General features: G+C 36.0%; 6 protein-coding genes and 2 non-coding genes across 15 annotated transcripts; 4 read left to right on the top strand and 4 right to left on the bottom strand.

The window, feature by feature from the left end:
* The first annotated feature begins 3329 nt into the window (after positions 1-3329).
* LOC138900289 (uncharacterized) lies at positions 3330-3650 on the top strand. The gene has a single exon (XM_070187012.1). It carries the CDS (start codon positions 3330-3332, stop codon positions 3648-3650), a length of 321 nt encoding a protein of 106 aa, XP_070043113.1.
* Positions 3651-4162: 512 nt separating this feature from the next.
* Positions 4163-10093, bottom strand: LOC138900288 (uncharacterized). Its single transcript, XM_070187011.1, has 4 exons — positions 9746-10093; positions 9544-9681; positions 4801-4853; positions 4163-4172 (listed from the first exon to the last, which is right to left on the bottom strand). The coding sequence occupies exons 1-4, from the start codon at positions 10091-10093 to the stop codon at positions 4163-4165; spliced, it is 549 nt and encodes a 182-aa protein (XP_070043112.1).
* An 8865-nt stretch (positions 10094-18958) lies between these two features.
* TRNAN-GUU (transfer RNA asparagine (anticodon GUU)) lies at positions 18959-19032 on the top strand. The gene has a single exon. It is a non-coding gene; the product is annotated as a tRNA-Asn (tRNA).
* Positions 19033-19655: 623 nt separating this feature from the next.
* On the top strand, positions 19656-28309 carry LOC104097309 (protein root UVB sensitive 3). Of its 2 annotated transcripts, XR_001969477.3 has the most exons (15): positions 19656-19912; positions 22084-22143; positions 22259-22297; positions 22371-22433; positions 22511-22567; positions 22957-23020; positions 23511-23594; positions 25054-25136; positions 25222-25351; positions 25911-26003; positions 26296-26434; positions 26546-26586; positions 26667-26854; positions 27237-27742; positions 27859-28309. XR_001969477.3 is itself a non-coding variant. In XM_009603865.4 (14 exons), exons 1-14 carry the CDS (start codon positions 19718-19720, stop codon positions 27333-27335), a joined length of 1335 nt encoding a protein of 444 aa, XP_009602160.1. In that variant the 5' UTR covers positions 19656-19717; the 3' UTR covers positions 27336-27826. The 2 variants fall into 2 exon arrangements, 1 of the variants encoding a protein (XP_009602160.1); XM_009603865.4 differs by lacking the exon at positions 27859-28309 and having other exon boundaries at positions 27237-27826.
* Positions 28310-37831: 9522 nt separating this feature from the next.
* On the top strand, positions 37832-38299 carry LOC138900287 (uncharacterized). The gene has a single exon (XM_070187010.1). It carries the CDS (start codon positions 37832-37834, stop codon positions 38297-38299), a length of 468 nt encoding a protein of 155 aa, XP_070043111.1.
* Positions 38300-38923: 624 nt separating this feature from the next.
* On the bottom strand, positions 38924-47105 carry LOC104093018 (ureide permease 1-like). 7 transcript variants are annotated; one of them, XM_070187267.1, is made up of 9 exons: positions 46915-47059; positions 46348-46455; positions 42536-42838; positions 41477-41615; positions 41184-41358; positions 40910-40953; positions 40719-40816; positions 39933-40307; positions 38924-39337 (listed from the first exon to the last, which is right to left on the bottom strand). In XM_070187267.1, the coding sequence occupies exons 3-9, from the start codon at positions 42770-42772 to the stop codon at positions 39185-39187; spliced, it is 1221 nt and encodes a 406-aa protein (XP_070043368.1). In that variant the 5' UTR covers positions 42773-42838; positions 46348-46455; positions 46915-47059; the 3' UTR covers positions 38924-39184. The 7 variants fall into 7 exon arrangements, with proteins under 7 accessions (XP_070043368.1, XP_009597409.1, XP_009597239.1 ...); XM_009599114.4 differs by lacking the exon at positions 46348-46455 and having other exon boundaries at positions 46915-47105; XM_009598944.3 differs by lacking the exon at positions 46348-46455 and having other exon boundaries at positions 42536-43046; positions 46915-47049.
* An 8649-nt stretch (positions 47106-55754) lies between these two features.
* Positions 55755-55826, bottom strand: TRNAP-AGG (transfer RNA proline (anticodon AGG)). The gene has a single exon. It is a non-coding gene; the product is annotated as a tRNA-Pro (tRNA).
* Positions 55827-56107: 281 nt separating this feature from the next.
* Positions 56108-61143, bottom strand: LOC104117480 (uncharacterized). Its single transcript, XM_009628540.4, has 9 exons — positions 60885-61143; positions 58533-58653; positions 58375-58442; positions 58164-58223; positions 57931-58089; positions 57405-57551; positions 56902-57116; positions 56458-56566; positions 56108-56369 (listed from the first exon to the last, which is right to left on the bottom strand). The coding sequence occupies exons 1-9, from the start codon at positions 61017-61019 to the stop codon at positions 56295-56297; spliced, it is 1089 nt and encodes a 362-aa protein (XP_009626835.1). The 5' UTR covers positions 61020-61143; the 3' UTR covers positions 56108-56294.
* Between the last annotated feature and the right edge of the window lie 10762 nt (positions 61144-71905).

Genomic DNA, 71905 nt, shown 5'->3' with positions numbered 1-71905 from the left:
TACAAATGTTCCAAGTGGTCATCTGCTCGCAGGGACTTAACTAACATGTAGTCAATGTAAACCTCCATTGATTTTCCTATTTGCTCTTTAAATATCTAATTTACTAGGCGTTGGTTAGTGGAACCATCGTCTTTTAGTCCGAATAGCATTACGTTATAACAATAGGTGTTGTACTTAGTGATGAAGGAAGTCTTTTCTTGGTCGCCCGGATCCATCTGAATCCGGTTGTACCCGGAATAGGCGCCGAGAAAGCTGAGTATCCCATGGCTGGTTTCCGCATCAATCATGCGATCGATGTTAGGCAAAGGAAAAGAGTCCTTAGATCATGCCTTGTTCAAGTCTTTGTAGTCTACACACATTCTTAACTTATTTCCCTTTTTAGGCACTACCACTATGTTTGCTAACCAGTCCGGGTACTTAAATTCCTGAATGGAACCTATTTTAAGGAGTTTGGATACCTCGTCTTTGATGAATGCGTGTTTGACTTCGAAATGAGGCCTCCTCTTCTGTTTGACTAGGTGAAACTTCGGATCTAAGCTCAGCTCGTGAGTAGTTATTTCCGTTGGGATCCCTGTCATGTCCATATGGGACCAAGCAAAACAATCTATGTTAGCTATAAGGAATTTAATGAGTTTTTTCCTGAGCTCAGGAGTTAGCCCCTTGCCCAGGTATACCTTCCGATCGGGCAGGTGCTAGATCAATATGACTTGCTCCAGCTCCTCAACCGTTGACTTGGTGGAATTGGAATCATTAGGGGCTATGAAAGGCATGGGGACTCCGTAGTGCTTTTCTAGTTCGGTCGGGGCCGGTGTTAGTGATTGATATTTGGTTTCTTCCTTGGTGACCGAACTCGGGTTCTTCAATGTCGAGAGTGCGGATATCAAGACTACCTCATCTACCGCGAACATCTCTTTTGCAGCTGGTTGCTCACCGTAAACTATTTTGATCCCTCTCGGTGTGGGGAATTTCAAAGCCTGATGTAGTGTCGAGAGTACCGCCCTCATGTTGTGAACCCATGGCCTCTCGAATAGAACATTGTATCTCATATCTATTTCGATCACGTACAATTTTATTTTATGAACGGTTCCGGCAGTGTTTACCTACAGAGTTATCTCCCCTTTAGTGGTCTCACATGCCATGCTAAACCCGTTTAAAACTCGAATTACAGGCACAATTTGGTCTTGTAGACCCAGATGTTCCACCACTCTCGAGTTGATGATATTGGCCGAGCTACCTGGATCAATTAACACACGCTTAACTCGAGATTAATTTATCAGTATAGATATTACCAATGTATTACTGTGTGGTTGCATGATGCCTTCAGCGTCCTCGTCGTTGAAAGATACGGTTCCCTCCTGCACATAATCTCGAGTCCGTTTTTCCCTTGTAATGGACACTTTAGTGCCCTTTAACATCGGCCTCTAAGGGATATTAACCCCATCAATGATCATGTTAATGACGTGCTGAGTTCCTCTTGCTCGATGTGCTAGTTAGAATCCTTGTACCTAAAGTGATTTTTGGCTCAATCACTCAAAAATTCTCGGAGGTGTCCGTTATTGAATAACCGGGCTACTTCTTCTCTCAGTTGTCAGCAGTCTTCGATTCTGTGGCCGTGAGTGCCATGATATTTACACATTAGGTTAGGGTCCCTTTGGGTAGGATTAGATTGTAATGGTCGAGGCTACTTAGTATCTTTGATGTGTTTGATGGCTGATACGATGTTGGCAGTATCGATGTTGAAGTTGTACTCCGATAACCTTGGTGCTTCCTTAGACCCGATGGGTCTGTCAAAATCTTTTTTGCTCATAAGTCCCCGATTATTATGACCTCTGTCACTTCTTCTTTCACTTCCCAGAGTGTTGCGTCCGGACCCATTACCCCTTCGATCTCTATTGTATGGTTGATATCGGTCTCTGTTCGATATTGGTTCATGATCGATGGCCCTTTTGGATTTGTCACTAATCCTGACGGGATAAACGGACCTGGAAGGGACCCCGAGCTAATCGTCTTCGACCCTGATTTTTGATTGGTAACTGTTATAGACGCCGGTCCAAGTTGTCACCGGTTATTCTATCAAATTTTGCTTCAACTTCTGTGAAGCCAATGAGCTTTGGGGATTGAGTCCTTGGGTGAAGGCCCAAACGACTCAATCGTCTGCAACCGGAGGCAGATCCATTTGTTCCATTTGAAACCTCGATACGAATTCCCTAAGCATCTCGTTATCTCTTTGATTTACTTTGAAAAGGTCTGACTTCCTGGTCTCGACCTTCGTTGGCCCAAGTGAAGTTTTATTTTGATAATTGATAGAGGAACTTGTACATGAACCATGTCCATACACAGTGTACACAGACACCGGCAGATTTGAGCATAAGGGATGCACGTGAAGGAGATAAGCTTAAGTTATTATATCTGATATCTCTTGATCGAAAAGGTTGCATAAATGATAAGGAGAAGGACTCCTTACTCGAAGAGAACTTTACCCAAGATAAGGGAGGAGTTATAAGTTAAAGATTACTAGAACTCTTCTACCAAGGAAGAGTAGCATTAGAAATCTAGTTATTTCCCATTCTACTTACTCTATATATTGCAGGATGTTCTTATTTTACAGGAACGTACAAATGCTGAAGTTAAACGTGAGTTGAGAGATAAATAGCAAGGCATTTTACAAACAATTCTTGTTTGAATCGAGTGTGCAAACCTAAAGCTACATGAATCAGATAGAAGAACCAGTTCCAAGTGTCTGTCTTTTATTCTAGTTCAATTGTAGTAGGTGTTTTCAAGTTGTATCTTTCAGCTTTATCTAGAAGCAATTGTATTAGGTACTCTGAGTATTCAAGTTAGAGTTAACTTGAAGTTGTCGCAACATTTAGAGGTTGGTTTCCACAACGGGATTAGAGTTAATCCTTAGGTTTACAAAGATTTTTGTAAATGCTGTTTTGGCTCAGTGATTTAGTAAAGTGTTGGGGAAAATCCTACTGAGTAGTAGGTCGTGGTTTTTTCACCTTTTGAGTCGGGTGTTTTTCACGTAAACATAGTTGTGTTCTTTACTTTCCGCATTTACTATTTCCACAACAGTAGTATAAGGAACACACAAAAGAACCAGGTCCTTCTTTAATTAGTGCACGCAAAAATTGGACACCACACAAATCACCCCTCCTCTTGTGTGGCATTGAAGTATAAAACATCAATTGGTATCAAAGCAGGTTATCCTTAAAGAGGCTAACACCTTAGGAGAAGATCAAGATGAGTACACCACCTGGAAACTGGGAAGGGCAATCCACTGCTAGGCCCCACTCTTTAATGGACAGTACTACTCTTGATGGAAAAACATGATGAGAGATCACATTATAGGAGAGGACTATGAGCTCTGGGACATTGTCATCAATGGCCCACTGACTACCTTGAAGATAAATGCTGAGCGAGTAGAGGTGCTAAAGATAAGAGCGGATTGCACTGCTGAGGACTTGAAGAAATGGGAGAAGAATGCTAAAGACAAAAAATGGCTTATTTGTGGACTTGATCCAGATGAGTACAGCAGAACCCAGAGATGTACCGCTGCTAAGCAAATTTGGGACACATTACAAGTGGCTCATGAAGGAACACCTCAGGTGAAGAGATCCAGAGGAACTCTATTGTATTCTCAATATTAGAACTTTGCTATGAAGGAAGGAGAAACTATCCAAGATATATACTGTCACGCCCTGACCTGGGAGCGAGACTGGCACCCGGTACCTCAACTAACCTAGTGTACCAAATTGCGACTAAGGGACTCTGAATATATAATGTCATAATTTGGCCATGGGGCTACCTTGCAAGACAATTTGCGAAGCAAAATATAAAACTGAATGGAAACTAGTGCTGACTAAACATCAATATAAAATTGGGCCGACAAGACCGTCATAACTACTACAACTGACAAACCACCAAAATATACATACCAGGCCTACAAGCCCAACATAGTGCACTAACTGACAGGATATGTCTACAAGCCTCTACTGATAGATATATTGTGATCGGAACAAGGCCCCGACCTACCCATAATATATATACATACACATAAAAGATGTACACGAAAACCTAGACCCGATAACTCCGAAGGATGTGGAGCTTACCAATCACGCTGAACTTTGGAAACACCTACTGAGGAGGTATACCCGTCTGTCTATCTGAACCTGCATGCATGAAATGCAACGTCCCCAGAAAAGGGACGTCAGTACAAAATAATGTACCGAGTATATAAGGCAATAACGTAACTGAAAGTTGAAACTGAATTGATAATATAATAACTGAAAGTAATTGGGAGTCAAAGATGATCTAGAGATATACTTACCTGTTGATACTGACTCAACTCCTTCAATATAGTAAGTAAAATAATTGCCCGGCCTTATAAGGCTCGGTATATATAAATGCTCTGCCGTAGTAGGCTCGCTCATAGCCGCTCGGCCATACTAGGCTATGTATCTCGACCATGCTGGGCTCACTCATAGGCGCACGGCCACAGTAGGCTCAGTATATAACTTTCCATCTGATCAGAGGTTGCCCAATAGGGGCCTGCCCATCGATTATAGCTCAACGGTAATGAAAATAATGTAATACTGTATATATAGGCTTGCTGCTCTCTTGACTGGAAGAAGACAATACTAAATTGAATATAGAGTCTCGATAAGGAATAATATTGTAACTTATGAGACTAGAATAGTGTGAATAAATTCATGAATATGAACTTCTCTTTTGTCTCATTACTAACACATGTAGCTACGAGATCATGCCAAAATGAAGGAAGGCTTAGCCTTAACATACCTTATCACACTCTTTTCAATCACCAAGTTGAACTCGTCTCTTCTCATCTTAATCTACAACAACGATAGTAATACTATCATTAAGTTATGAAACGTATAACTATCGCACAACGAACGATATGCTTATTTTGTATTAAAACGGATAGCATTTCCCCTATAATCCTTACTTCCTCCAAATTCAAGATAACACCAACAACACCAAAAACTATAACAACAACATATATACATTATTTTCCAACCTTATGTACACCACACAATACTACAAAATAGCCCAACATACCCCAATCTCTTCATATACAAAACGACCATCGTAGTAGTGTCAACAACCCCGAAAATGTTATGACGAACGAATAGCCCAACATCCTGCATTTATGTGGTGTTTCTCCACACCATTCCTCCTCCAAAACTCTACAAAACAGTAGTAAACCATGCAGCCCAACAGCAACACCAAACAGTCCACAAAACAATCCATAAAACAGTCCGTTACAAGTGAATAACTCGAACTCACGGGTTCCGATCACCGTCCCGTGAGTTCTTACAAATATAGAACAACTTACCATGCATATACAACTGTAAAGAATGGATGAAAGAGAGCAGTAAACTTACCTTATTTGTGAGATAACTCAGCTCCTATCTTGTTCATCAAACTCTAGGCTTTACCTCTAATTAGAACTTGAAAGGGAGAGAAAATCAATTGGGGTTTGTGGGAAATATTTGGGAGGATTTTTGCAGAGATTAAGTCTGGTTATTATGCCCTATTATCATCCTAATATATGAAGGGGATAGGCCTTTAAAAATGCCTCTTTGATCGACCTGAACTGGCCCAGTTTTGGATTCTCGTTTAAGCAAGTAGGTGACAGTCTGCGCAGTCTCGCAAAAATGCCCATATCTCTCTACTCAGATATCGTATTGACAAACGGTTTAATGCGTTGGAAAGTAGACTCATATATATTTAATTTGATGGGTGGAACACCCCATAAATCTAAGTATAATGGGAGAAAATCGCAGTTACATTTGACCCAAAGTTTCAGTAAAATTTATGAACGTAACTTGTGATGACTTTTATCGACTTTTGTTCCACCACTCGCTTGACTTCAAAACATAACACACGACTATCATACGAATAACATAACTCGTAACATAACCTCCTTATCATGTAAAACACCCTGGTCTCATCCCAAAAGTACATGTTATAACATTCCCAATTTGTCGGCTTTCGACGAAACATTATTTTCTTCAATTCCTTTAGCTTCTAAACCTTCCAACCCTCTTTGTACTTGTTGTTCATGATATTCAATATTTGTAACTTCCGAGGTAACATGATTAACTTGCTTTATATATTTTCAAAGATGATCTCATTTTTGGGTCCTACATTAGTTTGCTCACGACGCAGTTTTACGTACAAAAGAATATAGGGTGTAACATCATTCCCCCCTTGGGAACATTCGTCCTCGAATGTTTACTTTTAGAGACTTTGGAAAACAAATTCCAGAGTTTCCTCCATACACTAGACTATAACCAACTTGCATGCAGCCAGAAAACATACTATGCATGCCACACATGGCCAATGTCTATAAATAACAACACTTTACCTCAAAGAGTCGTAAATCATAAATACTGAAAGTCAGAAAATAAGAGTTTACCCGATGACCTACTAACCTGAATAGAGTTGTGTTGTAGCATCCCATCTCGAGCCATATCTTCAGTTTGAAATAGGTGGGGGTATTTATACTTTATTTCTTCCTCCGTTTCCCATGTCATCTCTTTCACATTATTGCTTCTCCATAAAACCTTCACGGAGGCTACCTCTTTATTTCGTAGCTTGCGAATTTGTCGGTCTAAGATGGCAACTGGAATTTCCTTGTATGACAAGTCCTCCATAATTTGTACATCATCTGTGGACACCACTCTGGTAGGATCGCCAATGCACTTCCGTAGCATAGATACGTGAAAAAAATGGATGGACTGACTTCAATTCTGAGGGCAATTCTAACCCATAAGCTACTTGGCCCACTCTACGAATAATCTTATAAGGCCCAATATACTGTGGGCTAAGCTTGCCTTTCTTGCCAAACCTCATCACGCCCTTCATAGGGGATACCTTTAAGAATACGCAGGCATTAATCTCAAACTCTAAGTCTCGTCGTCGCATGTCAGAATATGACTTCTGGCGACTCTGAGCTGACAACAGTCACTCCCGGATGAGCTTCACTTTATCTACGGACTGCTGAACTAGGTCTGGCCCATGTAACCCAGATTCTCCAACATCAAACCACCCTATAAGAGATCTGCACTTACGCCCATACAAAGCCTCGTACGGAGCCATCCGAATACTAGAGTGGTAATTGTTATTATATGCAAACTCGACAAGAGGTAGATGTTCATCCCAACTTCTTTTAAAATCCAACACACATGCTCGTAACATATCCTCGAGCGTCTGAATTGTGCGCTCGGCTTGTCCATCAGTCTGTGGATGAAAAGTTGTGCTGAGATTCACCTGAGTCCCTAGACCTCTCTGAAATGACCTCCAAAAATATGCTGTAAATTGAGCCTCACGGTCAGATATAATAGATACTGGTACTCCGTGTAGCCGCACTATCTCCTTAATATATAACTTTGCATAATCTTCTGCTGTATATATAGATCTGACCGGTAGAAAATGAGTTGATTTAGTGAGCCTATCTACTATCACCCATATAGAATCGAACTTACGATGAGAACGAGGTAAACCCGTAACAAAGTCCATGTTTATCGCCTCCCATTTCCATGTCGGGATCTCTATAGTCTGCATTAGCCCTCCGGGCTTCTGATGCTCTATTTTCACCTGCTGGCAACTAGGACACTGGGCGACAAACTCAACAATGTTCTTCTTCATATCTTTCCACCAGTACACATCCTTAATGTCATGATACATCTTCATCGACCCAGGATGAATGGAGTACCACGAATAATGTGCCTTTGACATAATCCTGTCTCGTAGCCCTGCTACATCTGGAACACACAAACGACTCCTATATCTGAGAACCCCATCTCCCTTGAGCTCTAACAATGGATTCTTCTGCTGTGAAACTCGCTCTCTCAACTTGACCAACTCTGGGTCATCGTACTGCCTTTCCTTGACTTCAGCTATGAGAGATGATTTTGCAATGTTTTGGAGTACAACTCCACCATCGTCGGAATCTACTAACCGAACCCCCAACCAAGCCAATTGATGAATCTCTCTAGTTAATTGTCTTTTCTCGGCCTTTACATGTGCTAAGATACCCATAGATCGGCGACTTAAGGCGTCTGCTACAACATTAGCTTTCCCTGGATAGTAGAGAATATTAACATCATAATCTTTCAATAACTCAAGCCATCGCCTCTGTCGCGAATTCAACTCTTTTTGCTTGAATATATATTGCAGACTTTTATGATCGGTAAATACATCAACATGAACACTATATAAATAATGCTGCCATATCTTAAGTGCATGGACAACCGCAGCTAACTCGAGATCGTGGGTTGGATAATTCTTCTCGTGCTTCCTTAACTGCCTTGAAGCATAAGCAATCACATTCCCATGTTGCATCAGGACACATCCTAACCCAACACCTGAGGCATCACAATACATGACATAATCCTCTAGACCCTCTGGAAGTGTTAGAACTGGCGCTGAGGTCAACCTGTTCTTACGCTCTTGGAAACTCCGCTTGCAAGCCTTCGTCCACTGAAACTTAGTTGATTTCTGCGTCAACTTCGTCAATGGTGCCGAAAGGGAAGAAAAACCCTCTACGAACCTCTGGTAGTATCCTGCTAAGCCTAGAAAGCTACGAACCTCTGTCGGAGTGGTAGGTCTAAGCCAAGATTTCACGGCCTCAATCTTTTGAGTGTCTACCTTTATACCTTCATCGGATACAATATGCCCCAAGAATGCTACAGACTTCAACCAGAACTCACATTTAGAAAACTTAGCATACAACTTACGATCACGAAGGGTTTGGAGTACCGCTCGCAAGTGGTCCACATGCTCATCTTCTGAACTTGAATAGACCAGAATATCATCAATAAATACTATCACGAACAGATCTAAAAATGGCCGGAATAGGCTATTCATCAAGTCCATAAATACGGTGGGTGCATTCGTCAACCCAAAGGACATGACAAGGAACTCGAAGTGGCCATATTGGGTCTTGAAAGCTGTCTTCAGAATATCTTTCTCCCGAACTCTGACCTGGTGGTATCCCGATCTCAAATCTATCTTTGAAAAGAATCTAGCCCCCTACAACTGATCAAACAAGTCATCAATCCTTGGAAGTGGATACTTATTCTTAATAGTTACCTTGTTTAACTGCCTATAATCGATACACATCCTCAACGAGCCGTCTTTCTTCCACACAAAGAGTACCGGTGCACCCCAAGGTGAGGTAATGGGCCTGATGAAACCTTTCTCCAGCAAATCTTTTAACTGCTCCTTCAACTCCTTTAATTCGGCAGGTGCCATTCTATATGGAAGGATGGATATTGGTTGAGTTCCTGGAAGCAAATCGATGCTAAAATCAATCTCTCGCTCTGGAGGAATACCTGGAAGCTCATCTGGAAACACATCTGCATACTCACTGACTACGGGAATAGACTGAAGTATAGATATCTCAGCATCTGCATCTCTAACTCGCACAATATGATAAATGCACCCTTTTGAAATCATTTTCCTCGCCTTCAGATAGGAAATAAACCTACCTCTGGGTGATGCTGTATTACCTACCCATTCAAGGACTGCCTCACCTGGAAAATGAAATCTAGCTGCCTTTGCTCGGCAATCAACTGTAGCACAGCAAGCTAACAACCAGTCCATGCCCATGATAGCATCAAAATCCATCATCTCTAACTCAACTAGGTCTGACTGTCAACGTACAACCTTGGTAAACCCGTCTAGCAATAATAGATTCTCCAACCGGTGTAGATACCGCAAAAGGATCACTTAGTATTTCAGGAACTATACCAAAATTCCCTGCGACAAATGGGGTAATATATGATAAAGTAGATCCTGGGTCTATCAAGGCATAAGCATCATGAGAGCAAATAGTCAATATACCTGTCACAACGTCTGGTGAAGACTCCTGGTCCTGTCGATCCGCTAAAGCATAAATACGGTTTTGATTAACACCTGAACCGGAACCTCTACCTCTGCCTCGACCTCTACCAGTCGAAGATTGAGACTCGCGCCCAGAAGGATGCACAGACATAGATGATCCTGTCACTGAACTTACTGGTTGTGCCATACCCCCTGAATCTCTATTTGGGCAATCTCGCATCATATGCCCCGGATGCCCACATGTATAACAAGCATCAGAACCTGCTCGGTATTGGCCTAAGTGTCCTCTACCACAAATGTCACACCACGGCGGAAATGACCATGTCTGCCTTGAACCTCATTGTCGTTGCAAAACTGACGCCCGTGAGCTCTCACCTGGTCCTGACTGAGTATAGCGGTCATACCTGTAACCCTGTAACTGAGGTGGCGGAGGCCTAAGTGGCCGTCCGAAGTACTGGGTCCTATAACTACCCTGAGACTGCTCCTGAGACCTAGGAAATCGCATCCTCTTACGCTGCCCTTGCTCAGTCCTCTCTGTACCCTACTGTCGACGCCTACCCCTTTCTATATTCTGAGCGAATGCCTGAATCTGGGAGATATCCATATTATCATGCAATGCAGCGGTGGCACATGCCTCGGTCAACTCTGGGGCTAACACTGCTATAAACCTGTGGATCATGTCACGCATAGTAGCAACTATGGATGGTGCATATCTGGCTAATGAGTCAAAATGGAGACTATACTCTCAAACACTCATATTGCCCTGCTTAAGGGCTAGAAACTGATCGACCCGAGCCTGTCGGATCTCCTGCAGTAAGTACTGGTCAAGGAAAGCATCTAAAAAATTCTCCCAACTAGCTGGAGGTGCATCACGTGCCTTGGACCTCTCCCATCCCTCGTACCAAAAGATGGCTATATCTCGGAGTCGAAAAGTTGCTAGCTCAACTGCTTCTTTCTCTGTGGCATGCATAACCCGAAAGATCCTGTGAAGCTTATCTATGAAATCCTATGGGTCCTCCCTCTGATCTGACCCCGTAAACTCTGGGGGACTCAAAGCAATAAACTCTCGGACCCTTGAACTCCCAGACCCCTCAGAAGATCCCGCACTAGCTGATGCCCTAGCTTGTTGCTGGGTAGCTACCAATTGTGTCAACAAATGCACTGCACTCCTCAAGTCCTGATCTGGTAGAAGTGGAGAAGGAACTGGATGTGCGGTATCCCTAGGAATCTCCTCAGGTGGTGGAGGAGACGGTAATGACTGAGTAAGGGTCTCGCCTTGGGCCTCCAACTGGGACCCATCTACTGGGGGTACCCTGCTGGTCCCCTCACTTATTGTTGTATCTCCCCTCTGGCTAGCCATAGTCTTCCTAGTCACCGTCATCTGTGTATGAAAACACGAACACGTAAGTTTAACTCAAATTTCCTAGAACTCAGTTCTACAACACGATTTAGATTTGAAAGAAGGGTAACCAACTCTTAAATGCCCTATAGCTCCCTGCTTATATAATGTGGTGCACAACACATCTATAAACAAGATCCTACTAGACACGACTTGTAGACTCCCTAGGATAGAACTGCTCTGATACCAAGTTTGTCACGCTCCGACCTGGGAGCGAGACTGGCACCCGGTGCCTCAACTAACCTAGTGTACCAAATTGCGACTAAGGGACTCTGAACATATAATGTCATAATTTGGCCATGGGCGACCTTGCAAGACAATTTGCGAAGCAAAATATAAAACTGAATGGAAACTAGCGCTGACTAAACATCAATATAAAGTTTGGCCGACAAGACAGTCATAACTACTACAACTGACAAACCACCAAAATATACATACCAGGCCTACAAGCCCAATATAGTGCACTAACTGACATGATATGTCTACAAGCCTCTATTGATAGATATATTGTGATCGGAACAGGGCCCCGACCTACCCATAATATATATACATACACACAGAAGATGTACGCGAAAACCTAGACCCGATAACTCCGAAGGATGTGGAGCTTACCGATCACGTTGAACTCTGGAAACACCTACTGAGGAGGTATACCCGTCTGTCTATCTGAACCTGCATGCATGAAATGCAGCGTCCCCAGAAAAGGGACGTCAGTACAAAATAATGTACCGAGTATATAAGGCAATAACGTAACTGAAAGTTGAAACTGAATTGATAATATAATAACTGAAAGTAATTGGGAGTCAAAGATGATCTAGAGATATACTTACCTGTTGATACTGACTCAACTCCTTCAATATAGTAAGTAAAATAATTGCCCGGCCTTATAAGGCTCGGTATATATAAATGCTCTGTCGTAGTAGGCTCGCTCATAGGCGCTCTGCCATACTAGGCTATGTATATCGACCATGCTGGGCTCGCTCATAGGTGCTCGGCCACAGTAGGCTCGGTATATAACTTTCCATCTGATCAGAGGTTGCCCAATAGGGGCCTGCCCATCGATTATAGCTCGATGGTAATGAAAATAATGTAATACTGTATATATAGGCTTGCTGCTCTCTTGACTGGAAGAAGACAATACTAAATTGAATATAGAGTCTCGATAAGGAATAATATTGTAACTTATGAGACTAGAATAGTGTGAATAAATTCATGAATATGAACTTCTCTTTTGTCTCATTACTAACACATGTAGCTACGAGATCATGCCAAAATGAAGGAAGGCTTAGCCTTAACATACCTTATCACACTCTTTTCAATCACCAAGTTGAACTCGTCTCTTCTCACCTTAATCTACAACAACGATAATAATACTATCATTAAGTTATGAAATGTATAACTATCGCACAACGAACGACATGCTTATTTTGTATTAAAACAGACAGCATTTCCCCTATAATCCTTACTTCCTCCAAATTCAAGATAACACCAACAACACCAAAAACTATAATAACAACATATATACATTATTTTCCAACCTTATGTACACCACACAATACTACAAAATAGCCCAACACACCCCAATCTCTTCATACACAAAACGACCACCATAGTAGTGTCAACAACCCCGAAAATGTTATGACGAACGAATAGCCCAACATCCTGCATTTATGTGGTGTTTCTCCACACCCTTCCTCCCCCAAAACTCTACAAAATAGTAGTAAACCACGCAGCCCAACAGCAACACCAAACAGTCCACAAAACAATCCATAAAACAGTCCGTTACAAGTGAATAACTCGAACTCACGGCTTCCGATCACCGTCCCGTGAGTTCTTACAAATATAGAACAACTTACCATGCATCTACAACTGTAAAGAATGGATGAAAGATAGCAGTAAACTTACCTTATTTGTGGGATAACTCAGCTCCTATCTTGGTTCATCAAACTCTAGGCTTTACCTCTAATTAGAACTTGAAAGGGAGAGAAAATCAATTGGGGTTTGTGAGAAATTTTTGGGAGGATTTTTGCAGAGATTAAGTCTGGTTATTATGCCCTATTATCATACTAATATATGAAGGGGATAGGCCTTTAAAAATGCCTCTTTCATCGACCCGAACTGGCCCAGTTTTGGATTCTCGTTTAAGCAAGTAGGTGACAGTCTGCGCAGTCTCGCAAAAATGCCCATATCTCTCTACTCAGATATCGTATTGAAAAACGGTTTAATGCGTTGGAAAGTAGACTCATATATATTTAATTTGATGGGTGGAACACCCCATAAATCTAAGTATAATGGGAGAAAATCGCAGTTACATTTGACCCAAAGTTTTAGTAAAATTTATGAACGTAACTTGTGATGACTTTCATCGACTTTTGTTCCACCACTCGTTTGACTTCAAAACATAACACACGACTATCATACGAATAACATAACTCGTAACATAACCTCCTTATCATGTAAAATACCCTGGTCTCATCCCAAAAGTACATGCTATAACATTCCCAATTTGTCGGCTTTCGACGAAACATTATTTTCTTCAATTCCTTTAGCTTCTAAACCTTCCAACCCTCTTTGTACTTGTTGTTCATGATATTCAATATTTGTAACTTCCGAGGTAACATTATTAACTTGCTTTATATATTTTCAAAGATGATCTCATTTTTTGGGTCCTACATTAGTTTGCTCACGACGCAGTTTTACGTACAAAAGAATATAGGGTGTAACATCATTCCCCCCTTGGGAACATTCGTCCTCGAATGTTTACTTTTAGAGACTTTGGAAAACAAATTCCAGAGTTTCCTCCGTACACTAGACTATAACCAACTTGCATGCAGCCAGAAAACATACTATGCATGCCACACATGGCCAATGTCTATAAATAACAATACTTTACCTCAAAGAGTCGTAAATCATAAATACTGAAAGTCAGAAAATAAGAGTTTACCCGATGACCTACTAACCTGAATAGAGTTGTGTTGTAGCATCCCATCTCGAGCCATATCTTCAATTTGAAATAGGTGGGGGTATTTATACTTTATTTCTTCCTCCGCTTCCCATGTCATCTCTTTCACATTATTGCTTCTCCATAAAACCTTCACGGAGGCTACCTCCTTATTTCGTAGCTTGCGAATTTGTCGGTCTAAGATGGCAACTGGAATTTCCTTGTATGACAAGTCCTCCATAATTTGTACATCATCTGTGGACACCACTCTGGTAGGATCGCCAATGCACTTCCGTAGCATAGATTCGTGAAAAAAATGGATGGACTGACTTCAATTCTGAGGGCAATTCTAACCCATAAGCTACTTGGCCCACTCTACGAATAATCTTGTAAGGCCCAATATACTGTGGGCTAAGCTTGCCTTTCTTGCCAAACCTCATCACGCCCTTCATAGGGGATACCTTTAAGAATACGCAGGCATTAATCTCAAACTCTAAGTCTCGTCGTCGCATGTCAGAATATGACTTCTGGCGACTCTGAGCTGACAACAGTCACTCCCGGATGAGCTTCACTTTATCTACGGCCTGCTGAACTAGGTCTGGCCCATGTAACCCAGATTCTCCAACATCAAACCACCCTATAAGAGATCTGCACTTACGCCCATACAAAGCCTCGTACGGAGCCATCCGAATACTAGAGTGGTAATTGTTATTATATGCAAACTCGACAAGAGGTAGATGTTCATCCCAACTTCTTTTAAAATCCAACACACATGCTCGTAACATATCCTCGAGCGTCTGAATTGTGCGCTCGGCTTGTCCATCAGTCTGTGGATGAAAAGTTGTGCTGAGATTCACCTGAGTCCCTAGACCTCTCTGAAATGACCTCCAAAAATATGCTGTAAATTGAGCCTCACGGTCAGATATAATAGATACTGGTACTCCGTGTAGCCGCACTATCTCCTTAATATATAACTTTGCATAATCTTCTGCTGTATATGTAGATCTGACCGGTAGAAAATGAGTTGATTTAGTGAGCCTATCTACTATCACCCATATAGAATCAAACTTACGATGAGAACGAGGTAAACCCGTAACAAAGTCCATGTTTATCGCCTCCCATTTCCATGTCGGGATCTCTATAGTCTGCATTAGCCCTCCGGGCTTCTGATGCTCTATTTTCACCTGCTGGCAACTAGGACACTGGGCGACAAACTCAACAATGTTCTTCTTCATATCTTTCCACCAGTACACATCCTTAATGTCACGATACATCTTCATCGACCCAGGATGAATGGAGTACCACGAATAATGTGCCTTTGACATAATCCTGTCTCGTAGCCCTGCTACATCTGGAACACACAAACGACTCCTATATCTGAGAACCCCATCTCCCTTGAGCTCTAACAATGGATTCTTCTGCTACGAAACTCGCTCTCTCAACTTGACCAACTCTGGGTCATCGTACTGCCTTTCCTTGACTTCAGCTATGAGAGATGATTTTGCAATGTTTTGGAGTACAACTCCACCATCGTCGGAATCTACTAACCGAACCCCCAACCAAGCCAATTGATGAATCTCTCTAGTTAATTGTCTTTTCTCGGCCTTTACATGTGCTAAGATACCCATAGATCGGCGACTTAAGGCGCCTGCTACAACATTAGCTTTCCCTGGATGGTAGAGAATATTAACATCATAATCTTTCAATAACTCAAGCCATCGCCTCTGTCGCAAATTCAACTCTTTTTGCTTGAATATATATTGCAGACTTTTATGATCGGTAAATACATCAACATGAACACCATATAAATAATGCTGCCATATCTTAAGTGCTTGGACAACCGCAGCTAACTCGAGATCGTGGGTTGGATAATTCTTCTCGTGCTTCCTTAACTGCCTTGAAGCATAAGCAATCACCTTCCCATGTTGCATCAGGATACATCCTAACCTAACACCTGAGGCATCACAATACACGACATAACCCTCTAGACCCTCTGAAAGTGTTAGAACTGGCGCTGAGGTCAACCTGTTCTTACCCTATGGGTTCATTCTCATGGCTGTACTCGCACACTTTAAGGTACCCATTAAGAAATAGGAGGTTGGTACAAATAAGGATCACTTTGGGGCAAACACTTTGACTGCTTGTGACTATGAAGTCCACACAACTCCCAAAGAACCTGGTTCATCTAAAAAGGCCAGTGAACAGCAAAGTGCGAGCCTTGGTGCAAGAGAGTGGGACTAAGGATGTTGAAATTGAAAGGCTGAAGAAGAGGTTGACAGAAGTAGAAGCTGAGAGAGATGCTCTCAGAGCTGAGCTTGCAAAAAAAAAGGAGAAGAATGATGACATTCTTTAGGATATGTTGAAACTGCTTCAAGCCAAGAACATGGTCTTTCCCAGCCTTAAGACCTACCTAGCCTAGTTAGACCAACCAGTGACCTAGATGGGATTTTTTTTATTTTGCTCATGATCCAGTATTTTTTATTTCTCTTTATGCGTGTGGATGACTAAGTATCAATGATAATTAACTGTTTTTGTACTCTAACTGTTTGTTGATGCCTCTTAGATGGCTAATATCATTAGATTAATAAATGATGCTTGACTCCATGATTGCATTTGAAGTAGCCTCAGTGGCCATGAGTAATTTCTATTAAAATTTGGTTATCTAACATAATTATGCAACTTTTCGATAATGCCAAAAGGGGAAAGATAGGTTGTGCTTTTTATATTGGACTGTGATGTTTATAACCTAATGAACCTGGTCCTTGATGATTAGTGACTTTAAAATAAAAAGTGTTCTAATCGTGCTCGATTATCTAGTAATGCTCTCCGAGGTTTTTGGGATTCGAATCGAACTTGGGGATCGTGGCCCCGATGTTTCCGAGGGCAGGTATTTTGTTCGGACCCCGACTCGAGGGGCTCCTTGCCTCAATTCTGATTCCTTGCAGTCACGTCTCTTGCTCCGTTTACTTCATCGAAAGCCGAGGCGGCTCACAAATATATATACACTCTTAGATTTGGTTGAAGTTTTTCAAACAAGTGAGTAATTAAGTTGATGTTCTCACATTAATTAGTACATATACCTATCTGTTGGTTTTGGTCTTTTTTTCTTCACTCCGTTCGTTCTCTTTTCTTTTTTATGTTTATGGTGGTTTCATTTTTTATTTTAACTTGATTTTTTAAAATTAACTATTAGTATTTCTCATTTCAATTTTTTTTGAAGGAATTAGTTTTTGAAAATAATAATTCACAGCTTTGTATCTCAAAAAAGTAAGAGTACTAGTTCTTACGTATGGTGAAAACCATGAGTACCGCCAATGCAACTTCAAAACTAATGACTGAACATGTGAGCCGCCCTTCTCTCTTCACAATAATTTTTTTGTGTGTGTTACCTTATCGCATTAGTGCACTCAAGGATGTGATCACACGATTAATAAAGTACGTGAAAATTATAGGAGATCTTCTAATTCTTTATAAACTGTCTTGAAAATATCATGGTTAGTCATTAGTGTTGAAATAAATGCATTTAGATGGATGAGACAAAGTGCTCTAAGATTCTCCCCTTTTATTTTTTATTTTATTTTTTCCCTTATCTTTTACTTGCTGGGATGAGTGTGAATTTTATACTAAAGTCACCTATTATATTTACTAGTAAAAAATCGGTAAATAAGCGCGGAGGATACTCTGGACTATCCTTACGAATCGAATATTTTTTTTTGGTTGCTATAAGCACATATCTTTCTATAGCCCAAAATTTAGAGAACGAGGAATAAATCATTAAATTTTTGGTATTAATTCAAATAACAGTTCCTCAAATTTTACAATGAAAAAAAATATGTACTCACAAATTTTACATGAAAAGCTAAAAATATTTTTTTTTATGACTAAGAGTATTTAAGAAATATTTGAAAAGTCGTACTGAAGAGCAATGTTAAACTAATACAACAACAACAATCCAGTGTAATCTCATAAGTTGGGGTCTATGGGGTAGGATGTACACAGCCTTACCCCTACCCCTACGCTGGTGGCTGGTAGGACAGAGAAACTATTTCTGATAGACCCTCGGCTAATGAAAGGATAGAAGAAGCACTGATAGCAAGTAATATCAATACACGGTATTAAAAAACAAAACCCAAAATAGCAAAAGAAAGTATGAAAGAAGTACTAATAATCAGTAATAACAGTTCAAGATATGAAATGATAGCAAACTAAGGGCGTACGGAAGGCAAGTAACAACAGTACAAAATATGTGGTACTAGAAAACAAAGGATAGAAGGGATACCAAAGTAACACTAATACTCTATGACAAAGGAAGATACAGGAAAACGCTTGACTACCTACTAACTTTTTACACTAATTCTCAACCTTCACACTCTCCTATCAAGTGTCATGTCCTCGGTTAGCTTTAGTTGTGCCATGTCCCGCCTGATCACCTCTCCTCAAGACTTCTTTGGCCTACCTATACCCTCCCTCTTAGCTCCCAAGGCCAACCTTTTACACCTCCTGACTGGGACATCTGTGCTTCTCCTTTTAACATGCTCGAACCATCTTAACCTCGCCTCTTTTCCTCCACAAGGGTCACTCTCACCTTATCCCGAATAGCTTCATTCCTAATTCTATCTAACCTAATATGCCCACACATCCATCTCAACATTTTCATGGAGTGTTAAACTAATACAAACTGCATAAAAGTCAAGAAAGCAGTTGGTAATCCTATAAATAAATTTAGAACGCAGCATATTTCAAAAGCTGGAATAGCTCAGTTGGTTAGAGCGTGTGGCTGTTAACCACAAGGTCGGAGGTTCAAGCCCTCCTTCTAGCGTTATATTCTTTTGTTTTTCAAAAACAATTTCCCTCACTACAAAGGTTTAATTTGAAGGGGAATAAACATTTAGCGTTATATTCTTTTGTTTTTCAAAAACAATTTTCCTCACTACAAAGGTTTAATTTGAAGGGGAATAAACATTTTCTAAGGGATTTATAACACCTTTTGTCCGTAATTACCATATACTTTTTCCCGACATTATTAAGCATATTATAAAAAGTGTTTTTGGTCCCTTTATATATGAAATATATCACATTTAGCTTTATTTTAAAACTCTAAAGTATTTAAATATGAAATAACAATAAAATTTAACATTACATATGAGTCGTCACATGCTGTAATACTATATAACTTGTGAAGATTCACACAATATATATATATTCTATTAATTAAATGTTAGATATGCTTAGCTAAATATTACAAGAACCAACTTAAAGTTTGTTGTTTTTTTGATGGATTAAAAAGGTAAAAGGCACCAAATTTCTCTTTTTAGAAAAAAAAAAAAATACTCCATAAAGAATAGTAATAAGTAAATGTCAATTAGTAATTACAGTAGTAATTACTTTTTCGTTTTAATTTTCTTATTTATTTTATACTCCTTTTTTAAATTTATTTATTAAGTAATTTATTTTCTCGGAGGAGCAAAACAAAGACTTTCAGTTTGACTTCGCCGGCGAACACAATGGAAGAGGATCAAAACGAGAACTCAACTTCGCCGCCGGCGACGGTGATCGAAGAATGGAACGGAACTTCGTCGACGAAACTCACTAAAACAGCCACCATAACTGCCACGTCATCATCTTCAATCTCTATCAAAAGGTCAAGCAACGCATTCACTCATATCTCTCAACGAATTCTCCAGGCTTTTGTTCCCGAGGCAAGTCCTACTCTCTTAATTAATAGTATTAGCACATTTTGAGAATTTTCTTAGAAAATTTATTTATGTACTTCGCACAAACATATTTGATAGAATTAGTTTATTTGTGAAACAACAAAAATGTTAATTTGTCTTATCTATGTATTTTGGGTACAGATTTTGACAAACTTGTATGGGATAAATAAATATGGCGCATTTTGACATGATTATGAACTTCAAAAGATTTGATTTTTATTATTTTTCTGAGGTAATGATGCATAAGGTTAGACAAAGAGTTATGTAATATTTGGTTGAGTGGAGTAAAAGCAAAACATTTAGAACCCGTTTGGACATAAGAAAAATTTGCTTTTTTTCAAAATTTGTTTTTGAAAACAACGTTTGGTTATCAAAATCTTACAATTTTTCCAATCTCACTTGAATTTCAATGCATTTTCAAATTTGAAAAACTGGTGAGAACCTGTTTTTCAATTGAAAATGGGAAGGTTGCTAGTGTTTAGTTGGAAAATATGTTGGAAAAAAGACATCCAAATATATTGCAAAAATTATAACCAAACACAACTTCATCTTCAATTCAAACTTTAGTGAAATTCCAAATTTGAAAAAAATATTTGGAATTCATGTCCAAACGCCTACTTAAAAGATTTAACTTTTATTGATTTCAAAAGAAAAGATTCATAAAGTTTGCTTAACTTATAAAAAAAGAACTATAAAGTTATTTTGATAATTAACCCATTAACTAGCTCTGTTGAATTGTTTGTGTGGAAGTGGAAGAATGGAAGAATATTCAAGAGAAACAAAAACAGATTTGGGAATATTTAGGTGAATTGTATTAAAAATTTGAAAAAGATTTGATTTTTTGGTGTTTTAAGGAAAAGGTTACAAAGATGAAACAATTCTCATACATTTGGTGAAATGGAGGTAAAGAGAAAACTTCGAAAGATTTGATTTTTAGTTTCTGAGAACAACAACATCAACAACCCAGTGGAATTCCACAAGTGGGGTCTGGGGAGGGTAGTGTGCACGCAAACCTTACCCCTATTCCGGAGGAGTAGAGAGGCTGTTTCCGATAGACCCTCGGCTCAAGAAGATGAAAAGAGACAGTGGCACAGTAATATCAGAGGAAAGATAACATCAACAACGTAATAACCAGAAAATAGAGAAAAAAGCAATAACAATAAGCAGTAACAATGGCACAGTACTACAAACACAATGGAGTAATATGGGTACAACAAGAACCACTAGCATCCTAAGACACTACACTCGGACTAGCCTCCTACGACCTAACCTGCAGCCCTAAAAAAGTAATATGGACACAATTGAAGCCACTAGCAGCCTAAGACAGAACACATGCTAGCCTCCTACTTCCTAACCTACAACCTTAAGGCTCACCCTCCACAACTTCCTATCAAGGGCCATGTCCTCGGAAATCTGAAGCCGCACCAGGTCCTGCCTGATCACCTCTCCCCAATATTTCTTTGGCCGCCCTCTACCTCTTCTCACACCCGTCAAGGCCAGCCGTTCACACCTCCTAACCGAGCCATCCATGCTTCTCCTCCGCACGTGCCCGAACCATCTAAGTTGCATAAAATTAAATAAACAGTTATGTAATATTTGGTTGAATGGAGTAAAAGCAAAAGCATTAAAAGATTTAATTTTTTGTGTTGTTTAAGGAAAAGAACCATAAAGTTTGCTTACCTTATTAAAAAATCTTAATTTTTTTTCCGATAAGGAACCCGTTAATTATATCTGTTGAATTGTTTATGTAAAAGTGTAACAATATTCAATGGAGCAAAATCAGTTTTGGATTTTAGCTGAATGGTATAAAAAAAATGAAAAAGTTTTGATCTTTTTTGGTGTTTTAAGCAAAAAGATTTACAAAGATGGAACAGTTCTGTAGGAATGGAGGTAAAGAAAGAACTTCAAAAGATTTGATTTTTATTATGTTTCTAAGGAAACAATCACAAGGTTAAATAAACAGTTCTCTAATATTTGGTTGAGTGGAGTAAAAGGAAAAGCTTAAAAAGATTTAATAATCTTTATCGACTTTTAAGGAAAAGATTCATAAGGTTTGTTTGTTTCTTTTCTCTTTGGAGTAAGAAATGTTGAAGGCATTTCACCAGTATCAACAATTCTGTCTGATTTTTCTAATTGCTTTTCCAATTTATTTGTAGGGGTTTCCAAGTAGTGTTACTCCAGACTATGTTCCTTTTCAAGTGTGGGACTCATTGCAGGTTAAGAGATATTGCCCATAATTCATAAAACTTGTTTTCAGTTTCTGAATTGGCGTTGAGCACTGTCAGATCTCTTTGATTTTCATGTTATTGTTACTGATTTGGATTGCTGCAGGGGCTTTCTACCTATGTGCGGATGATGTTCTCAACACAAGTAAGAGAACATCAGTATTAGTGTGAGTTACTTATGATATGAAAGGCTAATTTACTTGCTCAAACAAATATAGGCTCTTCTAAGTGCTATAGGTGTTGGTGAGAAATCCGCTACTGTTATTGGGGCAACGTTTCAAGTGAGTTCACATCTTTCTTTTCCATTGTAATTTATGTTTTAAACTAGTGTGATGACAATGGTTTTAAAAAATTTCAGTGGTTCTTGCGAGATTTAACTGGTATGGTTGGAGGCGTCTTGTTCACATGTTACCAGGTATTTTTCATCTTTTATGGCGTAATTTTCCGGTATCGTATTGATCCTATTGTGTCAAACAATGCATGCCTTGATTCTTTATAAAGACTGATGCTACTGAAGCACCTCATTCCTCCGAGAATAAATGATTCCCCATCAGACTTACATTTATGTCAGTTTCTGTTTCCACTTGAAACTATATGCCAGACTAATGCTCCTTTTCCATAAAGAAAAGGAAATGATGATCTCTTTCCTAGAAAAAAGTTACCATGGTAGCATATATGGGGCGAAGTAGAACATTCTTTGGGACTGTGATATTTTTGACCTGCCTCCTACTACCCGCCTGTTAATGATTTTTGAATTTTAAGTACTTGTTGGAAAATGACTGTTGCTTTTGCTTTCTGTTTCAGGGTTCTAATTTAGACAGTAATGCCAAAATGTGGCGTTTAGTGGCAGATCTCATGAATGATCTCGGTATGCCCTTTCACCTGTATGTTGTGTGCACTATAGTCATTTTTGCGCTTTTTATCAAAATTATATAAAAAAGAGTCTTTTGACTGGCCAGTGGCCGGAGTCTAAGGTGTTCTTTGACTTGCATTTGGTTTTCGTGACCATAGAAAAAAAAAGGTAAAGTAATGATAGAAAAGATTTATTGATAGAGAAGATCACATCAAAGTTTATTTGAACAGTTTAACGAATTTGAAAGTTAAAAATTGTATAGAAATTAAATGGTCAAACATTTTGGACATTCTAAAAAGGAAAGAGTATTATATAAATTGAGACAGAGGAGGTATAGTTATTGTTTTTAATTCTTAATGATTTATTAAGTTTCAGAAATGCAACAAAAAATAATTTTATTATTATGAAAAATATTTTCTAGAAGGTTAAATGACATTGATTTGTGCTTTTGTTGTCATTCCTGAAACGGATGCAATGACAATAGAATCATTTGTGTTTCTTGCAGGAATGTTGATGGATCTTGTGTCTCCTTTATTTCCGTCGGCCTTTGTGTTCATTGTCTGCTTAGGGAGTTTATCAAGGTCATTCAGTAAGTGAAATATCTGCTCTTTGTGGCAATGCCATTCTCTTATCTTCTAAATAAAGTGTAAACTTCTTGTCTGGTTGTGTCTAGTATTCAACTTGTTTGTCTAATGTCTTTTGTTTTTTAGGGTTGGGGCTGTTAGCGTGAATTGTCTGATATATCAGATCCTTCACCTTGCCGAAAGTACTAATGTGCTTTGTAATTCAATGTAAAGATGCTTTCCTTTACTATCTTGATCTGTTGTTTCTTGATTTATTACATAGGTGAATCTTTGTTGTAGATATTTAAGATGGAACACAATTTTAAAGAAAGATACTATTATATTCAATCATTCTTACTGCAACATTTTTAGTCCTTTGTTCCAAGAGACACAAAATAGATATAAAGCTTATTTTGTCCTGAAAAGTAGTCTCTCACAGCGTGTGGTCATCCAAAAAATTTGGAGAGGTGCATCATCTCCTGTTTCTCATCAATATCTTTGTTAAAGTGCCTAAAACATTCAAGTTTCACATAAGCATTTGTTCTAGAGACAATAATTCTTCTCATTCTAGTCCTATCTAAGATCAAGAACTTTGACATCTATAAATTCATTGAACTATTTCTTTCACCAAGCTAATGGAAATTAGCATCAGCACTGATCAGTTTCCTTTATCCTAGTCATCATGAACAAAATTTTCACCTCCACATGTGTTTTCAATTACTGAATATTATAAAATTGTTTTCCTTGTCAGATAAGTAGATTGATTTTATTGACAAGAAGGAACAATCCCGTGTGCAAGAGTTCCATTCTGCAAACTCAGTCCAATCATCTTTATAGGTTGGAGAGTCCTTACGAGCGAAACACAAAAATTAGCATGATAACCTGCAGCAGCAGCACGTACTTTCCTCTCCTTCAAGAATTCTTCTATTTCTTTCCCTCCATGTAGTTCACAATTGCCTGTGGACTCTCTTACCATCCCCTCTTGACTTCCAGCTTCCAAATAATGCTATAACAGAGCTGGGGTAATGCATCAGATGGAAAATACCCATCTCTTACACATATATATGTTGGTCTTCCATGTTGCAGCAGAAGATTGAAAAATCTTATGGACTTAAGCTTCTTAACTAATCTACCTGATAAATACTTTCAAAGTGTAATTTACTTATTTGCTCTAATGTTTTAATGGTCAGTTTCTTCTTCTTGGCTGCTTTAGTTCTTTGTCCTTCTGACTAGGATATTATGAAATTTCAATTGCAGTAGCTTTTTGGTCTGTAATTAATTCACCCATTTAAGATGTTGGGTAAATTTTGGGAAAGAGTTTTTAGCAGTCTGAACCTCAGACTCTGAAGCATATTTTTAACCTTGCTGGCTGACCTTGAAGGTTTTTCTTTTAATAGAAGATGATTTCTTCTTGTTAATGAGGCCAAACATACCGCAGTGATAGAACTGATTTTCTAAACATCATCTTTATTTGTTTCGATTTAGCTGGTGTTGCTAGTGGAGCCACTAGAGCAGCTTTGACACAGCACTTTGCCCTTCAAAACAATGCAGCAGATATAGCTGCAAAGGTATTGTGATAGATATTACAGCGGCGAAAGAATTGCAAAAAATCCACTTACTCAGACTTGGTATCCGTTTTCCCTGTTCTGATAGGAAGGAAGCCAAGAAACTCTTGCTACAATGTTTGGGATGGCTTTAGGAATGCTTCTTGCACACATCACAAGTGGCCACTCATTTGCAATTTGGATATCCTTTTTGTCGCTTACTATGTTCCATATGTTTGGTTAGTTATGATTTGCTTTCAATTTCCTGTTTCCATGAGTTTTAAAGTGCGATGCCGACTAAGTTGCTCGGACACGGGTGCGGATCTAGAGGTCGGATCTTTCAAGATGTAAATTTTAAGATTCGGGGATACGGATCCTAGTACGAATACGGGTGCGGGGATCCGGCTAAAAATAATTTAAAAAAATAAAAATCTCTCTAATTTATGAGAAATTTTGTGGAATACTTACGTATAGCTTGTAAAGTGTGGATTTCCTTTTTATTCTCAAGTTGTAGATAAGTAAAAGATTATTTTCCTAGATAAGATATGCTATTTTCTTCAAATTTACCCTAGTTTTAGTTCTGATTTCGGTAATCAAATTGTATCTCGTCTCGAATTTTTCTGTCCGTCGTGGTCAAAGTACCCAAAATTGTTTGACCTGATCTGGTACGGATCCCATACCCACACCCATACTAGTGTCGTGTCGACACGGGTACGGCACCTAAACTGCCATGTCGGAGCAACTTAGGATGCCGAAGCTTTCTTAATGCAAAATGCACTAACTTGATGTATCTGGCAGCAAACTATATGGCTGTCCGTAGTCTTTCACTGAATACCCTGAACTGTGAAAGATGCTCCATTGTTTTATCACAATTTTTCAAGACAGGCCAAGGTGAGTTGAGCATCTTAATATTTTCATAGTCATAGAGTGAATAACTGTATCCATCTCCTAGAATATCATCTGAGTAGGAATATTTATGACACTGTGTTGCGATGCTAAAATGGCCCATATTTTCTGTTGCTTTTATCTTTTGCGTTTGAACTATTAATTTAGAGTTCCTGTGTGTGCTGAATGTTTCACATGAGTCGTTGACTAGACATGCAGAAAATATTATGTAAATTTTGAGCTTTATGTCCAATAACTTAAGGTTGCTAATCTGGAGGTTTCACGCCTTTGGTTCCAGTTCTCTCTCCAAAGCAGGTCTCCTCCATGGAGCATGTTCTACCTTCATGGCTGAGCTCGTGGACCTCAAAAGGCAGTGATTCTCTATACAAGCGAGTACATTTAGGTGTCAGAGTTTCTTCACTTTACAGCCTTGCTATGTGAGATTTTCGTCTTTGTTATTACTAATTTGCACCCATATCTCTTGCACGTGGTATTAGCAGAGAAGAATATTTGGTTAGTTGAGTAACGACTTGTCTTTTGATCGATAGGGTCAACCTCTTAGAATCTGCTGGATTAAACCACAAGAAAGGTTGATAGACATGTTAAACGTTTTTCAAGCTCAGCTATTTGACCTAAGAGTTTCACTTATACATTCTCTCGTCTTTTCAGCGAAGTATTTACTTCAACAAGAAAGGGGTATTATCAACATTGTTACTCATAAGGATTCAACCGCAGCTGATATATTGCAGTCATTCATCCATGCGCTTGTCATGGCAAAACTAGGTGATCAAGGTGGATCCATGTCTTTGGAGAGCCAATCATGGATGGATAAACACTATGAAGTCTTTCTTCTGAAGGTATTTGTCTACATCACGAGCTCTTTTTCAGGGAGGAAATTCATGATATATTCACTGCATTTGCAAGTTTTAAAATCATAGTCAACTAATCAGTATCAAGTTTCTGCAAAAAGATTGTCTTTGATTTTTTTTGAAGAAAACACCACCTAAATATGTAGACAATCCATTTAGTGTCAATGCAAAAAAGTTCATAAGCTAATATTCGTATCTGAAAGTGAAAGCTGTGGACTGGTCTGAGAGGACATGTGCAAACGCCACCAAGAAGTTACCCACATATAAGCCCATTTTCTCATGGAAAATTGTCCATTAATTCTACGAGCTGTGCATTTTGTGTTTTAGATTGAACTAAATATCTTGTATCTTTCACAATTCACTGTCACAGCTTCAGTCATCAGGATGGAAGACTGAGCGACTGCTATCATCGTCAGTTGTTTGGAGAGCAAATTGGCTAGTAGAGTACTCAGATGGCAAACATGACTAGAATGTTTTACGAACTAAGTTATCTAGTTTCAATGAGATGAAAATTCTGGAACTATAAAGTAATTTTAAGAAAGAGGTGCTTTCAAGTTCCAATCCGGGGTGATTCCAAGTCATCATTTGGTATATCTTGGATCTTCAATGATCATTGAGAAGGTAAACCTTAAAAAGGAGAGGAGACTTTACTTGGCAAGAGGAGTTATCTTGTTACATGTTTAGTATCTCAGAACCAGTCAGCTTAGCCTGGCTTACATGCTGTGACTTCAAAGATAGCAATTGATGCATAGTTTCCGTGATCTTGGAGAAACTCTTGTTTACTGGAATTTTAAAAGGTGCTGGCTATTCTTGAGATCAAAGTTGTAATGTAATTTATGGCATTATTTCATAAGCCTGAGTGGAGATTCCATTGAGGTGTGTCCCAATTAACGGGAGATTTTGGTTTTCAGAAGGAATATTTTATTTGCAATGAAATGTTGTCTATACATCTTAGCGTTATTGTTAATTGGCCTAACAATGTATGTATATAGGTCAATGCCATTTTCTTCCTACTGTGCAAAAACTACCTCCAAATAGGGTGTTCACTGCAAAATTTGAAAATTGAAAACCAAAGTAGGGCGTTCACTGTATAGAGACTCCTGGCAGGAGTGAGAGCCAACTCTTCTCCAAATTAGGCTTTAATTTTGGAGCCAATCCTTCGGCAGAAGGGCGACCTGACTCCTGCAGGTATGATAAAGTGCTGGTATTTCCTATTACCCTTTGTCCTTGTTAGAGATATCTCTTAGATTCCTTTTCTTTTTATTTCCTTTTTGGGTATTTGATTTCATAATGGTATTTGGGATGTTATTTTGCATTTGTATTACACTTGCATGTTATTAATTTGTCAGTTCTAGAGATATATTGATTCTTTCAGTTGAATTCTCACCTTTTTATGCAATGAATAAGCTTGCTTCATTATAGACCATGAGAAGCTTGATATCAGTAGTAGAAAATGCATTTTTTTTTTCTTTTCATTGTTTTTATCATCATTTATTCTCTCGAGTCCGAATGAAGTCTCTGTTTGTCCTTCTTTCAGTTATTTTTTCTCATTTTTCTACTTTTCCCTGACAGGTTTTGTAAATCAAAATCCACTATTCTTTTTCTAGCTGTAGTGTTTTTTCATATTCCTAACTGTTTGTTCTATAATTAAACTGTTTGTTCTTTCCATATTCCTCATTGTTGCTTCATTTTTATATTCTCTAATTACACTGGATATTTAATGCATGATATTTCAAATGTTTATTCATATTCTCTACTATGTTTTTGTGCACGATATAGAGTTGAAGTGAATATTGAGCATTCTCTGACTTGCTTTTTGTAGTTTAAAAGAATGGAGTATTCTTTTCTTTCTGAGTCGGATAGTAATAGGGATAGTTGGATTGTAAGGATTAGAGTTTGCCGGAGATGGGATTCTATTAATGCAAAGAAAAACAAAGAGTTAATTAGTTTAGACATGATTTTATTGACGTCAAGGTACCTAAATACCCATTTCTTCTTCTTTTACATTCTCTTGTAATTTTAGTGGTTAGACCCTTACGGATTCTTTTTAGCAGAATAATCTGATGCGTGCTATATTAAGAAATAGTTAGGTAAATAGGTACAAGTACATGTTGAGTGAAAGTTCGTTGTTTGTTATTAAGAACTTCAAGGTTATTGAAAGTGTTGGTGGATATAGACCAAGTAGGAGTAATTTTAAAATTATTTTCTTTGTCACAACTTCCAATTTGTTAAACCCGAGATGATTGATTCAAGGGTGAACAACAATACAATTTTAACAGGTACATATTATTACATTAATGTTTGTAGATAAATAGTTTTATATGAATAGTATATATCATTGTAATTTTAATTTGACTACTTTTTTCCTTTGTATTGTAGATATAGTTGGATGTTTACGTGGAATTGGTAATATAAAAAGCGTTGGATTTAGGTGAAATAAGAGGGACATCCTTGTTGTTACTGATGAAATTTATGAATGTTGGGCATTTTAAATTGTAAATCCATCTTTTCGGAAGAAGATAACTAACACAGTACATAAAATGAGGTAAGTGGTTCGAATTAGTTACAACTTAGATTTTCCACTTAGATCCAATGCCTCCATATCACCAATTCCACATAAACAACCAACTACATATACAATAAAGAGGGAACAAAAATAATCATATTAAAATTTTTCATGATATGTACATATACATAAAACTATTTTGCGACAAACATTAATAGTAATAAAATACTTGATAAGTTTGTGTCATCATTCACCATTGCGACAATCATCTCTAGTTTATTAAATTGAAATCAGTTTATCCGAATTTTAACCATGTCTTCATTCTCATTTGTCTCTTAAACGAAGTTGAGACCAAGAAATTAATTTTAAATTACTCCTAATTAGTCTATATCACCAACACCTTTAACAATTTAAAGTTTTTTTTAATAAACAACAAACATTCAATCAACATGTGGTTGTACATGTTTACTTGATGTTTTTTCTTATTGTAGCATGCATCAAATTATTCTTGTAGAAAAAAAGAAATTAGAAGTGTCCCCCCATTAAAAATTACAAAATATAATAGAAGAAATAGGTACTAAATTACCTTCTCATCTATAAATGATGTCCAAACTAATTTGGCTCTCACTCACATTAATAGAATCTCATATCCTACAAACTCTAATTCTACCTTCCAATTATTCCTATTACTATTCAATTCCGAAAGAAAAGAATACTCCATTCTTATAAATCACAAAAAACAAGTTAGAGAGTGATCAACGTTCACTATAACTATATATATACACAGCAAAATAACAGTTGATAGTTTCAAGAAGCAGTAGAAAGTTCAGTGTCTGAGTTAGCTGGAAATGGCAAAAGATTTGAGAAGTTCAGGGAAAAACACATATATGAGAATGTTAGATGTGAAAGGTGGAAATTTTTGGAAAAAAGAAGAATGGATCCTATGATATGTTCTATTTTTGTTTATCACTCCTAAAGATAGATGTGTGATTTCCATAGGAGGAAGCAACATATTCATTAATGCTATGAACTTCATTTGACCTGAATTTTTTGAAAAACTTTACCCATATCTTCTTTTTCTCATTCCTTGAAGTGCTAGTCCTTTTCCTGCAAAAGATTATCTTCCACTAAATCTTTTAGCCATCCACTACAACATGTGTCCTAGTAAGCTTTAAACACTCCACTTTAACCATCTTTTACAAAATAACTTGTTCTAAAGAATCTGAAGATTTTCGTATGATGTGATATTACTGGTCCTACACTTTTATTTCTTTCAAGTTCATTAGAATATGAATTTTCGTTGAGTTTTCCCATTATTTGGTATTGTTTAGATGCACTTTTGATGGATGACAATAGAAGGGAACAATCTTGGCTTACTGTTGATAGTTAAAGGTCCAAACAAAGGTGATAGTTCAGTTGCTAAATGGCAGAGTCGGTTTATGGACTTGATGTCTGTAGCTCTTTGACTTTGTTAGAAGGAATCTTGGCATTTAAGGCACTGGTTCTTGCTTTTGACTGTTCCCGTGTAGTCAATGGCGTACACAGGGATTTACACAACCAGTGTCGACTTATTGTCACAACTTGACTTGTACACCGGTTTGGGTCAGGGATATTTGCTCCTAAAGTTTTACTTCTGATTCCAAATTTTATATTTACTATATATTGTTTTTCAAGCAGTATCGGCTTATTGTATATATATACATATTACTTCTTAGAATATTTACACATAATTTATTAAATTTTTTTGACAAAAGGATGCTGGATTACCCCACTTGATTCTATGGGTCTTAAAGTCGTTTTTTTTTTTTTTTGGGGGGGGGGGGGGTGGGGGGTGGGGGAAAAGATGTCCATCTACTGTAATCATTTTTTGATGAGAAATTTTTTGGCCAGATGCACCCTGTCCCTACACACTCTATTGAACTATTTTTCAAGAGATGGCTTCTTTCAACTATCAAAATAAGATACTCATTGCATGTTCTACATATTTTATTATATTAAAAAACATTATAAATGACAAAACCAGAGAGTTGACTTGCCTGAACTGTTGATACTGGAGGTCTCATTGGAGATGATTCTAAAGGTATTGAATCACAGGCTGAGATGAAGGTCCAACTAACCAGGGGCGGAGCCAGAGACCAAGTTACGGGTTTGGTTGAACCTAGTTGCTTTGGGCCAAACTCTGTATTTCTCTTAAAAAAATTCATTTAATATGTATAAATTATTAGTTTAGTAACCTAAAAAGACTGGAATACCGAACCCATAAACTTCAAATCTTGGCTCCGCTTTTGCAGCTTATTGATGTTTGACACTTTGAAGTAATATTAGCAGTCAGGTAAGACTCCAGCCATTGAAAGTTTGGTGGGACTATTGAGATTCTTCCATCAATCAAAGTCTTGAATTTGATTGATGAGAATGGGACGTCTTTCGTTAAGGAAGAATGCTTTACCCCCTAAATTTGGCTTACCCAACATAATTTGAATTAGTCAGACCAGTAAGTTTCGGATACCAGATAGTTAAAGCGAAAAAGAAGTCACTCAAATTTTTGTTTTCTCTATGAGATGTGCAACTTTTTCTTGGTACAAAATATTCATCTACTATAAGAAAGCAAGAAGGCTTTTCGAGTTTAAATGTGTCTTTAGTATCGTAAATACAACAATATATGAACCATTTTAATTTACTTGAACCATTACAAAGGTTATTCCATACATGTTCTGTGAAAATTACTACTCACTCACGACTGCAATATCTACCAAAGCAATGATGCTCATAAGTTCTCTAGTAATTTGAGAGCACTGTTTAATTTAGATAAAAAAACAAGAGAGATCTCACCAGAATTGCTGGCAATAGAAAGTCCCTTCAAAGATGAGGATAAGGGTGATAAATCAACATGATTTCCAACGACAACACTGATACCAGCCCTGTTTTCTCATTTTCTTTTATTTTCCAATATAAATCCAACTAAATCGGTGGGGGCTTAGGATTTGATTCCTACCCTTTGATTGAAATTGAGTAAAACCAAGAGTCGCAAAATGGAGGATTCCAACATGGGCGCGGCAACAGTTTTGGAGGATTCGATCAACATAGGATTCAGTGATAGTGTAAACAATCCTTACACTTACTGTGTATATAAGTAAATCCTATTATGGTGTAGAAGGAATATTCAGAAGATTAAAGATTGTAGCTTCAACTATTCCAAACAAGCCTATCCAGTCATCTAGGCACCAACGTTAAGGATTTTTCTTCAAAACCTGCTATATGAATCCTCATTGATCTTTAAGCTCATCTCAGACCAATATATTCTGTATTGTGATGATTCATCAGACTACTAGTTTTATGCTGGTTGTTAGCGTACTGCAACACTTCTCCTTTATTTACAGTTTTTGAACTAGCTAAGAGCAGCTAAATGAATCATCTGTTTCTAGTTCATAAGCCGGTAATTGAATTAGAGCTACCCTCCTCTAGACGAGATTGCACCGGCTTTACACATACGCGGAGTTAAAAGAAGAAAACAAAATGCTGGAGATAAATTGATGCACCAGTTAAGGCGTGATAAAATAATCTCACCTTTGATCGGATAAGGTGGGATATCTAGGATTAAGTCTGAGATTAAATTTATACGGATAAATTTATACCATCAACCAAAGTCACACCTTATTCCGCATACCAAACGACCTTTAAGTAGTTACAAGTGTGTTCTCTTTTGTTGAAATGCAAAATATCTTATGACAATTTTGCTTAAGTGGCCAAGTGATAGACTAAACTCAAACGGGAATTGCAATGAGTTATTTGTTATTTTGATTTTAGAAAAAAAAAAAAAAACAAATATCCAAACCACTGCAAAATAAATTAATTACTCGAACAAACTAGCTGAAAAGTAAAACCAAATATCCAAGAGCCATTTTTCTAATGACTATCTTGTTTTGACTGAACTGAATGTAAGGTTTGGAGTTGGTCATCAGCTGAAATTGGAAATAGGGTATGAATTAGGAAAGAACGAAGAATGGAAATAGGGTTATGAATTAGGAAAGAAGAGTATAAGTAATAAAAGACACGTGGCAGGAGGAGGAGCATTGGATAAGTACAGGTGGAGATTAGGAATTGTAGCTGATATAATAAAATGAACGGCAGAGATTACAAGGGAGATGGGTTGATCGGAGGGCTGAGACTAAAGAACAGTCCAACTAAATAGTTAGTTGGGCAATCCACTAAATATCTTGGAGCCGGTATTTTCTTAACCGAATTCTCACCCTCTCTCTTCTCTCTCTCTTCATTTTCCATTTTTGTCATTCTTCTCCCTCTTCCTAAATTCCTAATTTCTCTTTCAGGTTTTCACCCACCATTACAGCTGATCAACAAGCTCAATATGCATTTTATTCGATTGTTGCAATTCAATTTCATTTTTTTGTAATAGAATTTCTCGATTGAATTCAATAAAAAACACAGTTGGGATTCGATTCTACTTCTTACTTACTAGTATATTACAACTTGGTATCAAAGCAAATTCCTGGCCCAATGACGATTACAGAAACAAGATCGAAAAGTACAGAAGAATCAGTTAAGAAATTAGACATGCAACTGCAGAATTACATGGAGACTAATGATGCTAGATTGGAGGGTTTGGCCAAGAAGATGGATCTCCTAATGGAGAAACTGATTCCCAATCAAGAGGGAATTCTGGGAAGTGCGCCGGGTCTTCAATTAGATGCTTCTGGAAGTAGACTGCACAAGAATGACCAATTCGAGCAAGCTAGATTCCAAAGGAGCAATCACCATGGTCGGTTTGAGTTCCCATTTTTTGATGGAGTTGATCCCTGCTCGTGGCTAAGGAAAGGGGAGAGATACTTCCACTACAATCGAATCTTTGACCCTGATGAGAAGTTGGAAGTAGCTGTCCTGCACTTAACAGGTAAAGTTGAGGCATGGTTTTTCTCATATCATGTTAGTAAAGGTGTAATCAAATGGCATGAGTTTACTGAAAAAATTTGCAAAAGATTTGAAGGAGCTAGTAATAGTAAATTCAACTTAATTGGAGAATTTAAAAAGGTTGAACAAAAAGGAACAGTAGATGAATATTTGGAAAGGTTTGAAGATTTGAAGGCCTGGGTGTTGATAAGGAATCCCACCATTCCAGAAGATTTTTTCCTAGAATTCTTTGTGGAAGGTCTCAAGGAAGAAATAAGGCATACAATTAAGATGCTTAACCCTTTCACCCTAAGTCAGGTTGTGGATAAGGCTCGACATCAGGAGAGGCTAATCCAAGTACAGAATAGGAAGGAGAGAAGTCAGTGGGGAAGAAGTAATATTACAGGGTATAATCAGACTAATGGGGTAATGGTTAAGGGAGCTAACTCTTCAGTGGGAGGCCAGGGTAACAAGCTCCTTGAATTGAGGAAAGCTCAAGGGCTATGTTATAAGTGTGGTGAAAAATATCATGTTGGGCATCAATGCAAAACTAAACAGCTGAATACTATGTCTGCTTCAATTGATCCAACTGAATTGGAGCAGAGTGAAGGGATAGAAGGTGATGTTAAGGAATTGGAGGAGATGCCAGGGGAAGAAATTATGGATGAAGCAATTAGTTTGAATGCACTTTCAGGTACTGAAGTCCCAAATACCATCAAGTTGGGAGGAGAGGCAAAAAGGAACAAGATTACTATTTTGTTAGATTCGGAGAGCACCCATAGCTTCTTGGATCTGGAGACTGCTAGGAGGATAGGGTGCCAAATTATTGAGGCAGTCCCTATGAGAGTGACTGTAGCAAATGGGAACCATATTACAAGCCTGCATTCTTGTCCTAGATTCAAATGGAAGATACAAGGGGTGGAGTTTGAGGATGCTGTGAGGCTTGTTAGATTGGGGGGAAATGATATGATATTGGGTGGTGACTGGATGAAGGGACATAACCCTGTACTCTTGAATTTCATTGAGTACAAGGTCCAGGTGACACATAAAGGGAAGAGAGTGGAGCTTAAGGGCATCTACAGTCAAGGAGAATTGAAAAGTATGACAGCAGTGGGAGTGAGACAACTATTGAAGAAAGGGCAGGCTATTTGGGCACATCTCTTCACACTCTCAGCCCAGGAAATACCAATGACAGAAGAAATACCTGCAGAAATTGTTGAAGTACTTGCAGACTTCAAAGATGTCTTTGATGAACCCACATCCTTACCACCAAAAAGAGGCCATGATCATCACATTCCCCTGAAAAGTAATGCAAACCCAGTCAGCCTGAGACCCTACAGGTATAACTATTTTCAGAAGAATGAAATTGAAAAACAAGTTAATGAAATGTTGACTAGTGGAATGATACAACCAAGTCACTCCCCTTTCTCTTCTCCAGTATTATTGGTCAAAAAGAAAGATGGTAGTTGGAGATTCTGTATAGATTACAGGGAACTTAATAAACTGACAGTGAAGGATAAATTTTCCATTCCATTGGTAGATGACTTAATGGATGAATTAAGTGGTTCTTGTATCTATACTAAAATTGACCTTAGAGCTGGCTATCACCAAATCAGAATGGGTGATAAAGACATATACAAAACTGCTTTTAGGACACATTTGGGACACTATGAGTTTAGAGTCATGCCTTTTGGCTTGACTAATGCCCCTGCAACCTTTCAGAGCCTCATGAACCATATTTTTCAACCCTTTCTCAGAAAATTTGTACTGGTTTTCTTTGATGACATTCTAGTATACAGCCCCAATAACCACATCCACATATTACACCTCAGAAAAGTTTTAGAAATTTTGAGGAAGGAGAAACTTTATGCTAAGCTATCTAAGTGTTCATTTGGACAGAATAAGGCGGAATATTTGGGTCACATCATTTCAGGGGAAGGGGTAGCTACTGATCCTTCAAAAATTGAGGCTATGGTTAACTGGCCTAGACCAAAAACTATCAAACACTTAAGGGGTTTCTTAGGGCTCACAGGTTATTATAGGAGGTTTGTCAATTCTTATGGGGTTATCAGCAGACCCCTGACCAATCTTCTTAAGAAGAACTCCTTCCAGTGGTCAGAGGAAGCAGAGATAGCCTTTCAGCAACTTAAGTCAGCCATGTCATCAGCCCCAGTTTTGGCCCTAGCTGACTTCACCAAACCATTCATTGTGGAGACTGATGCTTGCTCCACAGGGATGGGAGCAGTCTTATTACAGGAAGGCAGACCCTTGGCATATTTCAGTAAAGCATTATCTCAGAACAACAGGGGATTGTCAACCTATGAAAAAGAATATCTAGTTGTACTAACAGCAGTGGATAAATGGAGACACTATTTGATGGGGGGTCACTTTATAATCAGGAAGGATCATCAAAGTCTCAAGTACTTACTAGAGCAAAAGATTACCACTGCCCTTCAGCAAAAAGGCCTCACCAAACTCCTTGGACTGGACTATGAAGTTCAGTACAAGAAAGGTACTGAAAACAGAGTTGCTGATGCCCTTTTAAGAAGAGAAGAAGAAGAACATATATTATGTGCCATTACTAGTTCTGAACCCACCTGGATGCAGGAGGTAATTCAGAGTTATGACCATGATCCTGTGGCTCAACAATTGTTGCTTGAGCTAATAACAGATCCTTCAGGCAAATCTGATTACACCCTTCAGCAGGGCATTATCAGACATGACCAAAAAGTATGGATAGGGAGGGGAGCTTGTCTAAGAACTAAGATCTTTGAAGCCCTTCATAAGTCTCCTATTGGGGGGCATTCTGGGCAATTGGGAACTTATAAGAGGATCAAGATGGGCTTTTATTGGCCTAACATGAAGACTGACATCTCTAAATGGGTGGCTGAGTGTGATACATGTCAAAGAGTAAAAAATGAAAATGTACACTCTCCAGGATTACTACAGCCTCTTCCCATCCCAGAAATGCCATGGAAGGATATCTCCATGGATTTTATAGAAGGTTTACCTTCTTCTGAGCACAAGAATGTGGTATTGGTAGTCATCGATAGACTGACCAAATATGGACACTTCCTAGCATTAAAGCACCCATTTTCAGCTAAGGAGGTAGCCGAGTTATTCTTACAGGACATCTATAGGCTGCATGGGCTTCCTAAGTCAATTGTGACTGATAGGGATGCAATATTCACCAGCCAATTCTGGCAGCAGCTCTTCAAGTCAATGGGAACCAAGCTTAAAATGTCTACAGCTTATCACCCTCAGTCAGATGGTCAAACTGAACGGCTTAATAGATGCTTGGAAACTTATCTGAGGTCTATGGTTTTTGCATGCCCTAAGAAATGTTCAAGTGGTTACCCTTAGCAGAGTGGTGGTACAACACCAACTACCACAACTCACTCAAATCTACACCATTCCAGGCACTATATGGATTTCCACCCCCACAGGTTTCACTGGGATCATTACCACATTCTACACAACCTGTGGACTCTTACTTGGCTCAAAGGCAACAAATGTTGACGTTTCTTAAGGAAAACTTAGTCCAGGCCCAAGCCAGGATGAAATTTTATGCAGATAGGAACAGGTCTGACAGAGTTTTAGAGGTGGGAGACTTTGTTTATTTGAAATTACAACCCTATATACAATCATCAGTAGCAGTGCGGAGAAATCTTAAATTGAGTGCCAAATACTATGGGCCATACAAAGTGCTACAAAAGATTGGGTCAGTGGCTTATCGTTTGGAGTCGCCGTCAAGCTCACAAATCCATCCAGTCTTTCATGTCTCTCAACTGAAGAAGAGGGTGGGACCTTCTATTGCACCTCAGCAGCAACCTCCTAGCTGTGATGACAGTGGTCGAGTTCTGGTACAACCAGTTGCTATTTTAGACCGTCGTATCGTCAAGGTTAATAATGCAGCTCAAGTGAAAGTTTTGGTACAGTGGGCTAATTTGGGGCCAGATGAGGCAACGTGGGAAGACTGGGGCTATATCAAGAGCCAATTTCCTGACTTTATCGCTCAATCTTGACCTTGAGGACAAGGTCAGTGTTGATCGGGGAGGTATTGTAAGGTTTGGAGTTGGTCATCAGCTGAAATTGGAAATAGGGTATGAATTAGGAAAGAACGAAGAATGGAAATAGGGTTATGAATTAGGAAAGAAGAGTATAAGTAATAAAGGACACGTGGCAGGAGGAGGAGCGTTGGATAATTACAGGTGGAGATTAGGAATTGTAGCTGATATAATAAAATGAACGGCAGAGATTACAAGGGAGATGGGTTGATCGGAGGGCTGAGACTAAAGAACAGTCCAACTAAATAGTTAGTTGGGCAGTCCACTAAATATCTTGGAGCCGGTATTTTCTTAACCGAATTCTCACCCTCTCTCTTCTCTCTCTCTTCATTTTCCATTTCTGTCATTCTTCTCCCTAAATTCCTAATTTCTCTTTCAGGTTTTCACCCACCATTACAGCTGATCAACAAGCTCAATATGTATTTTATTCGATTGTTGCAATTCAATTTCATTTAGTTGTAATAGAATTTCTCGATTGAATTCAATAAAAAACACAGTTGGGGTTCGATTCTACTTCTTACTTACTAGTATATTACACTGAACCTGAATGGTTGAACAGAAGAAAGATTGCTAAGGACACAATTGTTTTCAGGAAAATTCAGATTCCATTATCTCAAATAAAAAAGAGCTGTTGAAATACATTCGAGAATACATAAGCCAATTTAACATGCTAGCTCTATGTCGAATCAAACACCATCACATAAACGAGAGGAGTAAAAAAAATCAATCCTCCCCATTCGTTCGACTAAATTATTTCCCTAATTTCAAGGGTGCAACAAGAAAAAGGTAACATGATATTTACAGAAGAAACATTATATTGGTTTCTTACTATTATACATATGGCTACTTCCGATGCCCTGACGACGCCATGAGAATCGCGACAGCTGCTGTAAACATAAACAACATGCCAGCGAGGAGTGTATATGTTTTTCTTGACGATCTTCTGTACTCTCCAAATAAAATTACACCCCAAAATGTGCTCACAAGAGGCAGTGCCTGAAATTTTCCACATATTTCAAATGACTAAGTGTGTTTAACACAAAGAATCATATAGTAATCAACAACAACAACAACAAAAAATCGGGGTCTGGGAAGAAGGTAGAGTGTACGCAGACCTTACCCCTACCTAGTGAAGGTAGAGAAGTTGTTTCCGATAAACCAATCATATATAGTAATCAATCCGATAATATACATATGCCCTCTATTTCATTTTATGTGAACCTGGTTCATTGGACACATAGTTTAAGAAATAAAGAAAGACTTGTGGAAGTTCTTGTATTAAACATGTCATGACATTTGTGTGGTTGTAAAATTACATAAACTGGGATAGTTATCAATAATTTCTAGAATTAGCAGGTTGTAAAGAGGTGTCAACTGTATGTTTTTCCTTTTTCCAGATTCTTTAGTGGAAAGTTCAATATGTAACTCCCTTATATGAGTTTTGCAGATCGATAATAAACTCAGATAAAGGAGGAAGGTTCCTTACGATGATTGGATAAACCAGAATTAACATAGTGGATTCATATAGTCAGCTCAAAATTTCTTGGGGATTGAGGCGTAGTTGATATACATAATCGATAAATGTACAAACCTGAACAGCATCTGCAGCTGCGTATCCAGCAGCTTGACCCCCCATGAATTGTAGACCATTACCAAAGCCACACAAAAGTCCAGCCAAAAGAGCCCAACCTCTGCCATTCCAGTCGTTGAGATAAGCCTTGAGCGACGACTTGGGTGCATTTAGTATAGGGTAGTATAAGAAGGTGAGGTTCAAAACCATCGCAATCACAAAACAAAAGGATGAGAAGTAGAAAAATGCTGTATAGACAGTCAAGTGTGGAACTCCAGCTTTAAGAGTATGCCATTGATCATTTGTCGCTAGGTTAAATGCAGGCGAGAACATTGAGAAGCAAATCCCAGCAAAGAAGGTTATGGCCAAACCAATGAACGTTCCCTTCCCAAAAACCTGCAAACAAATATGAATTTAACAATTAGGATGTAACTACTTTATATTTCACAAAAACATAAGTAGTTCTTATTGTTGTTACACCTACATTAAATTCATTTCCAAGAGTCGTCTTAATCTGGTTATAGACTTATAGGCAATTATGGCGATAAAGTGTGAGCTTGGAGAATCATTACTTAGACTACCCTAAACTTGCCTTCACAGATAAATTGTTTATAAGGAAGGTTGTATCGGAAGGATTTGGCAACAAATAGAGCAAAATTGTCACAGAGGACTCTTATAGGCAACGCCAACTTTGATTGAGATTGAGGCATACCAGATTTATTAGCAATTCTTTTAAGTAGCACATTTTTAAAAAAAATCTGCAGTAGAACAAGAAAATACAATGCAATAAGAAAAAGAAATTCCGACCTTGATTGATCTCGTGTTCTCAAGTTCTATAAGGAAAGCCGCAGTCCCAAATTTTGCCTTCCCAGAAGAACCTCCATCCTCCAGATCATTTGTACTACCTTAGGATATTCAGCATTTCCAAATTGAAAAGAATTAAAAAAGGGAAGCCTGCCACTTTAATATAATGGAGAAGATATGGAAATTCACAATACCTGCTTTAAAATTTGTCTGTTTGAAGGAAGAAATTCCATTAGCCCTGCAAATGTGCAATTAAATTGAACATTGTGATTATTGGTAAGATATTATAACACAGTTGACACAAGATGGTTATATTATGGACCTAAAAAACAAATTTTGTTTTTACAAGTTGAAATAATCAGAAGAAAGGAACCATAAACATTATGATTTCCTCATTTGCCGAAGCAGTGTAAATGATACTCTTATATGAATTAACCAGGGAAGTATGCCTAGCATACTGATGCATACCCGACTCCATCTTTACAGTCATTTGAATAATCATCAAGCTTGGTTTTGTTATCAGCGTTGTTGGACGAATGAACAGCAGAGCCTAAACAAACGGCAATCAAGAAACATCCAACTCCAGGAAAAAGAATCTCAGCTTTGTTAATTTTGTCATCAAGGTAATAATTCAACGTCGTTCCTGCCATAACCAAAATAATAGTACATGTCATGTTTCAACATCGGCTTACCCCCATTCCACAGAAGACAGTCACTGACTCACTTCAGAAAAATGGAAGTTGCTGAAGTTAAAATGATACCTATAACAACTGTAATACTAGCAGAGACCACTTCAGTGACTGATAAACCAACAAAAGCCCAAGCATATTGAGTTGAGAGGTTCCCAAGGCTGAGGACCATCCCTCCAGCCATTGCGAACAAGACACTCGGCCAATTATCCTGCAATGTTCATTGATAATAGTAAATCGTAATATCCAAAAGAAATAGGAAGTTCAGAAAAGCTTGTTATTGTGCAAATTCAACTATGACCAACATTAAGCGAGACCTATGAGGTGTTGATGGAAGTCCCCATTACAAGAGATCTTTCGAACAAAAAATGCACTAAGCTCTCGCTATGCGCAGGGTCTGGGGACGGGCTTGACCACATTGAGTCTTATGTACGCAACTGAAATGCAAGAAACTGTTTCTGCAGTTTGAACACGTGAACTCTGGTCACACGCAACAACTTTTACCCCTTCTCCCATCTTAATAAAGTACGAAAAGACAAAATGGATGTATTAGCTAGTAAGGGTGACAGCTACAATCCATATAAGGTACTCTAATAGTAGCAGACGTGTTAGTTCCTAATAGCACATCTTCTTCACTGCTTCGTTGGCGCAGACCTCTTGTCACATAACACAAATGTTACTAAAACTTCAGGTTGAGTGGGAAAATTTTCTCAGTCAAGTTGATGAAGGAACACATGAATAAATCAAACTCTTGGTATGTAGGCGAATCAGCAGAAATGGAAACAGAAGAACGGATGAATATGAAGATTATTATTCTGAACCTAAGAAGTGGTAAAAGCTCATACATATCTCTCTTCAAAAAAATATAAATCATTCCCTGATTTAACTCTACCTATCAAATAGAAGTATATGCTTTCTGTACATCATTGCTATAGATTTAATTCTGTACTCCCTTAGGAGAGAAAGTACGCCAACGTAGAAGACGCATGTGGATATTCACACTTGCCAAATCAAACAATGTTATAAATTGAATACAAGAAAAATTGACCTTATATTACAATTGGTAGCTTGCATCAATGCCTAGTCCCATTTGAAAAGACATCAAGTTCTTGATTTTGAAGGGGCACTAACCTGAGAGAGTTGAGTGAGGAAATCAGGCATTTCTGGTGTGCTTGGCCCAAACTGACCAAAGGTTAAAGCAATGATCACAGCAGCCAATAGATTTGTAATAGTATAATCGAGATAAGTATGTTGAGGAAGACGCCCTCGTCTTTCGAGCAAAGTCAGCAGTGCAGGCCATGTCCCTAACAACAACAGAGACAATAGCATACAAGCTATAGCCCCTCCTTTGCTCTCTACCATATACATCTTCAATCCACTAGATAAAACACCTTCAGTTGAAAGTATTACCAACTTGGGAACTCTCCAAAAATCCTAGCCAAATAAGGGAAAAGAAGAGGAAAAAACATTGAAGATTCAATCTTTTAGTTGTTTCAACAGATTAACAACACTCCCAAATTCAATGCCTGCAGCAAGTATCAATGAAATGGGAAATCAGCAAAGAGCTCCTCCACTGCCTTGGGAAGCATATCCCCAGAGACAGGGAACTGGGATTTGTCATATACATATCTGTGGCTGCACCCTAAGAAACCACAAAGATAGAAACTTTACCAATCTGTTTACCAAGAAAAAAGTAGCATACTCACAAATTTACCCCACAAAGTTGAGAAAAAAAAAATGAACAATCTGAATATAGCATAAGAAAATTTATAGTGATGCCAACAACAACAACTACTACGCCTCAGTCCTAAACAAGTTGGGTTCGGCGATATGAAACCTCACATCTTTCATTTAAGTTCAACTCATATACAACAACAACAACAACAAACCCACTGAGTTTTTACAAGTGGGGTTTGGGAGGGTAAGATGTACGCAGCCTTATCCCTACCCTCGAAGGGCAGAGGTTGTTTCTGATAGACCGAAAATGAGCTCACCTCATATGACAAGAAAAATTCTGGTGATATAAGAATAAAATTGCTGCTATATATAATGTTTGCTAAAATTTTTGAGAAATTGGAATCAGCAGAATAGGATCTTTCCTTACTAGTTGAGTGATATGCACTTATTGCAATTCTGTAAAAAGATTTCATGATCAAGAGATTTCTACTATTTAAAGGAAATCATTGACTACCAAATTATAGCTTTCACAAACCATTTCAACTGAAGAATCAAGTCTTCTACTCAAACATCATCCCAATTACTCACCATTTCAGATTGCAAAAGGGAATCAAGAATCTTTAACAAAAAGAAAAGGGTAAAAAGACAAAACAGTGAACACTTTTTTGGACTTAACCACCATTTGGACAACCAAATATCCATTTGTTGCTTCTCAAACATGAAAACCACTCACCATATCAAAAAGCCAAAGGGGTATCAAAAACTTAATTTTATAATCATAAAAAAAGAATCTTTCAACATTAAACAATATATACAAACAAAGTTTTCGTGCAAACACAAGCAACAGCAATAACAATAACAACAAATCAGTGAAATTTCATGTGTGGGGTTTCGGGTAGTATAGTGTGTACGACCTTATCTCTGCCTTGAAAAAACAGAGAGACTATTTCCAGTACGGCTCAGAAAACACAGGCAACATCAACAAAAAAAATTAGATTTTTTTTCACCCCAAAGAAAAAGATAGATAACCAACCTATATTAACAGACCCCACCAAAAGGATTTTCAAGAACCCCACTTCTTAACAAGAATGGAACTCCAAAATGTACAGCAAAATGAGGATCTCTGAATAGCAAAGTGAGATTTGGATAAGTGGGAAGCATTGGTTTTTGGTAACTACAAAAAGAGCAGTGAATATATATAATTATAGAAACTGCCATTATTGTATATACTTGGGATATGAAATCAAGGAAGATATATAATTTATATATTTTTGGACAAATGATTGATGTACTTAGTTGTGAATCATGGTGTCAGAATCTTGGCTGTCGGATTCTTGGAATCTGACGGTTAATAATTAAGGTTGTTGCTCTAAGATGTGACCATGTGGACATTATTATCGGCGGTCAAATTGGATGTTGACAATATTGAATGGACGTCACCTTTTACACTACCCCAAATGAAAGGAAAATTTAGTACTTCACCTTATTTATTGGGTGATTGTTGAAAGTTGAAATGTGGAAATTTATGGGTTTTTTTTTGTTTTTTTCTAGTTTAGGTCAATGTTCTTTGTCCATTTCTCTTTTCTATTCTTTTTCAAATTCTCTTTCTTTATTATTCTTTTTTGGTATCTTTCGTTCGTTTATAACTCTCTCTCTCTCACTCCTTTCTTTTTCAATAGGACTAATGTTTACTCTAACTGAAGGGACACAGTATATCCAAAAATTACTTATTTATAAATTAAATGATAACTTTCAAAGTGAAATGTCCTTCCGTTCCGAAAAATAATAATTAACGTACGATAATCAACGCATAAAAGTTTGGTGTAAATTTAAAAATATCATGTTTTAAATATTGAAATGAAATGTTACAATTTACAAGCTATACGTGAGGTGGACACATGTCCTTAGCAGGATGGCTTACGTATTCTTCAACACCTTAACAATATAGAAATTTTCAAAAAATGAATACGTAATTAAATTCATATTCTTTGCCACAAAGAAGGTAGTAAATACAATATTAATTCGTACTTTCTTTGGTTCACTTTAATTGATTTTTTAGCTGTTTTCCCAGGAATATACATTTTAGCATTAATTAACAATAAAATTAATCATATTATCCTTAATTTGTTTATTGAAAAAACAACAAATAATCTTAGGCACTTTACTCCAAGGACAACTTTGAAAAAAAAAAGTTAATTCCTTCTTGATATCTGGAAAAATCAAATATTGCGGACCACAAAAGGCCAAAAAATCAATTAGAGTGGATCGGAGGGAGTACTCACTAAATTAATACCTCCTCCCCTCCCCTCCCCTCCCATGTCCGCTTTAATTGATTTTTTGGTTGTTTTATGGAGTACATATTAAAGAATCCACCTTTTGACATTAAACAATAACAAAATTGACCATATTAACATTTACTATCTCTTTATTTGTTTATTGAAAATATAACATATACTCCAATATTCTTTACTCCAAGGAAAGCTTTAAAAAAAAATTAATTCTTTATTGATATATGAAAAAATCAAATACTGAAAAAAAAAAAAGGTCAAACAATCAATTAAAGTAGAGGGGGAGTGTATTATAAATCCACCTTTGTGTTGACAGCTTTGACCAACAAGAAAAGGTCAAATCTCTCGGCTCTAGCCCTTAAGTAGAGACTATTGGCTTTTGGATTTTCTCATTTCCACTTATTCAAGTGGGAAGGTTTCATAACGTAGAAAATGACACAAAAAAGTTAGGCATATGTCAAATAAGGTAATTAAGATATAAGTTTGATTAGGAATTGTTTGAAGTTGAAAAATCCTATCTTTACAAATTACAAATCCTATCTTTAAACATGCAAAATATTTAAAACTGAATATGCCAAAAACTGTATAATTATCAAGCTAACTTTTAAAGGATTTAAATTTTAAATTTTCAACTCATGCTTAAAGCGACCACTTACCCCTGGTTGACTATTTACCCCTAACAAAAAAAAATTCATACTCAGGACTCGAATCTGACACGACTTATAACAACACAAAAATATACTTTGCATTCAAAGTCATATTTTTGCACCCAATTCACCATGTCTGATTGCCCAAGGGAAACGAAAACGAAAAGAAAAAAGACAATATTGAACATTTCTTTTTCTAGACTCAACCACCATTTCCCAACCAAAAAAAAACATCGTTATTTCTCAAACATAAACCACTCACCATGTCAAAAGTCAAGGGGAATTCATCAACAAAAAGTAAGAGTACGAAAATAAAAGATAGATGACATACCAATTATATAACCCCACCAAAACAATATCCAAGAATTAATTCACTTCTTAACAAGAATGGAACTTCAAAAATAAAGCAAAAGGGTGATATCTTGCAATTGTGAAGAAGCTAGCTAGGAAAAGAAGAAGAAAAGGCAAATTAAATAAGAAAAGTGAGATATTGAAAAGTGGGTAGGAATATTGGTAATTGGTAACTAACTACAAAGAGAGAAGTATATATATATATATAGATGTATATAATCCCAAGTAACTTGGGATTATATACATCTATAAACACACCAACTATTATTTTGTAGAAATGATTGAAATTTTAGTTGTTTTCGTGCTCATACTTAAATTAGTATGTGACCAATGTAGCCAAAGTCTTCTTCCTCCTTAACATTTGCATTTCATGTGACATGTTTGAGTAGACACTTAGGAGAGTAGAAGACTTTAAACATAACTAAATATATATAAAATACTAAAATTGTCCTTATTGTGAATAATTAATTGAGAAGTGGTGAAAGCTCCACATATAACTGAATATATTACATAAAGAAAGGTAGGAAATAAGAGATAGATGGCATACCAATTATAACACCCACAAGAACAATTTGCAAAAGTACTCCAATTCTTAACAAGAATATAATGGAACTCCAAAATTGAAGGAGGAGAAGAAGCAAAGCAAATTGATATATGGGGAGAAGTGGGAAACATTGGTTTGTAACAAAGTGAGAAAAGGATATATAATTAGTTATCTGAACTCCCATTGTGGTATTGTACATGAGATATCCACAGTGAAGTCAAGCATATATCAACCATTCTTTTTTTACAAACAATTATAATTGCTTAGGTGTATGTGAATATATTGCTGTCTTTCCAAGAATTTGACACTAAACAATTGCACCGATCAGGACAGTAGTAAAGTGATAAGTACTCATCGTTAATCAAAAATTTTGGGTTCGAGTTCTATGTATAAAGTCGTCTTTTATAGAAAATGGTCTACACCCCTTAATGTAGATCTTTCTGACTCAAATTCAAATTTAGTCAAACACTATTAAAACGCAATATAGGATCCAGAATTTTTAAATTATGAGTGCTAATCTACTTTTAATTTAAAATTACTGCGGAGAGATGAGGTGCTCAACAGTATTATGTAACCATGTGCCCAAAAGTCTTCGACGACCAAATTGCATGGTGACAATTTGTATGGATGTCACTTCACAAACCCCCCCCCCCCCCCCCCGGCCAAAAAAAAAACACAAAGAAAGGGAAATAATTTATATACTAATTGGGGTATTGTTGAAAGTTGGAATAGGATATTAATAATTTCTGTCATTTTCCTATTATGAGTTAACAAGGGTCAGGATTTCCTAAGGGAGTTAAAAAAGAAAAAGATATAGCTAGCGAGAATTGAATTAATGACCTTACAAAGGTTGTGAACCCCCTTTACCACTAAACTATGCTTTTGGGATTCAAAAATAATATATAGAGATAAAAAATAAATTTTACCTTATATATGCAGTATAAATTTTCAGCGAAGGGGTTCGGGTCCCTGTGAGTTAATGTTCTTTTTCATTTGTCCTTATATTCTTTTTCAAATTTTCCTTCTTTTTTTCTCCGTATATTGGTGATAGGCCAATAAAAATCGAATATAATTGGATTTTTTTGAAATTCTATTTTGATAGAACATATGATATCGATGGTCCGAGGTAAATCACTCAATGTATGTTAGGGTGGTCGATTTCAGTAATATGGGGGAAGTGCACGGTTAACCACTAATTAGAGTTGTTTTTATGTTTTAGCCACTATTTAAAATGTATTTACTTTTTAGCCAATGCTTAATAATTTTTTATCCGCCCGGACGAAAATACCCATGTACTAATATTAAGGACATGATGTCCTTAACTTCATGAATGATGTGTAAATATTAAGGACAAAGTGTCATATATTTGCACTTTCTGTTATTAAACTTTAGGACATCATGTCCTTAACTTCATATGTGCACTGTAAATGTTAAGGACGTGGCGTCCTTAATTTTATGTGTGCAGTGTAAATGTTAAGGACATAATGTCCTTAACTTGTATTTGCACCTTCTGTTGTTAAACTTTAGGACCTCATGTCCTTAACTTCATATGTGCAGTGTAAATATTAAGGACATGTTGTCCTTAACTTCATGTGTGCAGTGTAAATATTAAGGAAATAGTGTCCTTAACTTTATGAGTGTTGTGTAAATATAAAGGACAAAGTGTCATGTATGGCACCTTCCGTTGTTAAACTTTAGGACATCATGTCCTTAACTTTATATGTTCAGTGTAAATATTAAAGACATGGCGTTCTTAACTTCATGTATGCAGTGTAAATGTTAAGGACACCATGACCTTAATATTTACACAGCACTCATGAAGAAAGGGTAAAAATGTCTTTTCGTATTAATTTTAATAAAATAGTGGATATTTTTATTCAGCATTAAAAATATTGAATAAAAACTAAATATCATATTAAAAAGTGACTATCTCACGCCGTTTTTACTCGATTTCAGCACCTATCTTTCTTTTTTTCTCCCTTTTTGAATAAATTAAAGCCCGTCCATCAAGTCTATAGAGTTCAATCCAACTAGAGTTGATCATAGTTTGATTGAGAATTTTCTGTGATCTGCTTAATTATTCAAAGGATTTGAAGCTTTATTACTGCGTTAAATATAAAATAGATAAATAAGTGAAATAGTAATATTCTTAAGATTTTTTTCAAGAAAATAGAACAGATACAAAAAAGAAAAATAATAAGCTAAACTAGTTACCATGATGGATATTTGGTGTGGCAGAATATGTTTTCATGAAAAATATTTTTTCGATGAGATTTATTTTTATTAACTATTTGAATACCTTAAATTGTGGAGAATATTTGTCTCCACCTTGATATCTATAAAAAAATATTCGATTGTATGCATAAATGAATAGATATACTAGTAGTTTATAATACTCTCTCCGTTTCAAATTAGATAAAATACTTTTCTTTTTAGTCTGTTCCAAAATAAATGACACATTTTTAAATTTGAAAATAATTCAACTTTAAACTCTTCATTTTACTCATTTTACCCTTAATGAGAAGTTTTTATAGCCACACAAATATCATGGTCCCACAAAGCTTTTACCCCTTAAACTTTTAAGATCACAAGTTTCAAAAATTTTTTTTTACCCCTTAAATTTTTAAGATCATAAGTTTCACAAATTCCGCGCCGAGTCAAACTACGACATCTAAATTGAAACGCAGGGAACATTTCTTTTTAGGGTTAAAGAGGGTATCTTCTCCTCTTCCCTTATCCTACTCATCCCCATTAGTTGATGAAAGAGCATCAATTTCCACATCCATTGATTTAAAAAATTAAGTTTGTCTTTGCTTTGGAGTCTTTGGACCAAAAATCAAAACTCGTGCTTTCAATTCTTTGGCATAAAAATCTTCTGTTTTATTGACTTTTCAAATTTAGCTGCTCCACTAATTTAAGTGCAAAGATTCTTCCAAAGTAGAAGAACGAGAACAAATAAAGCTAAAAGGCATGTCTCAAGTGTCAATTAAAGAAACGATTAGAGTTTGATTAGTCATTATTTGAAGTTGACAACGTGCAATTAAGGTTTAAATCTAATCTTAATAGGTTATTGTAAACTAAAACGACATGAATCTAACATCCTACTGTTAGGCAAACTTTTCCAAAAGATGTAATTTCTCAACTTTTTAATTAACTTTTAGGGACATTCCCTAAAAGGTAGGAGAAGAAAGTTTAGCTGAGATCAATGTAATTAAGGAGAAATTATTTATGCAAAAAGGTCTTTTTATTGATTGTATAAACAAGCAAAAAGTTATCGATAAAGGTATATTTTTAGCTGCTGGATCCTAAAAATAATAACCGATAAAATATATATTTTTTATCTATATGTATATTATATATATATTTTATATATTTTTACTAGTAAATACAACTCGATCGATAGTTCAATTTTATATTTTGTCCAAACTCATAGTATATATTAAAATTGTAAATTTTGGATGGCAACACTAACAACACAAGTAAGGACAAGGTAATCTCTTGGTTTCAATACACTACTTTATTGACTCAATTTTCTATTTTCCACTCACTCAAGTGGAAAGATTTTAAAATTTTGAAGACAATGACACCACACAAGTTAGGCATGCGTCAACTAAATTTCGATTAGAATTTGATTAGTCACAGTTTGATGTTAAAAACTTGCAATTTAGGCAGAAAGCTTAAATAAACAAGTTTTGTACAAAACAGCATAAGCAAACTTCGAAAACATGCTAGGCTGTTAATTATAAATATTATTTTTGGTACAAATACAAACTTACATTATGAAAACTACATAACAAAGGAAAAATTATTTTAAAAGATTTACTCAAACAAGTTTTCATAAAAGATCTATATAACCCAAACTCACCATCTTTTTGCTTTTTCCCTTTACTTGTAAGCCGTCCGTTTGGTGTTGACTTCATTAAATTAAATTAAAGTAAAGTATACTAAGGAATTAATCATTTTGAATTATAATTATCGTACTTCCTTCCACGTCTTATAGTCAACAGATACACAGAACCTAGGATTCATGATTAGAAACGTTGAAAATGACCATAATTACGGGAGAGGAACCAAAATGTGGTTATTTTAGACTCAAAGAATCAAAATGTGTGGGAAAAAAAATTTGGTGACCATTTTATATATAACGTCATTTTAAAGGGTGTTATACCTTAACGATCGTTTGCCCAGTTAAGTATAACGCTCTTTTAAAAGGCGTTATATGTATAAAGCCTTTTTGAAAGGCGCTATATGTATAAAATCTTTTTTTGAAAGGCGCTCTCTATATATATATATATATATATATATATATATATATATATATATATATATATATATATATATATATATTATGTGGATCCACCAATAATTCTTTTGTGCTTAACTGACATAACAATAGTTCAATTGGTTATAGCGCCCTTATTTAATGCGTTATACCTCAAATAATTGTACCCCAGGCTGATTTTTGCCTTATTTAAAGAGGTTAAGGATTTTGTAAAAATCCATTCATAAATATTCTCAAGTTTTTTAAAATTTTTATTCGTTAAGTTGTTTTGCATTTTGTTGTTTCATACATATTTTGTTGATCATAAAAGATTTTTGCCATATTTAAAGATGAAATGGTGAAAAAAGGTCAACGTTATAGATGATTCAATGATATACTATTGCAAATTTTAACATACTATTACTAATTACCTTAGTATTTATTTATATTAAGCAAACATTATTATACAGACATAAGAAATAGTTTGATTTTTTTTAATCGTATTGCATAGAAATTAATGAAAGATTTTAATAAAGTTTCATATTAAATAAAATTTCTGTGAATAGCAATAAATTATTTTATATCTATTCATTAAAATAATATAATTAATAGTATATTAATATATTATATTTTTTGATATAATAAATAATAAGAATTAATTTTTACATAAAATACACATACATAACACTAGGTATTTGAAATGAAGTGATAATAACTGATATTACTTAACATCACTGGAGACAATGTTTTCACAATAACATCTGATAAATACAACTTTATAAATATTTAAAACATCATATTATGTTTATTTTTTTTCGCTATCTATAAAAAAAATTTACTATTAACATCAAATACCTAATCCATGTTCACCGCACCAATAATTCATAATACTGTGCATAAGTTAATCGCAGGAAAGATGTAATACGTATAATTATGCATAGATGTAGATCCTGACAATAAATAAATACTTACAAGGTCAGACAAAGCATGTAACATAAATTATTTATTGTGAGAATTATATTTTTATGTATTATTATTAAGGTGGAGATAAAATTGTGAATAATTTAATAATACAAATTTGAAAAGTTATTTGTTTTGATAATACTGTTCAATTAATTATTAATGGTGACACATAAATAATTAAGTATGTAAATACATTTTTAGCATTTCTTATACATATGAATCATTATTGCAATGTCAATTAGTATATGAAAAATGATTTGAGCTAATGTATTTTTATTATGTTTAATATTATTAGTTCATTTGAAAAACTTCTCTTAATAATGAAATATTGTTTAACGTAAGCCATGTATGTATATAACTAATGATAACAAAAATAATAAATGCATGTCATATAGCAAGTACCATGTAAAATGAAAAAATTATTTATTTTAAAAATCAAAAAGAAATAAATACTAACATTGATGAAAAAATAATATTATACATGAAATAAAAATATTATAAAAATGCTAGTAATTAAACTAGTCAGTTAAGCCTAGAAGAATTATTGGTGGGCTCACATAATATATATAGAGATTCTTTCAAAAAGGCTTTATACATATAGCATCTTTCAAAAAAACTTTATACATATAGCACCTTTTAAAAGGGCGCTATACTTAATTGGGTAAACGACCGTTAAGGTATATCGCCCTTTAAAAGGGCGTTATATATAAAATGGTCACTAAGTTTTTTTTTCACACATTTTGATTCTTTAAGTCCAAAAGAACCACATTTTGGTTCCGAACTCACTATGGGAGCTTCTAACATAATTGGTCGTTCGGCCAAAAAGTATATCACTTGCTAGCCCATTGTTTTACATTATAACGTTTAGTCAAAAATAAATAACATATGCTAACCAACAATTAGTTTTTGAGCGGCCCTTTGTCCCTTCTTCACTTTTTAGTCCTTCATGTAAAACTCAACAAAAATTAATCTCCACCTCCTAAAATGTGAAATCTAAATGTTAAGACCCGCAAGCAGTTTGCGAACTAAAAAATACAAATATGTTTTTCTCTGAAGGGGTGAAAGTTTGCTCCTTTCAACGTTTGTGAGAACCTCTTTTCTTTGTTCAGTTCACTGTTGGGTTTCTTCTTCTCCTCTTTTTATTGAGGTATTTTTTCAATTTCGCTAGTTGAATAACTAGTCTTTCTTTGTTTTTCATGGGTTTCCGTCATTTTTTTAACTGAGATTAATGACAGATCTACGTGTTTGGTGCTTAATTCTTTGGGTTTGGCTCATGATATGGTGGTTTTTTATCTTGGCCATGTGGGTTTGAATAAAAGAAAGTTTGTGTTTGGTCTGGTCTGTTTAGGGTTGGTTATACTTGAACTTGGGTGTTAGGAACATGGATGGTAAGGAAATATTTTTTAAATCTGGAAATGAAATAAATTTTCTGTTTTAAATTGGAATTAATTTGTATTTTGAAATGCTTTTGTTCCGAAATTATTCTTTCTTTTAAATCTCCAAAACAAAGGAAAACATATCACTATCAATACCTAACATAGAAAAATCAAAGGACCTAGAACTCTTCCTCATGATGACCTTAGCCATTGTCAATCACTATCAGCACATACAAATCTCTTTCTCTTTTTTTTGCTCACCGAAAATGACCCAAAGACTAAAAAATTCTCATGGTTAAAATTGTATAATGAATGTATATACATTGTATAGTTAGTGTATACTTTATAAAAACTCTAAGTGTATACAAATACACATATACTAAATATGAATTTATTATATATGAGATACACTAATTATACATCTTATATACAAAGAAGAAGAAGAAGAAGAAGAAGAAGAAGAAGAAGAAGAAGAAAATAGCAGCAATAACTACCTGTAGAAATACACTTTACCCTTCACTTCTTCACAACAAATGCACATAAATTTATCCCAAAAGAATCATGGAGTTCCAACCTCCAAAATGGCAAAAAAAATTCCATTAAATGACCAACAACATTTAAACTATATAAATAATATATATAAATTGTATAACCATACATATATACCTATTATATAACATATATACATTTGTGAGGTTGCTACAAAGAAGTCGGAGCCATGAACATACACTAACAATACATTAGGGATATACTAAAATATAGAGGATGCACTTTATATATAAAATTTATACAATGTAATAGTATATATATAAATTTTATACATTTTATAATAGTTTATATATAATTTTTATAATATACACTGAAAAATACAGGATACACTCATATACAAAATTTATACAATGTAATAGTGTATATATAATTTTTATACATTGTAAAACATTATATATATAATTTTTATAATAACATTATTATACAGAATGTAATTATATACATATAACAATGCATATACAAGTTTTATACACTGTGTATATAAAACTTTTATATGAAATTTGGTATCTTCCAAACACCATTAAAATATAAATCACCACCAATACCCATTTCAAAAGATCTGTACTTATAAAATATCATTAGGACCCAAAAACAAAGATGATGAAGAAGAAGCAATCACATAAACAAAAATAAGAAGAAGAAGCAAACATTTGTACATAATAATAAGAAGAAGCAAAATTATTGCATTTCTTCATTTTTTTTAAGTAGCAGCTTAAACTTACAAAATGAATCAATAAGAAAAGAAATGATTATAAGGAAAGGGGATGATGTTAAATGATTTGAGCTAGTGGAAAAATGCATATCCAGGTTTATGCAAGTGTCTTTGTAAAAGCCACTTGCTAACTACTAAGTAACCAAAAAAAATATAAATTATCAATAAATTAGACCTAAAAGCTATTCGGGTCAATAAGAAAATTTTGGGCTAATAAAATTTTTAGAGGGCCATAGAGCGTCATTTTCTCTAACTACGGTCGTAGTTGTTGCTCTGAGCTTGACTCATGTATTAAGTTAAACAATTTTTAAAAATAAGCATTTACAATAAGGTTTAGACTTTAGAGTCACAAACAAAAAGTAATACTCCTAGCAGAATATTATGATACTTCACTGTATTTAAAATTCTAATTCACCTCTGACTTTTCTCTAAGTACATTTGTCTTTAATATTTTGACAACTGTAATGACTTCTATATTGTCCGAAGAGTTAAGGGCATCAGTAAACTTCTAAAACAACTCTCGAGTCTTCTTTTCTCTTTTCCCTTCCACATCTTCCTCCTTTTTAAGAATTTACTCCCCCAACTGCTTAAATTACAAATAGTCGAAGAATAAATAAATAAATAAATAAATATATATATATATATATATATATATATATATATATATATATATATAAAAGTTAAGAAAAATAAACACTAAATCCAACTAACTATTTGTGTAAAGATATGTTTTTTTCTTAAAACACTAGAAAATCCACAAGTGCAATGTTAAGAAACATAATAGTTTGATCTGAACTTTTATTCTATCCCAACATTTGGACAAGTAGACTGATGTACATATTAAATGTGATTAAATATAAGGAATAGAGGGAAAGAAGAAAAAGTCAACTCTAAGGGGGAAAGAAAGAGAGAGAGAGAGAGAGAGAGAGAGAGAGAGAGGGGAGAGACTGGATAGACAAAATAAATTAAGAAAACTGGTATAGGGGCATTCCGAGAATTGAACTCGGGACCTCTCACACCCTAAGCGAGAATCATACCACTAGACCAAATGCCCTTGCTGATACTGCAGATTAGTTAATTCGTTTTCAAACATTACTGACACTGTAATCTTGCTCATTCCAACATAATACCTGTCCTCATTTTTCAGATTATTAGCCAATGTTTCACATAAAAACTTACTAGCACTCAACTTTAAAGGGTATAAGTATTTCTTACACTGTCAATAAATTAAACTGAGTCTTTCTTCACTGTCTGACCATTAAAGCTCCCAATTAATATTTAATATTTTTCATATGATATAAGTACTCGGTTTTGACCAATCACAATTACGTGGAGTGACACAAGCAAATAGCATATCAAGAATGTAGTAGAGTTTCCCTGTTCAAAGAGCGGTATAAACTTGATGCCAAGCATTACAGAATATAACATACAAATAAACCAATATATTGTATCATTCTCCGTGTGATGTACCAGAAAAAATCTACTTTCAAGCTTCAACAAATGAGCTTAAGCAGTACACCCCCTAAGACTCCTGGTGTGGTACAACCTCTTGCAAAAAGTTTCCAAGTAGCCTTTGGTCAACAACCATGTTGGGCACCTGAAATCATATTTTTGTAAGCACAAAGTACTATAAGCTCAAGAAAGGGGATTAGTGGAGATAAATCTAATTAGAAAATGAGCCTTGCCTTGTTACCAAAGAAGATCTTGGAGTTGTTGGCTATAGCTTCAATGAATCGCAGCTCTAGAAATTCTGGAGTAAGCTTCAGCTTGTTCGCTTCTGCTTCTCTCATTGTTCTGAAAAATCCCAGATATGGTTAGTATACTCTTCAAGGGGAGAATCTATCTACTCTCTGACAGGAGCTGTGTTTTAATAACAGTAGTATCCGAGCTACTTTACGTGACCTCAACTATCCCACCCGGTACCCAGTACCTCCCACTACCACAGATACTGCATAACTCTACCCACCGAGGCTTAGGCATATAGAAAGAAAAAGCCTAGTGCTTTTTGCCTCTGCCGAGTTTTGACCCTGGTAGTCTCATGGTTTTGATCCCACTTCATTGATCGCTAGGCCTCATCCTTAGGTGCTCTATGCCATAAACTATACAGGAGATAAGTTTAGAGAATTCACCGATAGTAAGCTGCATCTGACAGGCTCTTTTCACGAGCTAGGTACATTGAATTCGCAATTTCCTCTTGTTTCCTTGCACTATCTTTTTCCATCAACTTCTGTTCCATCTGGATCTTACTAACATGAGCATTTCTTTCAGCTTCACTAATTGCTATTTTTTTCTGCGTCTCTGCTTCCTTCTCAGCAACTCTCTGTCTCTCTACTGCAATCAAGACCTGTAACACATCATTGATGCATGGATGGGTTACCAATTAAGTCACTGTTAATCCAAGCCCTGAGCAACAATGGCACATTGTGAAATACATTGATTGTCAGTATTAAACAGCTGCTATTATGATGATAGGTTGAGAGAAACGTCCACTCATCAACCAGACCTTTTATGCATGTACTTTGACACAATAACGCAAAGACATATCTTGAAGTCCTTTTCTTTCCAATACACCAAACCTTCAGTTCAGCCAAATATAAGACAAAAAGAAAATGTAGAGTTCTCCACTTAATACCTTGGTGCGCTCCTGTTCCATGTTCTCAAAATTTCGTCTTATGCTTTCTGGGATGGAAGGTTTTGTAATACGCACACTGAGAATCTCAATACCGGGAGCATATCGTGTGCAATCGGCCTGAAGAGCATCTTTCATTTTTTCATCGATCTGAAAATGTTTTGGCAGGCACCTCGTCAAGACTAATTAACAATAACATCGGCTAAATCAACTTTATGAATTTTCGTTTTAGAACCGATGTAAGTACAACCATATTTCTCTTAAGGCATATCACGGAGTTTAAGCATGAAAAAAGAGCATGTCTAAGTGAGAAAAGCATGACTCAGCAGGTTAAAACCAGAACAGTTAGAAGACAGCTTAATCCTTACGCTAGCCAGGGAAATTCACAAATGTGGCAACTTGTGGATGCAATGTTACTGGATGCATTGAGCAGCACAAACACCAGAAAGAAACAAAAAAGGCATAATTCATAAATGTTGACTACAGAAACTGGCAGACCAATGTCTATAGAGGCCAAGAAGATTCTTACCTGATCAAACATGTCAATATAAACTTGTTGAAGGCTGTGACCACTGCAGAACTGATTGATCTCATGGTGGATCTTGTCATATATCCATGTATTATCATAATTGACCCCATAATTCAGTAGAGTATCATACACGTGGTCCTTACGAAGGCGGTTAACGACCTGAAAGCACACGAAACGAACAAGATGAACAATGCATTCCCGCATATAGCATAACTACAAGGCAGATGGTTTACTTCTATTTTGTCAAAGTTGATCATCACGCCTCCTTTGGTCCCACAAGGAATATCCCTAACCTGCATTAGCACATGATCCACAGCCATCACTCACCTTATTCTTCATTAGGTTTGTATAACTTAAAAACCATATTCGCTAGAAATTGAGAATCTCAAAAACTTTGAGATGAGAAACCTTAAAAAGATAAAACAAAAGAGAAAAAAATGTTACCAAATCTGTTTGAAGAGTAACTTGAATTGGTTCAAACTGAGTTATAAAGGGCAGTTTCAAATGAAAACCTGCACACTCAAACATACATGTTTGATCAACAATAAGGATCTACCCCAAGAAAAGGCAAATGATCAGCTAGATAAAGCACCAAATATAACCTGGATCAGTTATTGTATTCAAAAGGGCACCTCCTCTCCAATAGACTCCAACATGACCTTCCGGCACTTGATGTAAAATGGATAAACTATTATTTAATGTTGACATAGAAGGAGCCACTATCTGCAAATGATTTTAAGATGTCCCAGTTATACGTTTAAAAAAGAAAGAAAGAAGAAGAAGAAGATATCTCGCTATAATAAATCATATCCCCAACAAGCAAGTCGCATATCCCCAAATTAAGTCCTATTACCAAGTTACTCAATAGCATAAATGCAATACAAATTGAGGATCATTTACCGAAGCATTAGACTATTGCCAATATTTCAGTGCCAACCAATTGGCAGGTGAAATCCAAGGCAGTTATATCTTCTTTATTTATTTTTTGGGAATGTCCAAGACAGTTACATCTAAAAACAATCAAACAAAAAAGTTTTACCAGAAAGGCGACTTTTTTTTGTGTGTGTGGTGACCAATGATAAACACTAGAGAAACACGACGACTAATCCTTGAACATTTAAACAAAATCGAACCCAGTCAAAACTGAGAAGCAGCACACCAGGTGCTGAGCATTCACGCAACAGACCTTTATCCTGTAGGCAAATGTTGTCTTAAATAACCAACTCAATCATAATTACTCTAAATGTGTGCAAACAATTATGATGTAATGAAGACAGCTTCCATTAAGTTGATTAAATCAGCAGCTTATATACCCTGAATACATTGAATCATTGAGAGGAGTGTCCTCCCCTTACTGCATTAGCTAGGTAACTCCTTTTCCTAATTATGAAATCAAAGGGGGCATTGCTAATAGCATCTGATGAATAGTACACCCCTAATGCCATTAAGCTCCACTTTTACAATAGCATAGAAGATGTAGCATGTAACAATGGATATATGACTGCCCCAATCCCAGGAATATCAGAAATTGTATGTGACAGCTAATAGGAGGAATGTAGGTAAAACTCTCATGCTTGTACAAAAGGGTTCCGGTGAGCTGTTAATAATCATTCTTAAAGTCAATAGTAATAATTACTGACAGGAGGACCATGAAGATCAGATTTGATGAACGATCATTTCTCCATCTATATATCTAAAGGGAAGTAATAGTCCCAAAGGGAACTGAAGTTCAATCATCTAACCATTTCTTTTTTTGAAGTGCCAATAATCTATCCATATATTTTTAAGTCACAAGAATGGCAGGCAAGTTATAAATATCAAGCCAATGTAATCTGATACACTCAATGAAACGATCACTCAAGCTACCAACCTCTGCTAGATCTGTTACGTAACAGAGTTCGGTTATGGATTACCTCTAAAGATGTCAGTAAAGCTCCTATGGTAATATACTTTTTGCTGCAGAAGCAAGAATTTGGAAATTTTTTACCAAGAACTATTAGGAAATAAATTTATTGACCATAAGGTTGTGTTGCACAAGAAAACTGTCATTATTTTAATACTTTGAACATTTATAAGACATAGTAGTTTTTAGAATAAAATAAAAAAGTATCTGGAAGAATATGACAGTAAACTAACACCAAATGCTATGAAGAATAAACGTTAAATGCTTGTATATCAACAGAATTTCTTTAGCTAAATATCAGTCTACTCTAACCATCTTTTACCATAAAAAGCAGTCCAGTTTAACTGATTACATCTAAAACAGAGTCTTAAACTGGATTGAACTTAAGTAGATAATCCCATTAGAGTGAAAGGCCACTCTCAGTATATATCAAGAATCACTATGTTAAACGCTTGAATAACTGTGGTGATTGGACCGACGGCACGCACCTTGACTATTTCGCGGGCACTGTATCTTCTACCAGTTCATGGACCCCGGTCTTCCATGGTCTTTTTTCCAACTTTATGGACCGTCATGCCAAACCCTTGGGTGCTACACCTCTAGCACTTCTATAGCTCAATCAAACACCCTACCCTAATTTATCTTTCTTTTACCCTATAAGCAATTCAATCAAAGCCATTATATCCCCAACAGGGTCTTAGATTGGTCTTCACTTAAGTAGATAATCCACTTAAACAGAAAAAGCCCGTCCTAAAAATCAAAGAATGGTTTAAACTAAAAAATCCACTCTATAGTGGTCAACGCAATTATCAAACATAATGAATATATTGAAGCCTTAGCATGGTGGTTTATCAAGCACCTGGTGCATATACGATACATGTACTAAACACAATTATCAAGAATTATTCACTCTACATTTTTATCACAAATTAATAATAGGAACAAAAAATAAAATAGGCAGAATCAAAACTAAGAAAATGAAACAAAAATAAGAAACTATAAATAATTTACATGCAATTTATTGATAATTTAGGGATTAAGATTAGTTCACCAATACGAAAATGGCGATGAAGGACACAAGCACGGTGAGAATGGGAGTAAAGTCTCCACCACCAGCTCCGGCGCCGGCGCCGGGCCTTGGGATTTGGGGAGCACCTTGTTGTCTCTGCTGTTGTTGTGCATCCATGGCGAATTTTGTTTTCTTAGCACTCAAGTTTGTTTTGAATATGTGTATTAAGTCTTAAATAAATAAGTTTTTTTTTTCTAGATTAGAGTAAACGGAAGTAAGATGGATAAAGTTCGGGCTTGGATTTTGGGCGGGCCTTGACTTTGGAAGTTCGACGAGCTTTCGTGGTAGAATGAAGGAATCATTTCCGAATTGAAGCCCAACAGAAAGCTGAATTTAGATGACGTTTGGAAACTAGGAAAAAGGAAAGGAAATAGAGAGGAAAATGGTATGATATGCAGGGTGTGTTTGGTACGAAGGAAAATATTTTCATGAAAAATGAGCGGTTTTATCATTTATTTTTTCTTGTTTAGTTGGTAAGTGAAAACTTTTTTTCGAAAAATATTTTTTAGTGTTTGGTTAAAGAGCAGAAAATATTTTGTAGGAAAATAATTTTTTATGCTACTCTCCTCCCCTTCCTTCCCCCATGTCCCTATGTTTTATGTGCTCTCCCCTCCCCCCGCCTAAATACACACCCAAATACACAACATTTTCATTACTCTATTTTTTTCAAGAATTTAATTATTTTTTCAAAAATTCATACAAACCAAAGGAACTAATATGTTGCTTTACTTTTTTACGCAATAACAACGTTGAAAATTGTGTTCCATAACTAAAAAAAAATACTCATTTTTTGGTTAAAAAAGAAAGTACTATTTCTACAACATGAAAATAAAGTACTCATTTTGTTGAAAAAAATACTCTATCTATAATATGAAAAGAAAGTACTATTAATAATATTTCTATTTAGGGGGGGGACGAGGGTGAGGGTGAGGGTGAGGGTGAGAGGTGGGTGGAATTGGGGTGGGGTGGGGGTGTGGGGGTGGGTTGGTGGGGATAGGGAATGGGAGAAAGGTTGGAAAAGAGTTTTGGAAAATATTTTCCCTTCTCTTGATAGGGAAAATATTTTCCTCCAATTTGAGGAAAATAAGTTCATGAGAAAAATATTTTTCAAAACGTTTAAGCCAAACAAACATGAAAAAATTGAAAAATATTTTCATTCATACCAAACACACCCTAAGCTTATTCCCCCCCCCCCCTCCCCCCCCCAAAAAAAAATTTGTTTTGTTTTGTTTTATCAAATGTTGGAAGTTATGCCCCTTTGTTGTTTTCTGATTGATTAAGATCTCCAAATCGGAATACAGATTGAACTTTTATAATTTACGGTTTAACGATTTTGGGGCAGATTATTCAATTTCTTTATCGGATAAACCACTAACCCGTTAAAATTTTTATATTTATACTTTTACCTCTATGTATATAAAGTAATATTTCTTAGTTGGTAATGCATATGGAACCCGTCAAGTATCTGGTAACAAATGTAGGATTGGATTTAAGTTAGTTAGGGCAGAGTAGTACTGCTAGTCTGCTACTTCCATATATACAAGTATATGATTTAAGCTAAAGGTCGTTGATAATCTCGTTGCTCAAATACTACACACGCACTCCAGCTTTGAATGAATTTGATTTGCAAAGACAAAGCAAAGTCAAGAAATTTTAGCCTTACTCAATTAGTTCAGCTTTGAAGAGCGCCTTTATTGGGGTTCAATTTCTATTTTCTAGCCTTACTGAGTTAGTTCAGTTTTCAATACAAAGGGCTTCATTTACTTCATCCAGAATTATTGCAAAGACAAAGCAGATGTGATGCTTTACCCCAAATTTATCTTTAATCGATAATCTGATAAATCGTCCGATAATCGCTAATCCGATACCAATCCGCCCAATGTCTTATCGGTTGGCTAGCGGATTACGACATTTATAAACTGATAACTGATAAGTCAAACCGTTAGCTTAAATATCCGCCAAATCCGCCCGATAAGCACCTCTATACAAACGTGAGATTTGAACCTTAACTTCACTTATAAAAATATATTTAGTGATCATTGCTGGTGGTGAAGCCAGAAATTTAACAAAGAGTATCCAAGATTTAATATATATACTTCATATAACAAGTAATTTTTTACCTATATATAGTATAATTTTTTATATACTCACTATTATCACACCTCCTTTTTTCCGAGGGATAGGAAAGTTTTTCCAATTAAAGTGACATTATTCGAAATGAGATTATTTAATTAGAGTCACTTGGAGTATCTGTTATGGTGTCCCAAATTACCGATTTATTTTAAAATCCCAAATCGAGGAAATTGACTCTTATTTATGGTCTGCGAACACAGAAGGCCGGGTAAGAAATTCTGTTAACCCGGGAGAAGGTGTTAGGCATTCCCGAATTTCGTAATTTTAGCACGGTCGCTTCAATCATACCTGGCTTAATTGTTAATTACGTGTTTAATAACCTATGTGCATTTTGTCTTTTACCGCTTTTAATTTATGGCGTTATGGATTTATCTTTGAAACGGATCACGTGTGCGTGAATCCATTTTATTTGGGGCACTAAAATCATGTCACGCGTACGTGTACACGATTAATCACGCTTTATTATTCTTAAGGATTTTTTGGCCAAAGTCGCGCGAACGCGTACCTTAATTTATTTTGGAAATCATAATTATGTCACGTTGTCACGACCCAAAATCCCACCATAGGCATCGTGATGGCACTTAGAGTCTAAGACTAGGTAAGCCGATTACAATTATATTTCAAATCATTTTTTTTTTTAAATAGATAATTTAATACAAGTGTCAAAATCAAAAGCGGAAACAAATATAACAACCTCCCAAGACTGGTAATATTGAGTCACGAACTCTAACTGAATACATGCAATGATCTCAAGGATCGAATATACAATATTGTTCGAATAATAATTAACAGTACAATAAAATGAAAAGACTCCAAGGGACTGCGACGACCAAGCATCTATACCTTGAATCCTTGCGATCAACACACTAACTCTGTCCGAGTCCGATATCTCCAATACCTGGCTCTGCACAAAAATGTACAGAAGTGTAGTATGAGTACACCACGGTCGGTACCCAGTAAGTATCAAGACTAACCTCGGTGGACTAGTAACGAGGTACAGTCAAGACACTCACTAGTCAAATAACTTGTGCAATATAGCAATATACAATAGTCTGAAAAACAACTAGCAATAATAGCAACAAAATCAACCAATGATATAAACAACAAGGCAACAAGAATACCATAATTAAACGAATAAGGAACACACGTACTACCAATTAAACATGTCCTTCAAATATAAATCTTTCACATATAATTCTTTCGAATAAATACCTTCAGAATATATTTCTTTTAAATAAATATCTTTCGAATATACTTCTTTCAAATAAATATCTTTTGAATATAATTCTTTCAAATAAAAGTCACTCTGTGACACCTCATTTAATAATCATAAAATACGGGTCTCAACCCACTTTCATATTTTTATAACACCGGTCTCAGCCCACTTTCACATTTCCGAGGCACCCCGTGCCCATATTTCTATCATAACTGCACGGACAACTCACGTGCCAATAATACAATTATTATTTATTCACGGCACCTCGTGCACACATCTCATATCACAAATGCACGGACAGTTCACATGCCAATATCTTAATTATCATATTTTTCTGGCACCTTGTGCCCACATTTCATATCACATATGCACGGACAAATCACGTGTCAATAACATAATCCGCTTGGCAATAGCCACATGCTCACAATTTCAACATAGATCAGACTATTATTAAGTTTACCGAAACAACAAGATAAGTTGCACAAGATATAAAAATAAACACAAGAAAAATCACAACATCACATGAAAATTACCAACACAATACCCTACATCATCACATAAAAATTACCAACACAACAACCCCACATCATCACATATCATCCCTGACAATAGCCACCATTATCTCTCATATAACCACCCTTATCACTTCTATAATAGCCTCTATTATCCCTCCGCCCTGACAATATCAATAGCCACCCTTATCGCTCCTATAGCCACTTGTATCGCTTATATAATAGCCTCCCTTATCGCTCCATTTAATAGCCTCCCTTATCACTCCACCCAAACAATATCGCAACACATATAACAACAGTGAAAATGCCAAGCGGTTTTATCATTTATTTTTTCTTGTTTAGTTGGTGAGTGAAAACTTTTTTCCGAAAAAAATATTTTTTAGTGTTTGGTTAGAGAGCAGAAAATATTTTCTAGGAAAATAATTTTTTATGCTACTCTCCTCCCCTTCCTTCCCCCATGTCCCTATGTTTTATGTGCTCTCCCCTCCCCCCGCCTAAATACACAATATTTTCATGACTCTATTTTCTTCAAGAATTTAATTATTCTTCTAAAAATTTGTACAAACCAAAGAAACTAATATGTTACTTTACTTTTTACGGAAAAACGACGTTGAAAATTGTGCTCCATAACTAAAAAAATACTCTTTTTTTGTTAAAAAAAAGTACTATTTTTACAACATGAAAATAAAGTACTCATTTTGTTGAAATAAAAGAAAATATTTTTCTACATCATGAAAAGAAAATACACTTTTTGTTGAAATAAAAGAAAATACTTTTTACTACATCATTTTGTTGAAATGAAAGAAAATAATTTTTCTACGTCACGAAAAGAAAGTAATTTTTTTGTTAAAATAAAAAAAAAAAAATTTATATCGCGAAAAGAAAATACTCATTTATTGAAATGAAAAAAATACTCTATCTATAATATGATAAGAAAGTACTATTAATAATATTTCTATTTAGGGTGGGACGGGGGTGGGGGCGAGGGTAGGGTGGGTGGAGTTGGGGTGGGATGGAGGTATGGAGGTGGGTTGGTGGGGATAGGAAATGGGAGAAAGGTTGGAAAAGAGTTTTGGAGAATGTTTTCCCTTTTCTTGATAGGGAAAATATTTTCCTCCAATTGGAGGAAAATGAGTTCATGAGAAAAATATTTTTCAAAATATTTAAGCGTAGTTTATTTCCTCTCCCCCTCCCCCTCCCCCCCCCCAAAAAAAAAAAAATTATTTTGTTTTGTTTTTTCAAATGTTGGAAGTTATGCCCCTTTGTTGTTTTTTGATTGATTAAGATCTCCAAATCGGAATACATATTAAGATATTGTTTCTTAATCTGAGTATTGCATTTTATATATATATATATATATATATATATATATATATATATATATATATATATATAATATTTTTAGTTCACGTGGTTTTTTGAAATATATCACCAAAAGTTAGCGGTGTTAACAACTTGCGACAGCGATAGCCAATTGTAGTAGCTGGCGGGAGGTTATGTTTGGTGGTGATGGTTATTTAGTGATGATTGATGCAGGTGGAGGTTAGCATGGTTGGTGGTGGTCGTGAGTTGGTGATTAAAGGTGATGATTGTATGGCAGTGGTTGGCGATGATAGTTGACAGTAAAAGTAGTTAGTGACAGTGGGTAGTGATGGTATTGATTTTGTGATAGCGACTGGTGGTGAAAGTGGTTGTCAACGGTGGTGATTACAATAGAAGTGGTTAACAATGGTGGCTTGTCATGATGGACGTGGTTGGTGATGTAACGTTTTACAGCAGATCCCTAGATTGGCGTGTGGTGACAAATAGTGGTAGATGTAATTGGAATCTAGGCCAGTGAAGGTGGTCATCAATGCTAGTTGTGTAGTGGTGATTGGCGCAAAAATGATTGGTGGTGGTAGTTGGTAATAGTTGGTTGTTATGGAAATTAGTGGTAGTGGTTACACGATAATAGCAGATAGAGTTATGGTACATTTATACAAATTTCATATAAATAATATTTTAATGATTTTAAGACTTTATACAAGATTTTGAATGAATTATACTAATTCAAATTTCAAATTAAATAAATAGATATAAAAGAATTTCATTTCTTTCTTTTGCCTTAGGTCCTAAACATGCTTAAGGGTAAAAACAAAACTATAAAGTGAAAATCAAATTAGCAATACATGATGCAAATCAGGGAGCTACTCAATCAATTAGTCATGAAATACTATTAGCTGGCTAGCAGGTAGGTGTCATGTTTATCCCGTGCGACAATACTACCGAGCGAGTTGCTCTTCTTTCGTCGTGAAGTGTCACATTTAGATTGTTTTTATTAAAGGAAAGAGACGAATAGACAAGTTGGATCAATCAAGGGAATACTACGAATCATTTGCCTTATACATCTAACTAGCTTGCATGGTTCATCGGTTCCATCGACTAGACCAAAAGAGTGATTCAGTCGATACAGAGATGCGCTTAAAGTGGGAGTGTACTGTCCCTATTGGGTTAAAAAAACCACTATTACAAAAGATTTGTCCTTCATTTTTTAATAAGGGTGTCAACAGTAAATACGAGGAACATTAACCATCATCGAGAAAGCAGGGAGGGGGAAACAAGCAAAATAGTTGGTGCACTTTCAGGCTTAATGCATCACGATACAATCGGGAGCGGAGCCACACAGTTGGTTGCGGGTTCCGGTCGAACCAAGTAGTTTTTGTTCAAACTCTGTATTTGTATTTAAAAATTTAATAAATATATACAAATTATTAATTTAAAACTCAATACTTGAAAGGATGATAAACTCGAACCCATAATTCAAATCCTAACTCCGTATCTGGCCATACAACCAAGCTATCACGTACAACTACATGCTTTTATCGGTGCAACTACGTACATGCTTAACGTGTGGTTAGTCCAATGCCACCGTATCAAGTAAAATATTTTCAGTGGCCTAACATTTTGAGGAGGTCCTAACTTATTTAACTACTTTTTAATCATATTAATTGTAAACAAAAAAATTTACATGCCATTTTCCTAATTTGGCATTCAACGAGGTTGTAAAGAATGACTATTTTCTAAAGCACGCCTTTGGAAAATCTATTTAAAATAGATCATTTTAAAATAACTAAAATTTGAAAATTTAACCAAACAACATCTTGTGATCAGAACGAAATAGTACAATAGGTCACACCTTGATGGAGTGTTAAAGTAGTCCTTCCAATAGCTTAGAGGTTTTACCGAAACATTAATTTGGCACCAACTGCCATAAAATAATAAAATCAAACCCAGATAAGATAGCTACAATCTAAGAATCCATTGAATGACGATGTTGTCACCAGAAGTGGATCCAGGATTCCAAGAAGATGAGTACTATTACGAAGAGGTGAATTTAGAATTTATATTTAATGGATTTAACATTTAGGTTCTTATCATGAATTCACTATTATATGTTAAAATTTAAATTTTTTCTTGCAATTTTGAGTGATTTTTAACATATATGCATATACGAGTATTAAAAATGATAGGATCATTGAACCATGATATACCATCAACTGCTATTAGTTTTAGTTATATAACATTTTAGGATAACAAAGGGCGATCAATGATTTCAATAATGTTTTGGAGATTTTGAATGAATAAATCAAATAAAAAAAGAAAAATACAAGAGGGGACACTAGATATGTCTACAAACGTATGGTTGTTCAAAATCGAACTGTAACTGTTAACCAAACCGTAAAAATGGCTTCTTTTATTTTTATAAGATTAAGACGTCTAGATCTGAATATACGTCTGAATATCAAAATGTGTATTAAGATTAAGACATCTGAATCTGAATACACATCTGAATGTCAAGATATGTATTAAGATCTGAATACTAAATGATTAAGACTGTTTGATTTTTAACATCTGAATGTATAAAATTTATATTTATTTGAAAATTAATAAATATAAAATTCAAATCAAATACTAATTAATCTAATATTACATCACTAAAATATATAGCTTTTTAAAATATGATAGTTGCTGGTGGTGATGGCTACCAGTAGTGCTTGTGAATGCCGACTAAAAGCGGTGGTTGGTGGTAGTTTAGGGTAGTAGCTAGTGGTGATTGGTAGTGGTAGCTATTATGATTGAGGATGGTGGCGGTGTGTGGTGATATTTAATAATGACGGGTAGTGGTGGTGGTTGTTGTGATTAAGGAAGATGGTGGTGGGTGGTGGTAGTTTATAATAATGGGCAGTGCCATCTATGGTTGTTGATAGTGATGAGGTGGTTAGTTGTGGTAATTGAGGTGGATGAGTGTTGGTTGTCATTAATGATGGTGGTGGGAGTGGTGGGGATGGTGGGTGGTGGTAGTCGACAATGGTGACGGCTATGATTGAGGATGACGGTGGTGGTAGATGGCATGGTGGTAGTTGATAATGGTAGGCGGTGGCGGCAGTTAATAATGAAATTAAGTCTATGTTATAGATCTTAATGATACAGACCTATTCAGACTCATTAAGTGGTTGTAAAGTAAAAAATAATAAAAACTTAACTAATAAGATTTGAATAATTAAGATTCAAACTTTGAAAACAAACGCACTTAATGTCTGAGATCTGAATGATTAAGATTCAGACCTCTATTAAGTGCAAACAAATGAGGCCTTATTGGCTTATTGGTATCGGATTATCGGGGTAATAGTTGGTGAACAGATTAAAATTTTATAATTAACGGCTTAAGGGGCGGATTACTCAATTTTTTTATCGGATAAACCACTAACCCGTTAAAATTTTTATATTTATACTTTTACCACTATGTATATAAAGTAATGTTTCTTAGTTGGTAATGCATATGGAACCCGTCAAATATCTGGTAACAAATGTAGGATTGGATTTAAGTTAGTCGGGGCAGAGGAGTACTGCTAGTCTGCTACTTCCATATATACAAGTATATGATTTAAGCTAAAAGTGGTTGATAATCTCGTTGCCCAAATACTATACCCACTCCAGCTTTGAATGAATTTGATTTGCAAAGACAAAGCAAAGTCAAGAAATTTTAGCCGTACTCAATTAGTTCAGCTTTGAAGAGCGCCTTTATTGGGGTTCAATTTCTATTTTCTAGCCTTACTGAGTTAGTTCAGTTTTCAATACAAAGGGCTTCATTTACTTCATCCAGAATCATTGCAAAGACAAAGCAGATGTGATGTTTTACCCCAAATTTTTCTTTAATCGATAATATGATAAACGACTCGATAATCGCTAATCCGATACCAATTCGTCCGATGTCTTATCGGTTGGCTAGCGGATTACGACATTTATAAAATAATAACCGATAAGCCAAACCGGTAGCTCGCCAAATCCGCCCGATAAGCACCTCTATACAAACGTGGGATTTGAACCTTAACTTCACTTATAAAAATATACTTAGTAATCATTGTCAGTGGTGAAACCAGAAATTTAACAAAGAGTATCCAAGGTTTAATATATACTTCATATAACAAGTAATTTTTGACCTAAATATAGTATAATTTTTTATATACTCACTATTGTCACACCTCCTTTTTCCCGAGGGATAAGGGAGTTTTTTCAATTAAAGTGACATTATTCGAAATGAGATTATTTAATTAGAGTCGCCACTTGGAATATTTGTTATGGTATCCCAAATCACCGATTTATTTTAAAATCCCAAATCGAGAAAATTGACTCTTATTTATGGTCTGCGAACACAGAAGACCGGGTAAGGAATTCTGTTAACCCGGGAGAAGGTGTTAGTCATTCTCGAATTTTGTGGTTTTAGCACGGTCGCTTCAATCATACCTGGCTTAATTGTTACTTACGTGTTTAAGAACCTATATGCGTTTTGTCTTTTACCGCTTTTAATTTATGGCGTTATGGATTTATCTTTGAAACAGATCACGTGTGCGTGAATCTATTTTATTTGGGGCACAAAAATCATCTCACGCATACGTGTAGACGATTAATCACGCTTTATTATTCTTAAGGATTGTTTGGCCAAAATCGCGCGAACGCGTACCTTGATTTATTTTGGGAATCATAATTATGTTAAAGTGTCACGACCCAAAATCCCACTATAGGCGTCGTGATGGCACTTAGTCTTTAAGACTAGGTAAGCCTATTACAATTACATTTCGAACCATTTCTTTTTTGAAATAGATAATTTAATACAAGTGTCAAAACCAAAAGCGGAAACAAATATAACAACCTCCCAAGACTGGTAATATTGAGTCACGAACCCTAACTGAATACATGCAATGATCTCAAGGATCGAATATACAATATTGTTCGAATAATAATTAACAATACAATAAAATAAAAAGACTCCAAGGGACTGCGACGACCAAGCATCTCTACCTTGAATCCTTGTGATCAACACACTAACTCTGCCCGAGTCCGATATCTCCAATATCTGGCTCTGCACAAAAATATACAGAAGTGTAGTATGAGTACACCATGGTCGGTACCCAGTAAGTATCAAGACTAACCTCGGTGGAGTAGTGACGAGGTACAGTCAAGACACTCACTAGTCAAATAACCTGTGCAATATAGCAGTATACAATAGTCTGAAAAACAACTAGCAATAATAGCAACAAAATCAACCAGTGATATAAACAACAAGGCAACAAGAACACCACAATTAAACGAATAAGGAAAACAAGTACTACCAATTAAATATTTCCTTCAAATATAAATCTTTCAAATATAATTCTTTCGAATAAATACCTTCCGAATATATTTCTTTCAAATAAATATCTTTCGAATATACTTCTTTCAAATAAATCTCTTTTGAATATAATTCTTTCAAATAAAAGTCACTCTATGACACCTCATTTCATAATCATAAAATATGGGTCTCAGCCCACTTTCATATTTTTGTAACACCGGTCTCAGCCCACTTTCACATTTCCGCGGCACCTCGTTCCCATATTTCTATCATAACTGCACGGACAACTCACGTGCCAATAATACAATTATCACTTACTCACGGCACCTCATGCACACATCTCATATCACAACTACACTGCCAATTCACGTGCTAATATCTTAATTATTATATTTTTCCGGCACCTCGTGCCCACATTTCATATCATATCTGCACGGACAAATCACGTGTCAATAACATACTCCACTTGGCAATAGCCACATGCTCACAATTT

The sequence above is a fragment of the Nicotiana tomentosiformis genome, chromosome 10, assembly GCF_000390325.3.
Source record: "Nicotiana tomentosiformis chromosome 10, ASM39032v3, whole genome shotgun sequence".
NCBI classification, from domain to species: domain Eukaryota; kingdom Viridiplantae; phylum Streptophyta; class Magnoliopsida; order Solanales; family Solanaceae; genus Nicotiana; species Nicotiana tomentosiformis.
This window is presented reverse-complemented; position numbering and strand designations above follow the sequence as displayed.

Excerpts from the sequence above, each read along its gene's own strand:
- LOC138900289 (XM_070187012.1), top strand. The coding sequence starts at position 3,330 with ATGATGAGAGATCACATTATAGGAGAGGACTATGAGCTCTGGGACATT.
- LOC138900288 (XM_070187011.1), bottom strand. The coding sequence starts at position 10,093 with ATGCGAGATTGCCCAAATAGAGATTCAGGGGGTATGGCACAACCAGTA. Across the intron at positions 9,682-9,745 it reads TACTAAGTGATCCTTTTGCG|TCAGACCTAGTTGAGTTAGA; the intron begins GTATCTACACCG and ends GTACGTTGACAG. Across the intron at positions 4,854-9,543 it reads GTGAGGCAGTCCTTGAATGG|ATTAAGATGAGAAGAGACGA; the intron begins GTAGGTAATACA and ends TCGTTGTTGTAG.
- LOC104093018 (XM_009598760.3), bottom strand. The coding sequence starts at position 43,801 with ATGTTTGAGAAGCAACAAATGGATATTTGGTTGTCCAAATGGTGGTTA. Across the intron at positions 41,616-42,535 it reads TCCTCACTCAACTCTCTCAG|GATAATTGGCCGAGTGTCTT; the intron begins GTTAGTGCCCCT and ends TGAACATTGCAG. Across the intron at positions 39,338-39,932 it reads CAGCTGCAGATGCTGTTCAG|GCACTGCCTCTTGTGAGCAC; the intron begins GTTTGTACATTT and ends GGAAAATTTCAG.
- LOC138900287 (XM_070187010.1), top strand. The coding sequence starts at position 37,832 with ATGAAATTTTATGCAGATAGGAACAGGTCTGACAGAGTTTTAGAGGTG.
- LOC104117480 (XM_009628540.4), bottom strand. The coding sequence starts at position 61,019 with ATGGATGCACAACAACAGCAGAGACAACAAGGTGCTCCCCAAATCCCA. Across the intron at positions 57,552-57,930 it reads ATATTGACATGTTTGATCAG|ATCGATGAAAAAATGAAAGA; the intron begins GTAAGAATCTTC and ends AAACATTTTCAG. Across the intron at positions 56,567-56,901 it reads TCAGATGCAGCTTACTATCG|AACAATGAGAGAAGCAGAAG; the intron begins GTGAATTCTCTA and ends GGGATTTTTCAG.
- LOC104097309 (XM_009603865.4), top strand. The coding sequence starts at position 19,718 with ATGGAAGAGGATCAAAACGAGAACTCAACTTCGCCGCCGGCGACGGTG. Across the intron at positions 22,144-22,258 it reads AAGTGTGGGACTCATTGCAG|GGGCTTTCTACCTATGTGCG; the intron begins GTTAAGAGATAT and ends GGATTGCTGCAG. Across the intron at positions 26,855-27,236 it reads ATGAAGTCTTTCTTCTGAAG|CTTCAGTCATCAGGATGGAA; the intron begins GTATTTGTCTAC and ends TCACTGTCACAG.